Source organism: Esox lucius, chromosome 15 (assembly GCF_011004845.1).
Source record: "Esox lucius isolate fEsoLuc1 chromosome 15, fEsoLuc1.pri, whole genome shotgun sequence".
NCBI lineage: Eukaryota > Metazoa > Chordata > Actinopteri > Esociformes > Esocidae > Esox > Esox lucius.
In genome coordinates, this window is record NC_047583.1 from 23,253,998 (window position 1) to 23,326,086 (window position 72,089).

Here is a 72,089-nt window from a genome sequence, read left to right on the forward strand (position 1 = left end):
CCAAACTGTGGATATGCATTGCAAACACATTACATTACAAACAGTGTAAACAATATTAACTTTTCAATATCAATTTTAATTAGTTATCTACATGGACAATAACATGTCTTCTCATTCTGCAATATACACTCACCTAAAGGATTATTAGGAACTCCTGTTAAATTTCTCATTAATGCAATTATCTAATCAACCAATCACATGGCAGTTGCTTCAATGCATTTAGGGGTGTGGTCCTGGTCAAGACAGTCTCCTGAACTCCAAATTGAAGGTCAGAATGGGAAAGAAAGGTGATTTAAGCAATTTTGAGCGTGGCATGGTTGTTGGTGCCAGACGGGCCGGTCTGAGTATTTCACAATCTGCTCAGTTACTGCGATTTTCATGCACAACCATTTCTAGGGTTTACAAAGAATGTTGTGAAAAGGGAAAAACATCCAGTATGCGGCAGTCCTGTGGGCGAAAATGCCTTGTTGATGCTAGAGGTCAGAGGAGAATGGGCAGACTGATTCAAGCTGATAGAAGAGCAACTTTGACTGAAATAACCACTTGTTACAACCGAGGTATGCAGCAAAGCATTTGTGAAGCCACAACACACACAACCTTGAGGCGGATGAGCTACAGCAGCAGAAGACCCCACCGGGTAGCACTCATCTCCACTACAAATAGGAAAAAGAGGCTACAATTTGCACGAGCTCACCAAAATTGGACAGTTGAAGACTGGAAGAATGTTGCGTGGTCTGATGAGTCTCGATTTCTATTGAGACATTCAGATGGTAGAGTCAGAATTTGGCGTAAACAGAATGAGAACATGGATCCATCATGCCTTGTTACCACTGTGCAGGCTGGTGGTGGTGGTGTAATGGTGTGGGGGATGTTTTCGTGGCACTCTTTAGGCCCCTTAGTGCCAATTGGGCATCGTTTAAATGCCACGGCCTACCTGAGCATTGTTTCTGACCATGTCCATCCCTTTATGACCACCATGTACCCATCCTCTGATGGCTACTTCCAGCTGGATAATGCACCATGCCCCTACAGTCACCAGATCTCAACCCAATAAAGCATCTTTGGGATGTGGTGGAACGGGAGCTTCGTACCCTGGATGTGCATCCCACAAATCTCCATCAACTGCAAGATGCTATCCTATCAATATGGGCCAACATTTCTAAAGAATGCTTTCAGCATCTTGTTGAATCAGTGCCACGTAGAATTAAGGCAGTTCTGAAGGCGAAAGGGGTTCAAACACAGTATTAGTATGGTGTTCCTAATAATCCTTTAGGTGAGTGTATACTGACTAGTTCAAAATGTATTAAACATATCTTACTGGAATTGAACAAAGTGTAAAAATATAGTTTGATATTTTCTCAATAGGACATATTTCAAGCATGTGAGCAAAACATGTAATCATGTGTAAGCACTTGAATGATAAACCACACCTCCAGAAACACAAACACATTCCTATAAATCTGATGAAAGTTCTATCAGTAGTTAAAAAAATAACATTTTACACTATTATTTCACTTCTATGTGGCCTGTCAGCTTAAGAATGTGCCAGGTGTGCACACAGTGTTGGAGGGATTTTAGTTCATTCTCCATGGCAAATGTACTACAGTTTGTTTATGTTGTTTGGATGACACTTGTTAACCATAATAGTACCACATATTCTCAATGTTTTTTTAATCAATATTTTGACTGGGCCACCGTAGGACATCGTTGCTTGGCTTTTTGCCTGGGATTATAGTCTTGCAGAAAGGTGAATTTCTTCCCAATACATATTTTTATTACCAGTAAGCAGGTATTGCTTCACCCATTCTTCCCCCAGTTCCATCTGATGAGAAGTATTCCCACAGTATGATGCTGCCACCACCTAACTTTACTGTTACAGTGTGCCGTGCAGGGTTACGGTTGCGCCATAAATAACTATTTTAAAGACTTTTGTCCATTATGTTTCATCTAACCATGAAAACATCCTACATCATAGCAAGCTTTGTGTCATGCTTTCAGATGGTGCGTTTTGAGCAACTGCTTCTTTCTTGCCGGCATCCAGTACATGCCAGTGTTATGCAGAGCTCCTAATAATGTCTTTCATCTGTGTAAACTGGGAGCTTCAACAGCACAGGGGTTGAATACTAATGCAAAAAACTTGTTTGAGTTTTTTGAATTCTTACAAACATTTCCCATCATAAACAATGTCACATATACCAATGGATTGAAGTGATTGAAAACAAAATATCAAATAGAACAACATTTATTTTATTAATATGAGAGAATAGGTCAGAGGTATGAATACTTTTGCTAGGCTATATATATATATATATGACCTAAGTATATTGTAATTTTTTTTTTTTGTGATTTATATATAAATTACAATGTACTTACATCATAAGATGTAAGGGGTGGATTACATATTCGAATCAGATAACTTTTATAGATTATGGAATGATTATTATGAATCATAATTTCCAAGCTTTACAAAGGAGCATGTTGACACAGCGTGCTTGGCTTCTCAAAGTCTTATCTTGAGAATAAAAAATATATAATGACCAAAATATTATTGCAGATATTATAAAATATTCAGCAATTGTGTTTTTGTTCTTTTAAAGAAAAAACATTTGCCTGTTATGTATCTCAATATTTAATTGTGTGTTTTTTGTTAGTGTATACTGTATGGGCATGTGTCAACTTCAGTAAAACTGATTGGAGGATGCTTTATGTTATAGTGACTTAAGTAAAAAAAAAGAAGCTATATATACATTATTTTTTATGTGTAACTCACACTATTGCTTTTTTTAAAAGGCATTTTTTTGGAAGACCACTTGAGCAAATAATCTTTTTTTGATAAAAGATGATAAATTGTAATAAACGACAGAAAAGTGAGCGTTTAACCAGCAATTGGTTAATTTAATAATTTAACAGCCCTACATGAAACTAAGCATCAGTCAGATATTCAAATGAAAAATGCTGAAATAATATTTCAATCTACTGATTTTATTAAAATCTAAGTGCCCTTTCACTTTTACGGAGAACCCCCTCACAGAAAACACCTTGGGCTTAATATATCGTCAGGGTGTCAGAATATGCAACCTATGCAAAAAAAGACCCCTGCCACGGATTTCATGATTATGCGTCAAAATGGTGCCACAGTGACTTTTCCCGTCGGTGAGTGGATGAGTGGTGGGGGGGATCTGCCCAGACGGATGCTGCGGCCTAGCTGTCCGCTTCATCCCTTCCACCTAAGTCCGGTTCTGCTCATTACACTGGCTGTGCAAAGAAACCGAGAGAGAGACTGAGTAACGGAGGTGTCTCAGGTTCTAAAGCCCGCGCTTTGACATTCACGCTGCGCTTCGAGTCGATCAGGTCCCAGCTCTGATAAATTTGCATCTCTTTGAATGTGACGCTTGAAAAAAAAAAGAGAAGAGAAAAAAAAAAGGGAGGGGGTGCGGTGGAGGGACGGGGGTGGATAGAGGGGAGACGATGGGAGGGGGTGGGAGAAAGGGCCCAGGCACTAGATTACATTTTGCCGTCTAGAAAATGAGAAAAAAGGGCCTCTATCTCCTGGAGTCTACTGGGGAGATCTTTATTCTGATTCTTGTTAGAATTGTTTATCACTGTGACAGAGCAGGCCGAGGTTGAGATAAAGGCAGTGCTCCATCACGAGCTTGACAGTCGTAGGACATGTGCTGGAATGAAAGGAGCCAGGGAAATATTATTAATAGATGCTGACTTGATTTGCCTCGATTGCACGTCAAGACGAGGGGGCCAGGGCTTGATTGCAGCCTATGAAGTTCTGTCCAAAAGGGAAGCTATTTTTCATTAAGTGATAGAAGTCTCCTCTCTTTTTTTTTTGCTCTCTCCTTTTGCGTTGCTTTCCAAGGAGCTGATAACTTATGCAGTTTATTCTAAGCGTGCTGATTTGTGTCAGAGAGAGAGGGGGGGGGGGGGGGCGAGAGGGTGAGAGAGAAGTAGACGCAGGGTAAAGGGGAGGGAGGGAAGAAATTTAACTTATCTAGCCTTTCGGAAAATAAACGGCCTAGCTGGTATAATGCTACTTCTGGTAGAAGTGAAGGAGACCCGACCCAGCATACACAATGTGTCTATCATTGGCATCTACATCCCTCACGGCACTGGCAAACGGCGCCCACAGCCCCCATTGGGCTCAATGCAAAGCACGCCCAGCCCCCTCAAACAATTGGATAAAGAAGAAGTCCATAGAATGTGATTACATGACAAACAATGTTCAGAAGGTATAGCCGGAGTGGCAACGGGTGCATTTTATTCTTGGAGCGTCGCATTACTAATAGCTATACAGGAGTACGGTTTTACACGGCGCCCTCCTTCACGCCCCCGTGCAGCCCGCTGTACACGTCTTCCCATCACGGTTATGTGTGAAGAATGAAACGAGACTACAGCTTCAGAGGAGCCCAAATAAATAATAAATAAATATCAAATGTACTGAGCTGAAAACAGGTAGCTAATCAGAGAAACACGATGCAGAGATGCGCGCACATTGAGGAAATCAGAAGGGCAGGTATGACTGTTGGCTCGCTCTTCCCTGCGTGCGTGTCAGTGGGTGAGCCGGTGATCAGGAGACACAGCAGAAGGTAAGGCGATGATACTAACAAAATGAAGAATCGTCCAAGTAGTGGAAGCAGACACGGCGGCTTCACAGTTAGAATGAGAGAGTACCTGTGTGGGGACGGAGAGGAGCCAGTGGAGGTTCGGCTCTGACTGAGGGGGGAGCTGTAGGACGTCTGTCGCCTGTCTGCAAGGTCCTTGGTCTGCCTGCGCAATGCTGAGGTAAACACACCTGTTGTGTGTGTGTGTGTGTGTGTGTGTGAGAGAGAGCGTGTGTGTGTGTGGATGGGAGGGAAGGGGAAGTGAGGCAGAGACAGATGGAGGAAGCCTAAAGCAGGGTGAGTGTCTCCCAGTTCTGAAAACAACTGATCGTTACAACCCTCTCCATACTGCCCTGCTTCTCTGCTTCCTCTGGTGTTGATTTGTCTTCCAGTTAGTCTGTAGTCTACAGTGTTATAAACCTGTCTCTTTGTGGAATTAGCCCACCAGTCATTAATGCACATCTACAGCTGAAAATGTTCTGGCATTTCTGTCAGTCGCAGAATATTGTGTTCTGAGGATCTTACTGCTCTGACGATTTGCCTTTCCGCTAAGGAAGACCTAGAGTCTAATATTTCTGGTTACAAAATATCATGTCAATTAAGTTTTAAAAACATTCCATGACAAACATATGCTGTATAAGGCATGTATCAATAGGGACGTTCTGTGATTCGCATACATTTATTTTTCGCATACATTTGCGTACAAACATGTTAATAGGGGAGGCACAGTGACTTAGTGAAACCTCACCTTCAGGATTTCAACTTGAAAAAGATATTGCTTTGAAAATTCAACTCTCATAGAAACATTTGATAAAGAAATGTGCGCCTGTTTCTGGTTTGGCTAGTTATGGTGATTTCACAGTCAGCCGTGATGCGGCATCGTTATAACTTCAGATATTTTTACCGAGGATATTGACTGCGACAATGTCAGACAAAAGTCCCAAGTCAGTGGAAACATCATTTTGAATCTGGTTTAATATTTTGCCTTTATAATGAAGGAATTATATGGAATCGTATTATACCATTTTGTTTTTATTCCACATTTTGTGTCAGTGAATTATATTCTGATAAATGCAATAAAAATGCCCGGCATTTGTCCTCATACAGGATATGTAATGTACAAAATACATGTTTAATAGCCCCGTATTAGTCATTTATTTGTCTGCAAATGAGAGCGAGAGCTGCCAATGTCTATTTCAATCTGAACTAACGCTGTAACTGCTGAAATGTGTCCATTCAGTTAACCCTTGTTAACAGTTTCAAATTAGCTGTTAAATTAATCATATAGTGACAAATCTTTGAGTGCTATTCAAGTGTCACTCTGTAAGTGACTTCTCGTCTTTAATAAGTTCTCTAGATATGTGAGAATGTTATTAATTACACCATTTAATACGCTACCACACCCACTCTCCAAGGACCTTGACTTATTTCCTTTTGATGTTCCCTTCCGTTGGAGTAGTTGGCGGGTTACATTTCCAGGAACAATGCTTGAATATTCATCAAATATCTTGTATTTTTAGGCCGATTACTTTTCAACACAACTCATATTCACCAAAATATGGTTTCCCAAATTAACATTGACACAGCCGCATATTTAGTTTTTCATGATATTCGTGATTTATTTCTCTGTTAACCGTGAGTGTGTGTGACTGTGCGTGTGGCTGTTTTGTTATACAGAGGATGTCACCCAGTCAATGTGGAAAGTGTGTGTGTGTATATATATATATATATATATATATATATATATATATATATATATATATATATATATATATATATATATATATATATATATAATAGCTAAGGCTTTATAATGAAAAGAAATGTATGCAATAAAATCTGCTCTTGGTTGTGGGATACCCCTGAAATTTCACACAAGGAATAGTGAAAAACAATTAGCCACATATGATTTCCCCTTGCAAAATACAGCTACGCTTGCTGTACAAAACATAAAACAATAAATGTGCTATATCTTTTCATCGGAATGACCAATATTTCCTGAATATTTCACCCCCCGCCCTTGCATATGTTAATTCCTCAAGCACTTTCAAACACCCAACTTTCGGCAGATTTATTCTAAAACAAAAAAAGAGAGTTGAGTAAAAACACAACTGAGAGATATTGTTTACGGTACGCATGTCACTAAGAGGTACACTGTTTTAGGCATCAACAACGTGGGAGTATTTATTACATGTTGACGGAGTGGCCATGGTTTTCAGAGTTTCTGTCTGTCACAGACAGACATACAGAGAGAGAGGCAGACGAGACGAGCAAAAGCTACCCATGTCTGATGAGACCCAGCAGGTTGTAATTGTAGCAGAATTGCATATTGCCACTTTCTCCCCGCAAAGCAGGAGAGTGATGGTAGGAGGCTAGCTCCATTCTTTCAACACGCTCAATTTGTAACACATATCTGTTAGGAGAATCTTCCAAAAAGGGGCGCCATCTGAATTTGAAAATGGCTAAATTGTGTAAAAACTGTTTGTGGTCGCAGTGACAGTATTGACAGCTGGAATGTAGTCGACTATAGTCTATTCCCCTCTATGATTAGAGCTAGTGTGCTGTGTTCATCTACATATAGTATATGCTATTCAACAACCAATTTTCTATTGGTTGCAGAAAGAACCCCCCCCCTCCCGCCAGGCACACAAAACTTAAATAACTTCCAGTTTATCAGTATTAGCCTGTTTCTGTCTTATTGTCTAACAATAGGAATTGGGACTTTCCCCCATAAAATGGCATTCAGATAAAGGTGTTGATAACAGGTCGACATTTTCACACTCATTTCTACACACAAATGATGGGCAAAAGGTCGTTATCAGCAAAGTGAAAATAGCCTTCAAAATCTTGTGTAGGCAGTCTTCATGAAGTTCATGTTAGGTGTCAAATAGGCCTTGTGTAATCTACACTATCCTGCCCAAGCTCCATGGTAACATTGATTAATTATTGTTACAGATGGGAGGCTAAAAGCATCTGGTAAATTACATACATGTATACATGTATATAATGTTGAGTGTGTAAAACATCTTGTACTGCAGGCATGCTTAAATAACCAACACACACCTGGATATTTAAATGTTGGTAGGTTTAGCCGAGCTGCATTATCTCAAATGCAGGCAGTTAAATTGCATAGAAAATGTTCTTTGCTCATATAATGTCTAAATCTGGCACAAGATACATACAGCAAGTGGATGAAACAGAAAACAACAAACACAGGAATCTGTCATTTCTGTGAGGAATCAGTAGTGGGCGTGCGAGATTGGCCGAATGGAGGCTTTGAGCCAAAATACGGTCATACTCAGATGAGGGATCGTCGCTTACCTTTGAAAAGCTAAAAAATTGTGTCGGCTTCTCTAATAACAGGTGGCAAAAGGTCAGCCATTCGGAAACACATAGTGCAAACTCAAACTGTTACTCAAACCCCCACCTACAGGATCACAAATGTCACCCTCCTTTTTAACACAAATTAGCACTGGTGTGAAAATGATCCTGAGAGCAGAGACCAGCACTTAGCAGGTTCTCTTTACAGTAAAGGACTTGGGGCTGCAACCACACGCACACCTTATGTTTCAGAGACACGAAAGCGACCATATGCGGTTTGACTGTTTGTCGCGGGGCCCGAGAAAGAAAAACCACTCGCTTGTTTTTCAAGTTGTTATCTCTTCACACTACCCAGCTGCCTTTGCTGTGACGACTCTTGTCTCCTCGCATGACACAAACACCTGCTGGCCCTCTCCAAAATAGGCAATTCTCAGTCGAGATAACCTCTACCCGTGTTTTTACTCCCTGGCTTCTGGGCTCTGAGAGAATGGAGTCACGGAAGACTCTTTGGACGTGGTTTGGATGCTACCTCTCATCTCTGTTGTTGCTTGTTTACTCACAATTTATGATTAAATGTTGTTTTTTCGCTCCTCCTCTCCATTTTCTCTATTATTTTTCTTCCAAGGCGATGCCTTTGATCCTGGCCATCAGACGTGTTGTGAAAAGCGTCCCTTTTTTCCCCTCCATCATCTTTATACATTGGAATGCAGTGATGGCAGCTTCTTGAGACAAGAGAGTAGACCATCCAGTGCTGTCACCCCCCCCCACCACACACACCCACACAACCCCCCCCCCCTCACACACACACACACACACACACCCCTCTATGTCTTTATATGTATCTGCCAAGGCCCTCAAACACAGAGGAACTCGCAATACATTCACAATGGCCTGTGGCTTTACAATGCATGTGCCAGCCATTATCTGGAGTGAAGATGAGCATTGTTGTCAAGAGGGCCGACCGCTTTGCATGTATGACTGAATGAGGTTTCTGTGAATCCCTGAAGGCCTTTTTTTCTATTCCACAAAGTGATGATGGTATTTAATGTTCAGTGAATGGGTAAGTGTGTCCAAACATTTGACTGGTACCGTACATTAAAGCTGAATGTGATCCATGTGAAGACAGAGGAAGACGTATTCACCGGTTGTTGAAACTACTGCTTTGGCACTTACTAGAAACATCTGACACTTCAACCACCAAGCCTCCTGGTTCTTAGGCTTGCTATTAACTGATGACCTTTGCTAGGTGTTTCCTGCCCCTGTAAACAGAAAAGAGTTCCCACGGACAGTGAAGAGGTGGTTTCATGGCCCAGTGGACTTTCTAAGGACGTCCTCAGTTTGCTGGTTGAATAGAAAGACATCCTGGACAGAGACACTGAGACAGAGCAGAAGACACGAAAAAGGTGTGAAAGAACATGACATAAAATATTTCATACTGCAGGAACTCACCGACTGCATGTGCTCACATTATGAAATACCAAACATAACACTGGCCCTGACTTTCTTTGTCCTATTCAATTTTAACTCACAGTACATTTTTTGAAGGGGCAATATACAGCTCCTCCACCCGTTTGTGGAGTTATACGTGAATTATATTTATCCGTTTATTCTTGAAGAATATAGCTTCCAAATGCTGCACAAGCTTAGGTTAACTGCCGTGCCCCATCAGATCCTGAAATATAGGGGACATTGCAACGGAGATTGACCACTAGATTATCGCTATCGGATCTCTTGATAAACCATCAATACATGTTTAACTCGCCAGCGCGAAAGATCTCAGATGCAATCAGCATTGAACACAAATTTACTGTTCCCTAACACAGACGCCATGGTTATCTGTTTAGTCCTTGCAACAATTTTTTTTGAGGTATTGCCCTTTGATTTTATCATCAGAGCTATTGTTACCTGACTAAAGGTGATTTAAGTATTTCACAATCATTCTGTACAACGTAAACCAATTATTCAATTTCTACTATGGCAATGTTTCTACTATGGTCATGTAGTCTACTCTATATGTTTTATGAATGGAGGAAATCATGGTGTAGGATGATTTTTCATTTCCAATATATTTCATCAATTAATTATTGTACTTGTTCTGATAGTATATTGTAATTTCTTATCAATATGGGCGAAATAACCATATGAATCTAAAGTGTGTTTGTTTTACTTTTAATCAAATGTTATTGTATTCTAATAAAAGTATTACAATTGTTAGTTTTATTATTATTATTATTATTAATATTATCTGTGGTTAGGCTTGCTGTGAAAAGTAAAATATGCAGTGGTTTTGAACAATGTGATGGCACTCCAAAGGAAACATATGGGGCCAGTTTGCAGACACTGTTAAAGCTAGACAAGGACAAACAAATCTAGTGCAAACTCCATTGAGTTTGTTGTTTTTAGTCCTTGACTAGGCTTAATCTGTGTCTGGGAAACCAACCCATGATGTTAAAGGACCATAAGGCGTAACCCTGTCATGCAAAAAGATGACATCCTAATCTAATGTACAATGTTTGGTCTATGACAATCAATTACTATTATTATTAAATCAATCTGACAGTGTTTTTGACAGTATTTCAATCTAAAGGAATTATGGTTTTAAGTGACTAAAATGAATCCAAAAGTATTAGGAAGTTCAGATCACCAGAGAGTAAATACTGTTTTGTGATCTTTATAGCGAAGAATATCTTCACTGATGATGTTCTGTTCTCACATCTCATTAAGCAGCTTTGTTCACTTGGTTCTGTGAGTACGGCTCGGCTTATCTTTTTATCTTTATTAAGTAACAAGTTCAAAACACATTGCCCCCTAAACCGTTAAAAAGTTTGAACCACATATGTAGGAAGAAAACAGAAACAGCTCGGGTTAAACCACATTTGGTGACAATTGGAGATTACTGACGTAACTCTGGGTCGGTAAGCCAACTGCACATTTCTCTCAATGGCATTACAAGGGGCTCAATGCCCGATATAGGGAAACTAGGACCTATTGTAATTTTATGAAAATAAAAAATAAATGTCTGAATTGGAAAGTCTAAATCATAACAAATGAGACATTGCAAACCTCTTTGTGATTATAATGATATCTAAACTATTTTGTCTGTCTATCACACAGGAAGCACTTTATTGTGTGATAATTCAATTCAAAGGTTTATATTCAATAGTGGAACTTTATTTTACATACAGAAGCAAATAAATGTTTCACATAATCATTATATTTAATATTTAAGTTTCCAGTAATGTTTTTTTATTTCAGTTTCCATTTATGTTTTTCATATTTGGTTTTTGTGGTTCCTGATAGGATATTATCGTGAGAAAGTAGTGAACACAACATATTTTACACATTCTTGACAGAGTAACACTGTTAGATTTTATTCAGCACTTTTTTATTGCAACCAAAGTTATTATAACTTTGTAAAATCCTGTTATGAAGCATGTTATGAAATAAAGGCTACTGTGACCTTGGTCACAATCCTGTCATTAGGTATACAATGTTTGTAAACAAGATGAATTAAAGCAAATACTTCACAGCCTGAAAACATGTTTCAGGGACTGGGTGGGGAAATGCTTTCTTATTATTTTAACTGCTGATTGAAAAGTTGTGACTATGCTGAGTATAATGGCCTCAACATTGTCCACTTCACAAACAATGGTATATTGTAAACCAACACAAATCAGTAAGTGATATCATTTTAAACTGACGTCAGATGAGGTCCGATTCAGTTAAATCTCAGGCCAGAATCTAATATCACCTCTTGCCATCAGATTAACTTCAGATGTCCTGATCCATTGTCCATCACTTCAGACCCTTTGTATTCATAATGGGATGAACGCTTAATCTAAGATTGGATATATGAATATTGAATGGTATTATGGTCAGATTGGACACCTGCTGATCTTACTGGAGCGGCACATTGACCAGAAAGAGGATTTGGTCGTTTTGAGAACCGTTTCGGACGGTGGAAGAGGATCAGGATGAGAACGCTGCTTTAGAGCTCTTCCAGGTGATTATGTGTCACTTCCTTGTTCGGCCTTTATCAGTTTTATATGGAGTTGGAGTTTCTCTGAGGTGTTGATTACCTCTTTTTGGCACATAGTGCGTCTGTACATCCATTAATAGGGAATCAGTAGGCTGGTTCGTGTTGCGTGTATTGTGGCCTGGTCAGAGCAGCAAGTAACACCCAGGAGGTCATGAAGACAGTTTAGGGATCTCAACGCGTGCAGTGATTTTTAAGTGTGGTGGAAGAAGATCAAAGCTGGTCTCATTCATTCTTCTATCAACCATATTCTGCTTTTCATCCGTACAGCTGGTTTGTCACTGAATTACTGGTAGCAATCATAGATATTACTACAAAAAAATGTAACACGATATTATCCAGGATTGTACTAATACAAATAATGACCATTATTATTGCTATAACTTAAGACAATACTACTGGCCATAAAACATCCGGATGTATCAAAACTTCCTCAATTCATATTCTTCTGTCAGTTCCTTTGTTTGACCACATGAGGAGCCCTACTCAATGAAAGTTTTCTCTGCCGGTACACCAAAAGTACACACAAGGAAATGTATCACAGCCATATGGGGCACCTTAGCTTAGTGACAAAGCATTGCTTGGCTTTGAGTACTGAATTGCTTATACAGGATTTTGAAGTTAGTGTTCACATTTCATACCGTTGCATATTTGACTTCATATTTTAAACACACTGATTCTTGCAGTGTGACAGGTGAAGCTGTTGCCTGGGCCATGTGGTCACTTATTATATTTTTTTTAGATTTTCCATTATTGGTCTGTGCTGTATCCATTCTGTTTTTGAACACAATTTGAATTGAGTCAATTGTAATAATGTATTCTATGTGAAATCTATATATCTCTCCTAATATCAGTACAATAGACATTTGCTAAGGTTTTATTCCTTTTTATAACCATGTTAATAGAGGAATTGGTTGTGATTGGTTCATCTATGGATGCGAAACGGAAGAGTAGGCTGGTGATCAGGGAGGGCAGGGTGATCAGAGGTCAGTTATGTATGTAGTGATCAATACTCTATTGATGAACAATTACAGGTGGAGGTGTACGTATTAGGGGCAGAGAGTGGTGCTTTTACCCCCAGACTTTCTAGTTTCAATCATTAGACAAATTGTCTATCACGACCCCTCTCACACTCTTCCTCCCCTCTCCTCATCCTCCTCTTCACTATTCACCACCCTCCACAAATGTGGAGAAAATAAAGAAAAAGATAAAAAAGGCAAAAACAATCCTGTCTTGGGATAAACACAACAATTCATCCATTCAAGCATTAAATGACAGTTTAGATAAAATGCTCCTTGTCATAAAAGGAAGAATATAAAGGCTTTCTTGGTGTTTCCTCTGGATTCCTACTGACAAAAGAGGGCAGTATGATGACACTGACAAAGTGGACAAACTTTTACTCTCTCGCTCCCACGTCAGTCACCACGTGTCTATTTATGCACGTGTGTGTGTGAGCATGCGGTTGTTTGTGCATATATATAGATATACACACACTTATGTTTATATATATAGATATACACACACTTATGTTTATATATATATAGATATACACACACTTATGTTTATATATATAGATATACACACACTTATGTTTATATATATATAGATATACACACACTTATGTTTATATATATATATATATAGATATACACACACTTATGTTTATATATATATATATATATATATATATATATATATATATATATATATATATATATATATATATGTATATAAATAAATGTACAGTACCATTCAAAAGTCAATCAAGTGAATGAGTTAGTGTGTCCATACTTTGGACTGGTACTGTATGTGTAGTGTGTGTGTTTGTGTACTTTGACTGCCAGTCTCTGGAACACACACACATTAAGACAAAATAAATGGAGTGAATGGAGCCTAAGTATATGGGTGTGGGTGGGGGGGGGGGCATGTATGTTGGGGGGCTTCATCACTTCAGAGTGTCGGACATACAACATGGAGAACTGATGCAGAGAACATATTTCCTCATTTCAAATCTGCTTCCAATCAAAAACATTTTAAGTGTATGTTTTAGTATGGAAAAGGGCAGGACGTTTTTCTTTATGTGCTCAATTAAACGCTTTTCATCCTGCCCTTTACCTCCAAATATATAAAAGAGGCGTTTTCCCCTCATGTCTTGCCAACAGGTGTAAATGCATAGTCTAGACTCAAGACTGCAAAATGTCTACATGTAGTAGGAACCTTACATCCATTTAAAATAACTCATTGCCAATACAGGAGGACATGTGTGGACTTAACTAACCACTGATCATTGCATACGTTGACTAATGGAATTTCTGGACACGTTTGTCACAATATCTACTGGTTTTGACTTCAACAAATATTGTAGAAGCTAAAGCCCCACAGGAAAGCCATGTTGCTAATGATAGTTTACCGAAACAATCAGAGCAGAATACACATTGGCCCACCTCTCGTCTAGAGAAACGCCAGTCCTAAATATGATGGCATGGCTTTGTGCGAGCTGGAACCGGCAGCCGACACAGAAAGCCAAGTGGGCCCGGGTACTGCCAAGCATTCTTCAGATTTCATTAGGTAATAGCTCATTCACAAATGGTGTGATTACCATGCCCAGGACAGGACTGCTGCAACCATTAAGACTCGATCTGGCAAGAGCCACACACACACACACACAACACGGACACGCGGTCCCACCAGGTGGAACGATGGTGCTTTTCCTGGGGGTTCCACTTCTAATTTGGCTAAAACCTCCCCTGGGCCTCAGGGGGTCTTGGTTGTCTTGTTCACTCTCGGATGAGCACCCTCTGCTGGGGGGAAACACTGCGCTCTCCCCCCTCTTCCCTGTCTCTCCATTGGTCGTGTGCGGACACACACAGCTGGGCTCTTTTTTTTCCTATTTGGGGGGTGTGGGGAGTGTGTGTGTGTGTGTCTGCCTGTGTGTGTCCACGTGGGTGGATGTGGGTGTGTGTGGGTGTTTGTGTCTGTCTGTCATTTGTGGATGTGTGTGTGTGTATCTGTGTGTGTATTGAACTCATATTGTGAACATGTTGACAGTACAAGGGCTTTGTGTTAAAGAACCTAAAAGAGGAGCCCAGATTAGTAAATTCAACTTGTTACCTGTCATCTTTTTCTTACATAGGGGAGTTTTACACGGGGGAAGTTAATGAAATTTGTTATACAAATGTCCCAAAACGTATTTGACTGGTACGTTATATCGGTTTAAATCATCTCAACTATTATTTTACCCTGCATTTAATGGAAATGCTTTGCCACTCTTTTTACTCAGTTTACTATTCTCTCTTCAAGTCTTCCAAACCTGCCCTGCACGCTAATACAAATCAACGAGTCCAGCATATCAAAAGCTAAACTACAAGTTTTATATGTTCTACAGCCGTTTGACCAGGATCTGGTCAGAATTTAAATAGGTGGTTAAAAGGTAATATTCCATCAAATTTGAATGAGGGTTTGGGGGGGTTGAATAAAAATTCATTGACCAGGAATTTGTTTTACCATTTTAAATGGTATTCAATGCCGAAGCCCTTTAGATCCCTGGGGGGGCGGGGGGGGGGGGCGCTGCAGTAATACATCATATCGCTCTTAAAATAGCTATTAACCACAGAGCGAGAGAGAGGGGAAATTAAGCAATGTTCACGGAGTTGTTCTGATACAATAACTCACCATTAACCCCAGCTCTAAAAGGCTCCTTGTCTCCCAGATATGTGTGTCTTTAATTGAATCACATATTCCCTCGGCGAACGAACACACCGACCGACTCAGGAAGAAAAGAAGAGAGAATGAATGTCAACCTCAACCGGAAGCAAGGGATTAGAGAGAAGCTAACTTTCCTCCCCGCGTTTACCTCCCCACCCCACCCCTCCCTGTTCCTTTCCTTTATAGCGGTTACTTACTCTAAATGTTAGTTTCTTTAGCTCCACATTCAGGGGGGAAAGGATTGCAGATATATTGCGTAATCCTTCTTAAAGTTAAGAGCATTCGAAACTGATTCACAAACTATATGTACATTGTGTATCTTCAATTAAGAGGCTTGCCAGATAAGCATGGTAATCAGAACAGGCTAGGAAAATTGGATATGTGAAGCTAATCTGGAGTTATAAAGTGGGTTGAAGCCAGGGAAAGAATTAAGATTATGATTTAATACATAGCTGTGGTATCCATTACTGCAACTATTTCTCACTGAGAACGTACAACAGTGGGTCACAACCATGTCCATAAAGGTCACCCATACAGTACAGGACAAAACCAACACGTTTAGCTGAAGTGTTTGATTTGTTTACGACATTTATCTAAACATTTCATTGGAATCATATCCCCTTTTCTAAATTAACATATGTATGCAAATTAGGGTTTAATTAATTGCTAAAATTATATTTTGATTAAATACTCAAAACGTCATGATTCTAATCTTAAGAAAACTTTTAATTAATTTTGCCAGTTAAACCTCATCAACATTTTCAATGGAGACTAATTAGAATCTAGCCTCTCCCTATAATTTAAAATGGGAAAATCAAAAATCAACCATTGTTATCACATTTGTAATGCAACCAGAGAGGGAGATAGAGCTGCGATAAATTAGCAGGGTCCTGATTTTCAAATGCAAGTAAAATAATGGTACTAATTGGCAGATATTCTAATATTGATTAAATTAGGGTGCACAGCACTCTTTTCATTATGGCACCGTGATACCATAATTCTGATCATCCTCTCTATGTATCTATCTGCGTTAGTCGGGATTAAGAAATTAAATACGCTTTGTGCAAGTTTCTAAACTAATGCCGGCAGAAATGGCAAATACGAATCATGGCTGTATTTTGTTCACAAAGTGGAGCCGAGCAGCCTCTCCTTTCCTCTCCCTTTCTGTCTTCATCCCTCCTCTCCTCTCCTCTCCTCTCTGTCACAGGCTCAACAGTGTTTACCGAAGGACGTGTTTATGTGGGATGTCACGGATAATGATGTATTCATCCTTCTTACGAAACGGTGCGAGGAACTCAACGTGCATTGTTCTCAATTATGTGGAGAGGGAAAGCTGATAATGAAAGCTAACGTGAAGTACCTGCATGGATCGAGCTGTGTGGGTGTATGCATGCGTTAGTGTACACACACACACGCACGCACACACGCACGTGTGAGTTTGTGTGTGTGTGTGTGTGTGTGTCCGTCCATAATGGCGTGCATGTGATCATGTGTGTGTGTGTCCGTGAAGAGTGTATGTTCCTACTCTTTCATCAGACCCAGGGAGAGAGAAAGAGAAGCCATCTTGGAGTTTTCCAAGACTGACATTTCAAAGCCTCCAAAACTTTCCGCCTCTCCAGCTCGCCAGCAGTCCACTTAAGAATACAAGGGGGCTCACGGAGGATAATACCCCCGTGAGGTGCTTGAGGTGAGATAACCAATTACACATGATCACTTTTGACTTTTCTAATCTCCCCGCCGTATCACTGGATTTATCAGCGCACTGCACCTGTGAACCCTGGCCATCTCGTCTCAGCCATGCCCGCCTTTGTAATTCTAATGTTAGCGGCTTGACTCCTCCACTTCAGTCAGTCAGATAAGTACCTGCCCGTCGGTGAGAGGGCAAGAGGGACCGACCTGTACATCCCCCGGAGCCGTGACCTTCTAACAACGATCAAGTCTGACGGGTTAGTTTCCAACAGATGTGATTTCATTACCACGGACGACGTTTCGTCACCTGGTTGGTCCGTGCGATGTTTGTCAGCGGCACCACATCTACTTTCGTTTTTTTTTTTTCTCATTTTTTTTTGTCGCCGTGGACATTGACAGCCTTGACGACCAGAATCACCAGAAGTAGAAATGCAACATTGCTACTCTGCCTTTCTGGACAGGCTTGGCTGAAGGGCGGCCCACTGCTGGTCCCAATGGCATGAAACATGCGAGTAGCTTTTCTCAATACATTTTCAAGGGAACTCGACTGAACTTACTTGAAAACTCATGAAATTATAAATTTCGTTGCGATGTTGTTGGCTTGTCTCATTTGGATAATTGTTATGTCCCTGAAGAACCACGATAGGGGAGGCTTGTTTTAGCTGCGTGTCGCATGTCTGCCCTTTTCTTTCACACACAATGACACACTTGGCCTCGATTATTCCTATTAACTATTCCTCTATGTTTTTGTGAATTAATGTGGAAAATGGACGCAGATTACACTAATTGTGTGTATGTTATTATTACTAGATAATCTATTTCAGATACAGCAGTTATCTACGTACCACTATTGTCACTGTGCATATTGGGTAGATTGGACAGTTGACTGTTGGGCTAAATTTACCTGTGGTGTAGTAAGCGCGCCGTAAATTGTAAACCCTTACTAATTCTCTCATATTATTATTACAAATTACATTTCAATTTTGTTTTGTATTAACACTGACACTCAAACTCAATTGTTCAAAGGTAACATTGGTTTTTCTTTTGGGAACTTTATCCTCTTTTTTTTGTGGACTGAAGCAGGTTCTCTTGCAGTGTTTCCCTGTGTTTTGCTCCATCCATTCTCCATTCGATTTCAACAGACAGCCCAGCTCCTTCAGATGAGAAGCATTCCCACAGTGCGATGCTTGCCATCACCATAGTTTACTGTGGATATGTTTGTTGAGGAATAGGAAATGATATAGAGATGAACAACACATGTCTTGATCTTAGCCTTGGTCTCATTTGAACACAAAGGCTTTTCTCATCGTAGCTAGGTCACTCATGCTTTCAGATGAAACTTTTTGAGTAGCAGCTTCTTTCTTGCCGCCCTCCATTACAGGCCTGATTTGTACAGAGCTCTTGCTGACCCGTCATGTTGTTAACCATGAGAGGACTAAATGTTGAACTGTCACTAACTTGATACTTGTAAACGGAACAGAAGACCTAATAACGAAGCATTCTGGTTTCAGCTCCTCATGAGTCCTGTTTCTGCAGCTCTGCATCTAACGACCCTACTGTAGGTCTTTGTTTACTCTTGTGGCGTGCTGAGCCAATCTCACTTGGCTGAAATAAGACTTCTCTAAGTCACACTGCATGCAGACTGATCTGCCATTCTGCTGAGTTCATCTAAAACATATTTATCGATCTCAACTGGTAACTTCAGCCGTCAATCATCAGCTTGTGGTTTAGTGAGATCAGCAAAGTTACTTGATTTGTAAAGGGAGAGTCTTGGCAACACTGAAAGAAAACAGGACTGATGTTTTTCCTGAACTCTTAATCACTTTTTCATTAATAGCAGTCTCTGTCTCACTTTTTCTCTCTCCCTTCCCCATTGCATATGAATGTTGAAATTGTGTCTATCAATCCTTCTCGTCTGGACTTCTGACTGCTTGTCACACAAGTCACTTGAGTGTGTTGTTGAATGCTCAGTGGCAGAGAGAATTAAACTGACACCGAAATATGAAACTGGCCCAGTTCCTCGAGCCGGCGTGGATTCATGCCAACCTTTAGGAAATGTCAAGTGGCTAATGCAAATGAGGGATACTTCTCATCTCCAAGCTTCAACTGCGCTTTAGGGCATTCTGCACCTCCATCTGAATATCAGAGGTATCTGGAAGGGCACTGCATTCACCTGGGAGCTTCTGGTGTCTTTTAGTGATGTTTGTTCCCTTGGAGAAGGAAATTTACACACGAACAGGACAAACCAGGCCTCAGATCCTTATCATTGGTTTGGTCAGTTAATTCACACAATACGTTTTTTTTGCCCTCGTGCTTATAACAAAGTTTTTGGAATATCGACATATCAAACAGTGTAATAAATCATGTACCATGGATTACGCTATGTTTAGGCAAGTCTTAAGTCTTATGAAAATGTGTTGTTGCGTAACGACAACTATATATTCACATGGCAATAGGATTTGGCAGTCTGCATTGTGACCATGTATCTGAGGAAGTGAAAAAGTCTTTCCACTTTAGAAGGAGACATGTTGAGTGTAACTTTCTTGAGACACGTTTCTCCGCACATTATTTTCCCACCATGCACCAGGAAAAGTCTGACCCATCCAGGGATCCGTCAGCCCAGACAGGATAATCTGACGCTTCTCCGATGGCACATTACAGCTCCTCTATATCCATCCTCTCTCTCTCTTTCCCCTTCACAAGTCAGAGTGCCCAGATTGCACAAACGAGAGACACTTTGAAAAATAAGCTTCTCGTTTGGGCCAGAGTGGATTCAGATGGTTGGCTGAGGCTCAAAGGCAGTGAAATGGGGTTCGGGTCAGCGTATTTTTTCAGAGGATGGATACGCAGGCACTATGCGGCGCTAGCCACTGATGTTGCTTTCCCCTGTGTGGTGTCCCTCAATCAAATGCCTGGTCATTTTGACAGTGAGTCAAGGCCGTCTATCGCTGCTCTTTCTCTCTCTCTCTCTCTCTCTCTCTCTGCCTTATTCACCCTCCTCACCCTTCTCTTGCACAATCTCCATCGTTCTCTCTTTCTCTCGATCCTCTTCCTCCCCCTTCCTTACTTCGCTTTACTCCCTTTTCCCTCGTTCCGTCCCTGTCTATCTGTCGGACCCATTTCTTCCATGTTGGTTTGGATTTGGACAAACCTGTCTCAGCTCCAGTATGGTAGTTTGGAGGCTAACCAACCATGGGAAGATGGGAAGCATCTGTGACCGGGGAATCCCTCCACTACTACAGCTCAACAGGTTTAAAACAGAGTGCACTGTTGTTCTCAATATAGTAGAATGTTCACATTTATTGTGAAATGATTTAAATGTACATACCTTTTATACTACATTCTCTTGAAAGCGTCTGTGTGTCCTGTGTGTCCCTGCACTATGTACCTATGCCTTTCATGTAGCCTACATCTTGTGTGCTGCTAAATACGACACAGACTGCAACCTAAAATAGTCAATTCAGTCCACCGGTTTGGAGTCGTAGGAGGGGTTAAGAGAGTCTTGCGGTAGGTTGTAGATTGGCCGGAAGGTTTCTGAAAGTAGACCACATCAGTGCAAATGGTGCACAGCAATGCATGGCAACACCTGCATTACAAAAGCTACAGAGCTGCATAACACGCTGTTATGTAACCACTTTCTAAACGGCTTGCACATATTTGTCTGTGTTGACGCCTTGAGCCCTATGTTCCTACGGTCTGCTTCATCAAATTCCTAATTTACAAAATTGTGCAACTTTACATTAAATAGACGAAATCACACACATTTTCATGATCTCTCTGGTACGTGACCATAGAGATTATGCATTGAACATATATGAATAATATAAACTGTAGAATAGGATTGACTAACAATGAAGAGTGTGGTGTTTCTAGGACAGGGAAGCTATTAAATGTTTTCCTTTCCTCTCTGCATACATCCCCACTAGTTGCGTTGTAATATTACCTGAGACACATGGTTACATTTACAGACTGTGGCGTGTAACATTTGTCTCAGTTTTAATCGAAGCGAGTAAGTGAAAAGTGTTGATGGTGTTCCACCAGTCAGACAGTCAGTCGGTAGCTATGGTAAAAAGTTTGAGAGAGGCTAAATGTGCCTTTTGGTGAGTCTGTGTCTCTCATTTTAGGGGATTTCCTGAATTAGGCGCCTGGTAGCAATGTGTGAACATGTATTTGCCAAAGGCGTTCCTTACAACAGTCTGACATGCCATTGCAGTTAAGTTGAAGAGCAATGCCATTCAAAGTACTGTACATGAGAAGTGAGTATATTCACCTTGTCCGGGAGAGTCCAATATTGAAACATACAGATTTGTTTTGAACGCTTCACAATGAACTTATATGTGATATGAACAAAAATTTTGTAATCGAGTTAACACTCGTTAACACTTTTTTTGCCCTATTTGCAGTAGTGTCCAGAAGGCATTTGAAATTTGAAGTAATGTAATGTTTTTGGGTAGTGAGTGTTTATTTGTATTTGGTAATATTGGATATGCAAAAAAACATTTACTACACATTTACTTTAGTGCAACTTTCAGGTGCCTAAGATTTTGGCACGGTACTGTACAACTACAACAGGATCCACCAATCTTCAGAGTCTGATTTTACAGGTATGTAGTTTGTGCTAATCTCAAAGCTAGTTCAGTATATTTATATTCGCATAGATAACTCACTAGTAAAATGCTTTGAAGTCAATAACTGCCAACTCGTTAAAGTTGGTGATAACAACACTAGCAAGGAACGTTGACTTAGATATAAATGTTGCTGCTTATAAAACATAAGTTTGTTAAAAAAGCTTTGATCTGGGAAAATGGTGTGCCCTGTTTTGCACTGGACATGAATTTACTGCTGTTGGTAACATCTGTGAAAAAGTTTTTTTGACAGTTGATGGTTGCGACTGTTTATGTGTGATATTGAGGTGTTATGCATATTGATTACAGTAAAGTTCATGCTTGTGGATTCGACTGAACTCTCTGAAGAGGCAATAAACAGGAAAAATAATCTGCATTTCCCTTGAGTTTTTTTGGCAGTTGATGGGGTTCATGTCTTGGTGGGCAATTAAGATGATACTTAACTTACATATCATGTGACCATTACAAATACTTTTTTGTTTGTTAATAGGCCTTGTTGTCATCCTAAGTCTTTATGGGCTTGTTAGAGCTTACATGAGCTAAAAGTAGAATTATTTATATTTCTATAAAGAATTATAGAAAATCACTTTTCAGACATTGTTGTAAATATGCATCAAATTAAAACAATGCAGCCCTCTGAAATCAGACCCCTTTGCCCCAAATAACAACTTTTTAAAGATTACTTTAATTTGTAAATTCAAAAATTTAAGAGAAAGGTGTCTAGTTCATTGTAAATTACATCCTTTGTTCCATGTCATGTAATCATCAACAACGCCAGTAGATATTCAGCTGAGATGTATTTCTATATTGAAAAACACAAACTGTGGCTGAACTTGTGGTAGTACCTTGTAATTGTACTGTGCATGAGCCATTTTAAGAATATAGCTACTCTACAGAATAAAAATAGGGGATGTATCCTTGATCACATGAGGTAGAACCAATCGCCAGATACCTGCTGGTAGGCCATCAGTAAAACTTGCCCACAAATCAACAGCTTCGTCTCAGAAAAGTTTGTGGCGGTGGTGGGAAAAGACATACAAAATATACAAATTGTGCAACCAATATATTTGGCAGCTCAGCAGGTTTCTCGTTTTAAAACGGCACTACTCTCATACTCCTACTCATTTTCGAGGACTGCTAGGCTGACTATGCAAGATGAACATCTTGAACACAACATGTGTGTGAACTGGAAATGTGTGAACGTATAGACATAAAGAGGCCTTCGTCCAAGGGTGAAGAATGAACCTGGTCCCAGAGACATCACCTAGCAGACTGGTTCCTCCGTTTCCTCCTCCAGACACTATTAACACACATATCCTTATGCTCACTCTGCAATTCTTTTCCTTCTATCTTTCGTAGGCAAACTGCCCCGACCACAATAGTTCTGAGCACACTTGGATAAATAGTACACAGGGACCCTGAGAAATATCTGTGGTCGGTGGCTTGGATGAGGGACGAGAGGTTGGGGGTTGAAACGAGGTTGGGGGAGAGTCTGGGTGGGGTGAGAGGGGTGAGGCAGGGGAAAGAGGCTTGCTTTTAATCAGAGACATAATGGGTGCCATACGACACCACCACCGACTTTGTTTTTCCCACACTTCAGCCCTGTGAGAGTCTCTGTGTTGGCCAAGGGAAACTGTCCGTAGTCCCCCGCCCACACACAGCTAGTCCCACTACTCCCCCTTAAACACAATTAGATACATCTACATGAACACAAGCTCCTGAGATGGAGAGAGAGCGGGACGGTGATAGAGGCAAAGCGCGAGTGATGAAGAGACAGGAAGTGAGAGAGAGGCAGAAATAAAGAGGCAGAGTCGGAGGGAGGTAGTGAGAGAGAGGGGGAGGAAAGAGAGGGTTGGGAGAGAGAGGGAGGAAGGGAGAGGTACAGACAGGGGGAGGAAGGGAAAGAGGGAGAAAGGGAGAGAAATAGAAACTGATACATTTAACAGACTCATGTTTTAGCTGGCATTGTGAATGTTTACAGCCGCTGTTTGTTTAAGTCAGATAAAATGCATGCGGGCCGGGATTCAATTCACGCGTTCATAGAAATTGTGGCTTTTAAAGGCATTGTTTCTGCGCTCACAGCGCGAGGCCCTATTCATGGTTAACTCGGCATACAGAATGTTGGCTCAATTACTTTTAAAAGTCACATTGCCAGTAATCTACCGCTGGCCCATGGTGTGTTCAAACAGAGTGCCATACACTGCCCAGTCCTCTCAGCCATACTCTGAGACCGCCGTCTCTCCTTACTTTTAATATGTCCTGCATCTCCCTTTTCATCTTTCCATATTGCCACCAGGGGTCTGTCCGTTTATTTAAATACCTCCTCGTTCAATAAAAAGCTAGTTTATTATATAATATCATTTAGAAAACTTCTTCCAATTTGATTGTGCTCTGCGGCTGTTAATTAAGTTAATATATTCCGGTTCAATTCTGATAACAAATTAAAGTGGTTTGCTTCTTTGAAGTACATACTGTAAAGCAATGTGATTAAAGTCTATGTGTACTGTTAGTTAACTGAGTGTGGTTGGAGGAGTGGGGGGGATATGTAATATCTAGTTTCTATGGCTTCCTGTCATAAACAGTGGCACCAGTAAGGTCTCTCATATCTCAATATAAAGCTGACAAACTAAATAAATGTTGATAAGACATAATTTAGCCGTTAAGGCATCTTATTGACGATTATGATTTATTTATTATCAGGATCTCCATTAGCTACTGCCAAAAGAAGCACGTACTTTTCCGGTGGTCAACAAATAGTAATACCAGGAATATGTGTTAACTATGTAGATGACATATCAACATTTGTGTTTTTTGTATGTGATAGATACTGTCAATAAACAATGTTAGAATAATATTACAATAATGATAATGTCATAAAAATAATATAAAATGTCTAGCCTCTTCAACATATCCTGTCAAATGTTAACTATAAAACCTATGAAAAACATAAATCCTTTTTTGGTAATTGGAGCTTGTGTTCCTACTGTACTACGCACAGTTTAGCTGTGTTAGCATTATAAAAGGCCTCAATTTCACTGAGTGATGACAGTTGTTTCCTGGTTGTATAAGCCATACCACTGATATTGCGGTGTGGGCTATATTCTTAGTATGCATTTGGCTTTTGTTGATGCTCACTCATAACCAATTTCCAGTTGAAGGCATCATCCTGTGAACAGAGATATTTACAAAACCAAATAATGCAATTGAGTGCCACTCCCTGAGCAAAGTACATTGAAAAGGCGTTGAAAATATGTTGAAAACACATGTTTGAACTCGTTTTGCTCATGGTAGCGCCCTGAAAATCAGTACTGGTAGTATTGGGTACATGGTGAATCTGGTAGTAAGGAGATTTCCATTGAGATTTCTTTTTTAGCTCACGGATACACTTCTTCTGTTTCCATGAAACAGGTCCTAGAGGTTAAAGGTGAAATCTACGGTTAGGAGTTGGATTTAGGAAAACGTTTAAGGTTTATCTTAGGTTTTTGTTTGTAAGGTTAAGATTAGGTTTGGTAGAAATTAAAATGTGAAGGTGAATAGGCATTTATGCCCCAACTTTTACAGGTAAGTTAGACGTGTGTATGCTTTTGTGTATAAATTAATTTGTGAGTAGGATTGGTGTGTGTGGTTGTGTGCATGCATGTGCACGTGAGAATGTGTGTGTCAATATAACTGGAATCTGACCATGAATGCTTCCTTCTCACACCTCTCTATCTCTGATAAACAGATTAGGACCTGAGAGGAAGAGAGAGACAGAGTGAGAGAGAGAGAGAGAGAGAGAGAGGGAGAGAAGGAGCGAGTGATCACGACTGCTGGGGGCTTGTGGTTTGTTTGGTTGAGGGGGGTGCCCTGCGCCTGTTTTTTAGTGGGGTACAAACGCAGTTATTATCAGACAACTAGGCCTCCTCTCCTCTGGGTTTTGGGCCTGGTCTAATTGCGTAATGATTTCTTAGCAGTGCATAATGAGAAGCCCACAGAGAGGCAGAGGGAGCAGCACTGCCTTGGCCTACAACTGAGGTTAACGACCAGAGAGATGGTAGGAAATGATATCACTGACACTTCTGAAGGAAACACACAAACACACACACATTTTGTAATGTTATTCAAAGTGTGTACTACGTGGTTCCAGGGAAGGGGTTGGAAAGCAGTTGAGTGCAGAGGATGGTTAGTCAGTTGCTACCATTTGCTGCTGAGACCGTATTTCGTCCATTCATAGAGCTTTTCCTGTAACCATTCACCTTAACACTCTTTGCATATCACTTAAATTTAGTGCATCTACTTCAGGGTTTTCTAAGTGTGAATTATGATTTTTCTGTGCCATTATCTGCCCACCTACACAAGGCTTTTTAAACTATTTTAAAAACAGGTCAAGTAATTTACAAGGGACTTCACATTTCTTCCAAAAGAAAGAAGTATTGCTTTCTGCATTTAATGGAGATATACCTGAAACATCCTAGCCTCAGTGACATATTTTTATGTGAGTAGGAACATTTGCAATTTGTAATCATGGCAAAAAAGGGAAAACATGAGCTGCACATGACGTAGAACCATTCTAGACCAAGATGGCTTACATGTGCTATAGAGTCCTTATGAAATGTGTCCATGTGCCTTTACAGTGCATTACTTGACCAAGGCCGTTTGTGGTCACACACTGTCATGTCCACTCAGTACAACCTAAATAATCTAACTTACTGCTGTTAACATTCTGTACGTAGTTCACTTTATAGAATGACAATATTCCCACTATTCAATCTGAGATGTAAGTCTACGGTGTGGTTGGTTTTTCCCCCAAGTTCTCTGATACCCATTTTGGGATTGCCTACTCGATGAAATTCAATAAATCAAATGTATTTCACAAAGCCCTTTTTACCTCAGCAGTTCCAGGCCAAAACCCAGCCTAAAACCCAAAAGGTATGCAACAACAAGAAATCGAAGCACATTGACATGGCCAACAATATTTTGCATGCTCACATGACCAGCAGGTGAATATCTAGAGAGGGGCTGTGTCCGAAGTCTTTAGGTAAATATCATATCAGGTCAGCTTTACAAACAGGTGGGCAAGGACAAGGAAGACACCTGAAACACACCTGGGGCATATAGGGATCATTGCTATGACTGTACCTAAGCAAGGAAACTGAAAGCATAGTCACAATGGTCAACATCCCTCAACATATTGGCACTGAGTCTGATGATAAATCTGTCCCTTATGAATCCAAGTCCCGGGCAGGGATGAATAGCTATTACCACCTCCGAGGTCTGAGCCTGGAGTCGTGTATGTAAGAGTACGAAGGCAGGGGATGAGCGCTATGTTCTGCTGTATCCAGGAAAGACCATGGACCTAGTCACATCTCCTGCTGGGCAGGACCAGCCAGGTCTATGAGTGTGCGTGCACGTACATGTATGCAGGTGTTCGTGTGCACGTTTGCACTGGGCATTCCCATATGTGTGTGAAAGCAATGGAGTGTGTCTGTAGGCAGTGTCTCGTATTTGTCAGAAAGTACAGTAAGTGGAAGAGATGATGCACACGGGTGGATTTTCCTGCATTTGCAGCGTGTTGTTAAAACCTATTTAATGGCTTTCTTTCATTTCGTGAATAAATACGTAAAACACTATAAATTCAGCGAGAACGACTACCAAGTGGGAATATTTGTATTTAGTTGCGATTAAAACTTGGATGCGCACAAGCAAAATGTAATGTGGAAACTTGCCCCCAGGTTTAAAAAAATATGGCTGTCACTAAACCAACCAAAGTCAAATCAGGCATCACAGCCATGTGTGTATCAAGCAATTCAATGGCAAGGATTCAGTACAACTAGGAAAACCTTGGAAAATATTACTTGAACACCGAAGGTGGACGGAATAGTCCTTTACAACTCCTGTTAATGTGTAGTGTTATGACTGTAAATTGATTCAGATGGCTAGATGGGACATGCAACCCAGTAAGTGTAAGTGCACTTATTCAATGAAGTTGCTGTCAGCAGAGTTTGTGCTAAAAGGAAAAACAGCAATTAAATAATGCAACAACAGGATACCAGTTAACGTTTGCGGAGAAGCAGGGTGACATGGGAGAGTAGGGACAGTTTAACACCAGATGGGCAACAGTATTCTGGATACGTTGCAGGGTTTTGGTGGAACAAACCTAGAGCCGTAATACCAGTGATTTGCGGTAGTCTAGATGGGAGATTACAATTACATGTGAGGGGAGGCCGTACTCTATGAATGTAGTAGAGCATGAACCCTGAATGGCTGGCAGGGTATTATCAAGGAACATGCAAAGATTTTTTGCAATCTGGGAGGGGATACCGTGTAGTTATTAACCACGATGGAGGAAATCACTTACTTGAGAGGAAGAGCAGCTCCATCTTGTCGAGGTTTAGCTTGAGGTTGTGGGCGGACATCCAAGAAGAGATGTCTGCCAGGCGTGGATAAATGTGTGTCACCACTTGAGTTTAGGAAGGGTGCCGGCCCAAATCAAGTATGAAATGACCGAGGGGGCATTTAATTCCCAAATAGTTTTGCTTTTGATTGCTATTATTAAATCAAGGCTGATTGTCCCTGTTCTTCAAATACATAAACATTTATTTGACAGGTACTGTAGCACATCAACTATACAAGAAATGTATGGGTCCCACATACAAAATACAAGTGTTGAAGACATGCGGCCAATTTGATCCATTCTGCACGACACACACACACACACACAAACACATATTTCAGCTTTAACCCAATTCATCCCCAGGACGTTGATGTCCAATAAACCCATGCTCAATAGCTTCGAATTGGAGCCCCTGCTCTAACTGTGGCTGAACAAGAAATTACTACCAACAGGTAATATAGCACATGCATTAACCTAAACATTTAAATGGGCGATTCACAGACGTCTGTAGATAGAGAACCAGGCACTATCCATTCAGTCCCAAGGAGGGAGTGTCTCTGTATCATTGTGTTACCGGCATCGGAAGAGCAGACTTAGCCAAGCCTCGGCCCATTTCAGTGGTTCAGAATTCCAGACTTTCCTCCAGACTGATGGGTTTCTTCCATTTAATGTTTGACTTTTGCTTATATTGAGTGGCTTCAATATGTACATATTTCGTAAAACTCCTTATCTGTTTATGAGTTTTCTTTTGTGGCTCCTTCATGCTATCTGACCTAATCTTTTCTATGACATTGTTTTTTAATTTGCATACAGTACATCAAATAATAGTTTATTCACATTATATAATTATTTTCTTAAAATCTTTGACAATTGCTTATACATCCATTATATGTGGCCCATACATTCATTGATCAAATATTAATTGTTAATTAATTTGATTATGATATTTTTAGTATATGCCCTAAAATACTGCCTTTTTAAACATCACTGACATGGGTAACAAGACAAATAAGATAATTACAATTAAAATATTCAGAGTAAAAAGCACAGCAATGCTTTGGGCTAGTATGTAAGTGAGCAGTGTAGATTAAAACTATTGAAGGCCCTCTGTCAACTGTCCAGTAGATTCCCAGTTCAGATTCCCAGTTCAGCTAAATATTATTGTAAACAAAGCAAAAAATGTACCAGTATGATTCACCCTGCAGCCTTGCCTGGTTGGATATCTAAACATGTTCATGGTCGGGATCAGCTACTATCCACAATATTAATGAACAGAGTATTGAATATGGGCTATGTGGCCTGGACTGCATGTCCAGTAGGAATTTCAGATCAAACACACACATCACATTTATGTCCAAATCTATTAACTATTCTGGGAAGCCTGAAACTGAGCAGTATGCTTCCATCAATGCTTTTACTGATTATCAGTTGTGATTAGAGTCCGCTAGGTGACCTCTATATTAAGTGAAATTGTCTTAAATAAAAGACTGTACTACAGAACAAATGTTTTGAACAAATCCGCTTCGACCAGTAGTCTTCACAGTGCAGTTTCAGTCATATTAGGACATGCAGAGAGGGCAAATAATGCTGTTTCATTATGTTGCAATGACCAATCAACATTTTACACAGGACATGGCATGACTCCATGTTGTCATTTTGTATGATGCATAGCTAAAAATAACTAAGATAGGTAGTTAACTTCAATGTGAGAATCAAAAAATTAAACCATAATTCCATTGTATCACTGCAGCATCATTAAGGAACAAACGACCCAGCTTCTAAAAGTGCCACCAAAATGGCATCATTGCACTACTTTTGACCAGCGCGCTATAAGCACCAATTGATACGCGTCAAGAGCCGACACAAGTGGCACGTGAGTGCTGTATGACTGAGGACTATGTTATCAGGACCTCAACTCAGAAGCTTGGGGCACTCATAACAGCTGCCTTGACTTAAGAACACATGAAAGACGGTATGCGCTAAAGCAATTGTTTTAATATCGTCTGCTATGTTTTCATATTAAAATACCACATCATAGAAAGTAGTTCCCCTTATGCGAAAGCATAATTATAGCTAAGTTAAAAGCTTTTCATTTTTATTAGAAATAATGTTCAATAGGTTTTTTAAAAAGTGTACAGGGCTCGAGCAGGGTTTGATTTAAAATGTAGATTTAGCGAGCTAGTTTTGTTTCCCCTTTCATATACTGTAATTGTATTTCTGGGAAGCCGTTCAAAGCATCGTTACGTTCCCTCTTATATACTGAGACTTTTTAATATACTAATTGTTTACCCCCTGTCTTGGAAAGAAAAGACCAAGCTCCGTATCTCTTTCTTTTACAGATATCATACAGCTCTGGTCAAAAGCAATGCCATGTTTAGCAAGATAGAGGTCAATAAGAAAATCGAAATCATTACATACTGTACACGCACACAGTCTACTATACTGTCCATTTTCCTTTAACTGTACATTCAAATAACTTCAATTCAAATGGCCCCCGATCATGATCTGTTTGCTCTGATAGAGAACAGGGTGTGTCCCGGTGGTGCCTGGAAGCTCGTAGCAGTCGATGCCACAGTGGTGTAAGACCTTGAGCAGCAGCCTCCTCATGTTCTCCTAAACGTTAGCCACTGGAATAAACACCCAGCAGAGTCCCTGGCACTCACTCAGCAGCGGATTACTGCTCTCGCTCCAGGCAATGAGCTGTAGCCCAAACCTCAGAGCGTACAGCACGCCACCCTACAGTAACTGTTTACACTACTGCTGCTGCTTCGGACAGCACTGCTCTCCCGAGGAGGGGGATTAAAGGGACCGTTCACACAAAACTCAAAGGGGCCTCACAGGCAACGTCTGGACAGTTTGGTAGCAGTGCATCCACTGGTTCCAAAATCCCCTTAAAGTTATATTTTCATTTTATTGGCACGTTGAAATGAAATTTCAGTATTAAGATGCAAACTGATAAAAAAAAAAATGATAACGGCCCGTATCCATAAACACTGCAAATGGTATATGAACTATATATGCCCCCTCATTTAAAAAAATAAAAGCCCCCTCAGAGCTCGGCCTGCTACACATACTGACAAACAGATACAAATTAAATAATTTAATTTATTCTCTGTTTATATTTCTACATGATCCTGGACAGGATCTCTTCAGAAACACTTCGGAAGCACCGGGCTGATCTGCACTGCTACTGGGCTGATCTGCACTGCTACTGGGCTGATCTGCACTGCTACTGGGCTGATCAGTGCTGATTGGAAGCACCGGGCTGATCTGCACTGCTACTGGGCTGATCTGCACTGCTACTGGGCTGATCAGTGCTGATTGGAAGCACCGGGCTGATCGGCACTGCTACTGGGCTCATCAGTGCTGATTGGAAGGACCGGGCTGATCTGCACTGCTACTGGGCTGATCAGTGCTGATTGGAAGCACCTCTGATCTGCACTGCTACTGGGCTGATCAGTGCTGATTGGAAGCACCGGGCTGATCTGCACTGCTACTGGGCTCATCAGTGCTGATTGGAAGGACCGGGGCTGATCTGCACTGCTACTGGGCTGATCAGTGCTGATTGGAAGCACCGGGCTGATCTGCACTGCTACTGGGCTGATCAGTGCTGATTGTAAGCATCGGGCTGATCTGCACTGTTACTGCCTGTTTCACCTGCCTGTTACATTCACCGCCATGTCACCATGAAAACGTTTGAGCACTTTTTCTTTTCAAAACCATCATGGAGGCATATCCGGCTATCTCTTGACCAATTGCAGTTTGCAAGATTCACCGCCCTGAATGCGGAAATCAATGTAATTGGCAGACTAACCTTCACGCTAACCTGATCCTTTACCTAAACCTAAATCTTTACTCCAACTGTTTTAAAATGAAACTCAAATTCAGTGATTTCAGAGTTGTATTGTAGCCCGGTGTTTCCTAATTTGGGTCAACAAATCACTTTATTTTATGCCCAGCGGACATCTGTCTGTCTTTGTTTTGCTGCAGAGGTTTCTACTCCAAAGCTTTATACAGAACAGGAGAAAGGGTCATCGGCTACAGTCTGACCTCCATTAAGGGCCTGCATGTCTCCAGGGCAAGGATGCATCCAGGCATGGTCATGGCTGACCCTCGCTCACCTTAATTACTTACTGTTTGAATATGATCCTCCAGCATGTGGAGGGCAAGCAGGCAGTACAGGTCGTGATGCAGCACAGGTCCCCATGACCAAACACAATCCTACCGCCTTAACCGTTTCTCTTTCCCTGTGCTGAGGCCCTCAACAACTAGCCACCTGTCCCACAGAGACAAACAGGACTATGGTCACCACATTAAGTCAACACCAGACTGTTAAATGCTAACTATGTACAGTACATTTTGTATTCAAACCGCTCATATCCCATTACCTCATATACTCAACACCTATTGTAAGTAACTCTATGTCAAATTTGTGCATTTTTTAAAATTATATCCCTATATATTTTACACATTTTCTCATCCAGTTTGAACTGAAAATTGCCTAGTATGAATTGTACTGACTTTCCTGGTTAGCTGACACATTAACACATACTTAGTAGGCAAATTTAAACAACATTTTATCTATTTCACTGCTTTTAATATGAGCAAATACTTAATAAAGATGAAAATTTGAAACCATAATCATAGTAAAATTAATCATAGCGCATAATCTCATCATGTACATGCAATTTAGTAAAACAGGAAGTACACTCAGTTAGATTTTTACACACGTTTTAGTAGAAATAGACAAGTTTTTATATTGACATGCCGATTTAGTCAAACAAAGACATCAGATGGCTAGAGAGTTTTTTTTTAGGATGTTTTAAAGCATATTGTTGCATGTTTTTCAGTGAATCCGTTCACAACCGCTACTATGGCTACAGCAAAATGCCAGGCAACGAACCTCAGAAATGGGAACTTTGAAAAAAAAAACTGTTTGGGTGGTGCCACAACAGAAAAAGTATGTGGAAAATCCGGCCTAACGTGAAAAATATAAATATTGTTTTAAGGGTCAGACTCTAAAACTTGCTGTTGCAGATTCAAATTAATAGACACAGAAAAATGCTTGTACACTGCAGGTTCCATAACTTGTTTGCATTTGGAGACGGTGAAAGGAAAACCAAACCAGGGAAACTAAACCAAGGCATGGATTGGTAAGGAAACAAGGTAAGGAAACTAAAGCAATTGCATAATTTGTGTGAACTATCCCTTTATGACACCCACTGAACTGTGTTCTATACCTTCCAGTGGGTCAGTGTTCAAATTCAATTTCATGCTCGGAGCTGGAGATGCTCTTTGGCAGGCACTGCTGAAGACACAGGGCTGAAGGAGATTACTCTGGTAATACGGAGAGTCCTGGGCCGGGCCTGGATATGGCGCTGCTGTTGCCGCCTAGCTCCTCTGCTAACGTAATTGAAACCAAACGTCTGTCTTTGGCCGATGCTTACAAACACACACGCACACACACGCACTCCCGCACACATGCACGCACACACTTAATATAATCATTAAAGCTCATTTTTGGCTAATTCTGCTATTGTTTATTTTTTTAAAGTTCCTAATTAATCAATACCAATGGATTTAAGATGTCACCTGAGAAACATACAATACTTTTACCATCACCCATATCAGCACACCAGGACACGGTTAATTTAAATGGACACAATTAAACCAAGAACTTCCATGCAACAGAGTATCACAGTGCTTTCATTCGTTTGTCATTTTGAATTTCCAGAGATGGTCGCCAACAGATTACTGCTGACACATTCCTGTAAACTGTAAAGGATGCATCAAGCCCAGCTAGGCCTCCAAGGCTTTACAAGCACTGCCAGTCCCCTCCTGGCAGACCCGCTGCCTGGGCTAACAGTGCCAGGAAAAAGATACAGTAGAGCTGTCCCAGCAACATTGACTGAGACACTTAATGTGCATCTTGAGTAGCAGCCTGTTCTCCATAGAGAGCATTAGTTAGTGACCAGAGACATCTGAGAGAATGCTGGAGAACGACACAGTTTCCACAGAAAATACCCCTTTGGCAGTTTTTTTTTCCAATACCGGTGAATAAGGATGCAACAATCCACCTCTTAATTCCAGTCAGTCCATTAAAAGGTGTTTAAAAGTCAATCATTCACAATTCAATATAATCTATTGGAACCCTGACTATATGTACATATCTACCGGCAGTGAGTTAAAGGTGCATTGATCTATTGAACAGAAAACTCCTCTTCCTACTCCTTTCCAAACCAATTCAGCAACCCTGTTCGCTATTGATGACAAATTGAGAATGTGTATGTATCCCAATGGCACACTCTTCCCTACGTAAGGCACTATTTTTGACCAGAACCATATGGAGCCTTTTGAAAAGTTGTTCACAACAAAGGTTGCCATTTTGGATACAGTCAGAGAGTGGATGGCTGGTCTTCTCAAGACCACACATTGGAGTTGTGAACCCTATAATTTTCATGGCCATGCACTTCTGTTGCAATTGAGGGGCCAATCGATCGTTTTGATTCATGTTGGGGCCCAATCAGAGATTCAAAGGTTTCTCTGGCATTACAAAAGGTTGACCGCATAGCTGGCATGAATGGGAATTTCATCGGTTTAGTGTGTGTGTGTGTGTGTGTCCACAGGTTCCAGACCCCAGCTTTTGTTCTTCAAAGTTCAAGATATTGCTCAATACATTATTGCATCAGGTTGAACATTGGTGGCCAATGGAAAGATGTTTTTCTTCGCTAAGTCTGAATTCATATGGCGCTGCCGGCTTTGTTTGAGTTACAGATTTTAAAGAATAGTTCTTAATCAAGAGAAATCTAACTCACCTGAGCCAACAGAAAAATAATTGGGTCAATAAACAAATGCGTGACTACGTCAACATCCAACATCCCTTCCTTACTAAAGATTAACTACTGCTTATAATCTTCCTCATTTCTCCTCCACGAGACTTCACATAATCCATACTGAACAGGTGTACACACAGAAGTATTGCTTTAATAACCCTCAGGTTCACACACTGTCTCTTAACCACATCCAGTCCAACAAGTTGTGGCGCTGTGGGATCGAACCCCGGAGTCTAAATGATCAGGATCCTACCATGTCATTAAGGCAGAGCAGAAGGACCCCTTGAAAGCTCTGCCAAAAACTCTCCTTGAAGACGGTGGGGAAAGAAAGGAGTTGTATTGATCTGTCTGTCCACGGATATGATAGTTAAGCCGGGTACTGAGAGAGGGAGAGCCCTCAGATCCATATCTCAAAGACTTTAATCCGGGGGCTCTATAGTGCTGGGTTGGCCTTCACCTTAACCTCCTGACAACTGCTCCAGCAGATCAGCCATGGAAATGTTATTCTTCTCACAATCTCTTATTCTCGTCTTCAGTTTTTTCATGTCTCTCTTCTATCTTTTTTCTTTCCGTCTTTCGTTCTTTCTCATACATATTGGTTATTAACAGACTGTTCCCATCCGAATAACAGTCAGAGGTAAGTTAATACTGAACCTTCATTGTCATCATTGTTTAACACTTCTTGTCCTCCTAGCTATTCTTCAAATAGGAAACTTCAGCAACAAAGTTCAGACTAATTTGAATTATATCATGTAGATGGTGACATTGTAGAAATTATTAAAATGAATTACATTATAATGACAATATTAGAAATGACCTAAAATGCAATTGTATATTCAATACACACCTCTTCCCTACACTTAATTTACCAGACATCTCCTGTATCAAACGTGCTTGCTTCTGCTGACCTTTTATGAGCATGTTTGACCAATCCCTTTATCATAACAACTTTAAGTGTTGAATGGCATAAAATGACAGCAGTAACATTGGCTCCCAATTGCCTCCCAATACCTTTCCTCTCCTGTCCTGATCTGATCTGTATATTGGGGGCTCTGGTGGATACTGAATGTGTCCAGGGCCTTAGGAGGTTGTCCAGGGCCTTAGGAGGTTGTCCAGAGCCTTAGGAGGTTGTCCAGGGCCAGTGGGTGAAGGGGGTTGATAGTATTTACATACACTTCACGAAGTTATCATCCCTCAAAGGAACCGCAAACATCCTGGAACAACCCAGAACGACCACAAACAACCCAGAACAACCCAGAACAACCACAAACAACCCAGAACAACCGGAACTGACCAAACATTTGTATAAAATAAATATTCACAAGAAACCAGGCAGGCCTAGTTCAGCCGGCCCACAATAGGAAGTATTGCCCTCTTAAGATTCAAACCCAGGTCGTCCACGTGAAAGGCTGTGTCGCTAACCACTACACCAGAAAACTCTATGTTCGAGGATTAACAGTATAGCCTCTTGTGTCTATCCTGAACAAATCCTCTTTTGCCACTGGCTGTTTCAACAGCTAATTGGCTTTTCGTGAATTATATTGATACAGTTAAACTGACTAAGGTTTCTTACTAAGTTTACCTCCACCACAAATAGCATCCATGAACTGTTAGCTTTTGCCACTGGCCGTTTGAACAGCTAGATTCAAATTTGAGTCTTCCACGTGAGAGGCACTGTCTTTAACCACAATGCCACGGCATTATGAATTTCAGTAGTCGCTAAATACTATTGAGCATTGTGTTAAACTGACTAACGTTTCTTATTAAGTTTACCTCTACCCCAAATAGCGTCTATGAACTGTTCGCTTTTGCCACTGGCCGTTTGAATAGCTTATTAGCCGGTAATAGGTTTACTAGTGTCTACTAACTTTTTAGGAATAATCATAAGAATTGAGAAATTTCTAGCGAGACTGAAGATGAAAGTTTCCATGCCAGAAACAGTTGCAATATAACCATATACAGTTTTAGGCTCACTATAATGTAACTACTGTATGTTGTAGCCAGCAAATGTGTTTGTCTGTCCTGACCCGAAACGCATGCACGGATGCATACTTTTGAAAATCCACCAGAAACAGTCGCAAAATAACTGTTAACTGTCTTATTTCAGGCTTGCTATAATTTAGTCACTGTAGGTTTTAGCCAGCAAAGTTTATACGGAACATTTCAGTCAGTCAGTCAGTCAGTCGGTCGCTCTTCTTAGCTGGCTCCGCTTACGCGATCCGGCAAATACAGCACAAGATCCAGATACCAGAGGGCTCAAAGTGTCTGGATGAGGAAAGTATGTTTTAAAGTTGGAATGTGCTCTACTATTGTCATATTTATGCTAAGACTTCAGGCATCAATGTGATAAATACATGGTTATATAACCATTGCATCTGTAAAATAATGAGGTTGTTTTCAAAGCATATGAGTTGCATTATGGCATGCCCTGCATTAGCTTTCTGCTCAGGGAGAATGGTATGTTTATCCCTACTGGGAGACAATTGTTGAAATATTTATTTAAAACTCCAATGATATGTCTGTTGGGGTGGATGACATTCCTAAGTCTTATCATTGTTTGCAGACCAAGAGGTTGTAACCTGACCTCTGCCTCATTAGTTGTGCTTTGAGTCATCTCCATAGCAACATACAGGAAAGTTCTTTAAATTTAACCATGACCACTGGCAGTGACGAGGGTCAAAGGTTAGAGGTCATATTAGCAGCCATCAGAGGACTTTCTGGGTCTATTTGCCTGTCTGGTCACCAGAGATGACCTCTTATTTGCCTGTCTGCTTACTGAATTTTAAAATGCAGCTGTCTAGGAATTCAATAATCTTGGGATGCTATGAAAAACTGTAGCTTGGTTTTGTCTTTCACATTGATTATATGTAACAGCGAACAGTGCTTCAATAAAACATATGTTAAAAAATGTACTGGAAATTAATTTCCTTTATTGAACAAGATGCTAGGTGAACACGTGAAAGTGTCATTTTGTGTGGTACAAAAAGTGACCTATTGAGAATGCAGTGATCACAGGGGTCTTTAGTGATCAGGAAAGGATTACCCATCCATCTACCAGGGCTAGTTAAGAGAAAGTCATCCTCAAAGGCACACAGCTCAATCTACGTTCATAAATCCAGCTTGATTTAAAAAAAAAAAAAAAAAAGGCCCACGCTCTGCATGTCCTCTACCATGCATACTGATAGGCCGCTGCCCATCTCTCACTCGTGCCACACGATTTCACACGCGTCCCAAACGGCGCCCTAAATCCTAAGGTGACCTACGTCTGTCCAGAACCTCTAGGGAACAGGATGCCGTTTGAGACAAGGCTTTCCCCCAGCTCTCCTGAGAAGCGGAGACTACCTACACTGTGACAATTGGATAGCATGACCCTCGGACCGTTTCCCCCCCAAATGACGTATCAATAACAATATCAGGGAGCACAAACTGGGAGAGGACTCATAACGCGCTACTGAGGCTGTTTTTGACTGCCGGCACTGCCGTGGTTTTAGCTTCAAGGTGAGCGTAACCTATAGTCCATAAGCTTTATGCTTGTGATCTCTATCTTAAATAGCAATTTCATCCCATGGTCACGAGTGCATCCTTGCGCAGAGCCGATTTGTCTGTGAGGGATGGGGGAGTTGTATAATCATGTGTGAATGTGTCCCTACATTTGTGTACATGTGTGTCTGTCCTTGTGTGTGTGTGTGTGTGTTGGGAGATAGACAGTCAGTTCTGTACCCCAAGGCTAGGTTTCGGGGCTTTGGCTCCGGCCTCCTCTCTCCACCAGAAGCCCAGACGTGACCCTCTTTGACCCCGCCGCGGCACACATCTAAATAGGAGGTCTGGGATCCACGCATTTTCAGGCTCTCCAGTTCCTCTGATGTATGAATAGATGGGGGGGGGGGGGGGGGGGGGTTGCGGTGCATATGCCGGGCTGGGTAATGGCCCGGGGGTCTCTCCCCAGCGAGGACAGAACAAATGAACAATTCATCATCTGCAGCTGTCCGGACCCAGGTGACTGGCTGACTGACTGACTGAACAAACCCCAACACCACTACAGAAACATGGATGTCTTGAATGAGGGGGGGGGGGGGGGGGTCTACATGCTAATTGGTTGGCCTGGAAATATTAGAGAAACCCTCCCCGCACACAAACACATACAATATGTCCCTGAAGAGGTTGGTGTCACCAGTTGAGTCGTGTCCATTTTCTCCCCCTCCCCTGTTAAGGCCTATGGTTTTCTGTACCTGTAACCCTCTCCTTCCCTCCGTCTGAACGACTGTTTTCTTGTAACTCACTTCTGTACGCCTGAATGAGTGTTCCATTTGCAGTCATTATCTGACAGGGTTTTCCTTAGGTCTGTGCAGGTCAGAATGTATCCTACTGGTCTTCAGACGCTCACACAGCCTCCTCACAACACTAACATTGAAGCAGGACAAAGCAGTCATGAACTCAGAGTGCTATAACATATTCTCCAGTTCAAATTGGTGATGACCACTCGTCGCTGACCCTGTCAAGTCCCAAGTCCTTGTCAGTGTGATTGTACAAACACCGAGAGTGTGACATGTAGGATCAAATTGCACCCTATTCACTACTTAGTGCACTATATGTAACTGATCAACTAACTACAATAGATGGGAAACAGAATGTCAACTGAAGGGGAGACTAATCAACAATTACAGAATAGAAATGATATCAATTACCTCATGCAGGCCCCCATCCTAGCCTTTAATAGGTGAGAGGGACCGCTTTGCTTGCCTTTCCCACCGCAGTCACACCTCTCCCCACACCCTCTCCGACACCCCGGGCCCCGACGTATTCTCACTTGCAAATGTGGCGCCGACGTGCGAACTGCGCCAACGCTTCGCTCCCACCTATGGCGAGCCCCGACACTCTCCATCCTCTACTCTCGGAGACAGAAGGGAGGCACAGATGTGCGGTGCAGAGAGGTCCGGGAGAAAGGCGAATGGAAAGTAGGGACGAGACGGAGGAGGGATGAGAAAGAGGGGTTGGAAAAAAGGCGAGAGAAGACATTATGTCGCGCCACCTCCCCATTGTTCTCTCATTAGTATGGTACATGGATAGAAATCAAGCTGTTTCAACACGATGTGTGCATATAGCCTGTGTATGATAAGTACTTATAAGCACAAATCATTGTGTTATGTATTCTGAGTTAGCGCTTGTTTTATGATTCATGCACAGCTAATAGATAGTAGCCTGTGTGTAGTGATACAAGCGCAAATAAGATTAGACATTGTAATTATGCGTGATGTATGTGTTTTTTTAAAGCTTTTATGTTTAGGTTCACTAGGCCTAGATTGAGTATGGTAAAACAGTGTTGAGGATATTTGCTTACAGTGTTTACAATATTTGTATGATATTCGAAGCCAACATGCCTATTACTACACCTGTAAGAGAACGAGTGAGTAAGGGAATGAGTAATGAACTGAGTGAATCAATGATTAAGTGACAGAGCCAGGGCCTATTTAATAGCCAGGGCCTATTTACTCTATGATTTTATTTCAATGAAAAACAGTCCTGTAACAAGATTCGCATTGGCTACTCAATGTGAAGACACTCAATCTGTATTGCAGACACGTGAGTACTGACATAGGAGGTCAAAGGATGCTTAATGTTATCAATATAATTAGCTAAAGCGACTAGCTAACTTCAAAGAGGTCATAAAAGGAAGATCCCACGTACACCACTCATCTCTTCCAACTCTACCGGACTAATGGCTTACCTCATTAAGTTGTAAACATATGGCTATAAAATGATCTACCTGCCACCAGGTTCAACCATAGCAACAGGAGCTAGTTAGCTAGCTTGTGGTGGAACATGGCTGCACTGGTAAGCAGCATCCCAAACCTTATTCCCTTTCATTCAATAAGTTTGACTGGCTGGCTCGGCTACATTGTTAGCTAGTATGCAATATTTCACATTTAGGTGTTGGCATGTCAAAATGAACATGGCCAATGACTTTCAAATAAGTTTGAATTTCAAATAAGATTTCGATTTAACACAACAAATGTATTGTGTGTTGAATTTGGGATAGCTCACATTTGCATTAGCTTCAAACCAGCCTGATAGGAGTGAAAGTACCGTCGTGTTTATAATCTTAGGATTCATTTTGTAATCCATGTGAGTACTGCTACTTGTTTTTTTTCTGAAATTCATGACAGTAACTATTATAACTAATTGCACACATTGCACTCATCTCAGGAGGGATTTTGTCCCACTCCTCTTTGCAGATCTTCTCCAAGTCAGTAAGGTTTCGATGCTGACGTTTGGCAACTCAAACCTTCTGCTCCCTCCACAGATTTTTCTATGAAATTAAGGTCTGGAGACTGGCTAGGCCACTCCAGGACTTTAAAGTGCTACTTCTTGAGCCATTCCTTTGTTGCCTTGGCCGTGTGTTTTGGGTAATTGTCATGCTGGAATACCCATCCACAACCCATTTTCAATGCCCTGGCTGAGGGAAGGAGGTTCTCACCCAGGATTTGACGGTACATCACCCCGTCCATCGTCCCTTGGATGCGGTGAAGTTGTCTTGTCCCGTTAGCAGAAAAACACCCCCAAAGCATAATGTTTCCACCTCCATGTGTGACGGTGGGAATGGTGTTCTTGGGGTCAGAGTCAGCATTCCTCCTCTTCCAAATACGGCGAGTTGAGTTGATGCCAAAGAGCTCGATTTTGGTCTCATCTGACCACAACACTTTCACCCAGTTCTCCTTTGAATCATTCAGATGTTCATTGTCCTAGCTGTCTTGACATCATTGACAAGATCCTCCCATGTACTTCTGGGCTGATTCCTCACCGTTCTCATGATCATTGCAACTGCACAAGGTGAGATCTTGCATGGAGCTCCAGACCGAGGGAGATTGACTGTTCTTTTGTGTTTCTTCCATTTATGCATTATCGCATCAACTGTTGTCACCTTCTCACCAAGCTGCTTGGCGATGGTCTTGTAGCCCATTCCAGCCTTGTGTAGGTCTACAATCTTGTCCCTGACATCCTTGGACAGCTCTTTGGGCTTGGCCATGTTGGAGAGTTTGGAATCTGATTGACTGATTTCTTCTGTGGACAGGTGTCTTTTATACAGGTAACAAATTGAGATTAGGAGCACTCCCTTTAAGAGTGTGCTCCTAATCTCAGCTCATTACCTGTATAAAAGACACCTGGGAGCCAGAAATCTTTCTGATTGAGCGGGGATCAAATACTTATTTCACTCATTAAAATGCAAATCAATTTATAACGTTTTTGACATGTGTTTTTCTGGATTATTTTGTTGTTATTCTGTCTCTCACTGTTCAAATAAACCTACCATTAAAATTATAGACTGATCATTTCTTTGTCAGTGGGCATATGTACAAAATCAGCAGGGGCTCAAATACTTTTTTCCCCTCACTGTATGTTTCCAGGTGTTCCCCCCGGTAGGGAACAAAAAATCCCATTACTTAAATAAGTTTACCTTATGGGAAACTTTTTGCTTCTTCCAATTAGGGAAAAGGCTAATTTTGGCTTAGTGGTTTGCTGCATCATAGAGAGACCAGGTTTCGATTAGCCCAGGTGTCCCACTGAGGGTGGTGCAATTGGCAAGCATCATTTGGGTCTGGGTGGCTAGTAATCAAACATGGTTGCCTTGCCTCATTGCACTCTGACAAAGCCTTGTGGCTGCCGGGTGCCTGTGAGTTTATTTGAGGTAGCAAGCCAGAGAGCGTGTTTCTTCTGGGATGCAAGGATTCTGTTCCAGATTTTCTGTTTGAGCGTGGCGCGTTCTAAAACCCGAATGGCATTAGATGGCAATCATGGTTCGGAAGTCCTGTTGAATCAAGGAGTCCTGTTGAAGTGTATGAATGTATGCTTGTTATGTTTAGATAACAAGAGAATATCCGTACAGAGGAAGTCACATTCATTCAAACCATAACAGTTATCAGCCAATGGGCTTACAGTACTGGGATGTGTATTCCAGGTTGGGATGTCTATAAGTAGAGGACAACCGGAAGTCTCTTTGAGATTGAGTGAAATTACATAGGGTATGAAGACAGAGTCTGTAACCTCATGAACAATAGACTATCAAATGCTGCAATAAATATTTGAATTACTCTCCTCCTTGACGACCGGGTATGCAATCATTATTTCAACCACTATACAAAACAGCTGATTTCTCACGATACATTGGGAGTTTCTGCAAAGAAGCAGAGCCTTAATGATGAACTGGCAGTCACAAAACTGTGTAGGTGTCCATGTCTGTGTCCATGTCTGTTTGTCTGTGTCCATGTCACTTTGTCTGTGTCCATGTCTGTTTGTCTGTGTCCATGTCTGTTTGTCTGTGTCCATGTCTGTTTGTCTATGTGTCCATGTCACTTTGTCTGTGTCCATGTCACTTTGTCTGTGTCCATGTCTGTTTGTCTGTGTCCATGTCTGTTTGTCTATGTGTCCATGTCACTTTGTCTGTGTCCATGTCTGTTTGTCTGTGTCCATGTCTGTTTGTCTGTGGCCATGTCTGTTTGTCTATTAGTCCATGTATGTTTGTCTGTGTCCATGTCTGTTTGTCTGTGTCCATGTCTGTTTGTCTATGTGTCCATGTCTGTTTGTCTATGTGTCCATGTCTGTTTGTCTATGTGTCCATGTCACTTTGTCTGTGTCCATGTCTGTTTGTCTGTGTCCATGTCTGTTTGTCTATGTGTCCATGTCACTTTGTCTGTGTCCATGTCTGTTTGTCTGTGTCCATGTCTGTTTGTCTATGTGTCCATGTCTGTTTGTCTATGTGTCCATGTCACTTTGTCTGTGTCCATGTATGTTTGTCTGTGTCCATGTCTGTTTGTCTGTGTCCATGTCTGTTTGTCTATGTGTCCATGTCTGTTTGTCTGTGTCCATGTCTGTTTGTCTGTGTCCATGTCTGTTTGTCTGTGTCCATGTCTGTTTGTCTATGTGTCCATGTCTTTGTGTGTATGTATGTGTCCATGTCCGATAGTCCCAATAAGCGCAAACCAGATCGTATAACATTTTGGAAATGGATTATAGTTAACCACCTCATGAAGCTCGTTGAGAGAATGCAAATAGTGTGCAAAGCTGTCAGCAAGGAAAAGGCTACTTTGAAGAATCTACAATCTGAAATGTACTTTTCGGTTGCTGCATGATATCGTATGTTATATAATAGTTTTGATGTCTTCACTATTATTCTGCGGTACCCTTGAATGAGTAGGTGTGTCCAAAATGTTGACAGGAACTCAATGTGTTCATGTCTTTGTGTATCAATGTGTCCATGTCTCTGTGTGTGTGTGTGTAGGTGTGCATGTGTGCGTGTACCATAATTTACAGTAGTCCACAGTGTGAACCATGTGCTGCCATCACCATCATTAGCCTGTGAGTAAGTCCATTTGAGGGCATTTAGCACTTCCTGGCTGGCCCCAAGCTACTTCCCACTGTTAATGTGCTGTCAACTTCCAGTGTGTGAGGGAGAGAGCGAGAGAGAGATAGACAGAGAGAGAATTAGAGAGAGCAACTGGGAGGGACATAGAGAGACCACATTTCAGGGTCAGCCTCTCAGTCTGTCAGGGACCATGCTACACCGTAACACTTTCTGTCAGAAAGGTGAGGTGGCGCTGTCTACTGCCATTCACATAAACCTGGAGACAAAATTCTTACTCGCGTGTGTGTACATGTTTTGTCTATCCTGATGTCAAGCAAATATCTCTGCAAATGGTGAATAAGGACCGTTTCACCTTGTGGGGACATTTCCCTTTGCTGGTCGATATCCACTCTATTCACTGGGTACTTTCCTTGAGTAAAACATATAGACATTGAGAGTGTCTTATTGGTTTCATTTAACTGCTTAAAGTATTTCACACATGTACTTGACCCAAGAGCTATCTGATGTGAGAAGAAAAATAACCAAGGGATTTCATTTACAAACAGAGTCAGTGTATTATTCGACAAAGAAATATCAACCTGAGGATTGCAGTCCACAATACAGAGGTGTTATGTATGCTAGATTGCAGGTAACTATTACAGACTCTTTTCAACCCTGGAAAATGTCTCATTCCATCCGTGTGTAATATGATACTGTTCAACAATAACCCTGCCCTGTGATGAACTCAAAATTCACCAAACAATACTAGGCCTGAGAAATCCCTCAGTAAAGCAGAACAGTGATCAATCACATTTATTTCTGTCTGAGACTTTCAGATGGCCAAGAGATGAAAACTGAAAACAATGCTTAATTCTATTTTGTACTTTTATTCAAGTTGTTTTGGGAAGTTTCTATTCCCAGTTCAGTATTCATTTATGACAAATATATCATATATATTTTAGTTCATGAACATGTTTTTTATGTGGAGGTTCATTCTTTTGTTTTCATTTTCTATTTTAACATTGTTTAGGTGTTAGGTTTTGTGTGACGATATGTTTTTTGGGGCTTAGTTTAAAGTTTAAATACAATGTTAGGTGTAAGGGTTAGAGACTAACCCATTTTGATTGGGAATAATTTATCAGGTCCCTACAAGGATAGAAAAACTTATGAGTGTGTGTGTTTGTGTCTATGGTGTTAAAAGTCAGTCATACAGCAGTATATTGACCAAGCTGGGAAACATGTTCTTCATGTACTGTATACCCTTTTTCTGTGTCGCTCTTTCCCTTCCTCACTCTATATTCCCAGTGACCCCCTTCCTGCCCATCTCACTTTCACACTCTCTATTTCCTGTCACCCCCCCCCCACACACACACACACACAGAGCCTCACTTTCCTCCTCTCGCGCTCTTGTTTACGTCTCATCGATAAGCGGCCACCACAGATGTGGCATTTGCTTTTTTTTTCTTTCATACTCTAAAGATCACGAGGCCCATTTGACAACATCCCCACTGCCCGGGGCGGCTCCAGGCTATACATGAGACAGTCTGGCCGGCCAAGCTGAGCACACAAGCACAAAATAATACCCACAGGAGCAGCCCGTCCTGCCTGTGGGTCCCCTACTCCCGCCAGACAGACAAACCTCTCTCTTTCTCTCCATTTCTCTGTCATTCCCTCTATCTCTCACGGTCCCTCTGTCTGCCAGCTGCAGAGGCCTTGTGTGATCCAGGGCCAACCACTGTAATACACCCATGGGGTTACGTATGTGTGTCTGTGTGTTTGTTTGTTTGTCACTGTGTGTGTGTGCGTGTGTGTGTGTGTGTGCATGCGTGTGTGTGCGTGCGTGTGTGTGCGTCTCTGACTGACAGCTCTGCGGCCATGTTGTGTTCAGTCAGATGGCCAAATGCAGCTTTGTGTCCATTTTGTTCCACAACACACACAGCTGCTGCTGTCTGCCCGACCACCCTGCTGCTGTCGCTGCCTTGGCACCATCACGCTGCGGTTGTTCTGTGTCGAGCGCAGCGGCTGTCGGCCGGACGGAGGCTGAGACGCGCGATGTGGTCAGCGATCCCCCTCCAGGCTCTCCTGGGAGCGGAGACACAACATGGGTCTTTCTGTCCAGGGCTGCCCATGGGAAAGACTGTTGTACCGGACACATTGCTTTATATTGTTCAATGTCCACTGACAGTGCGTTGCAGACCTGGGGTGAGAGTTGTTTTTAATCTGCCCTAAGGAAAGGTATGGTTTGCATCGTATATTTTATTATTATTACTATTTTATGGGCAGGATGAGTGGGGGCAAATTGCTGTGAAGGCAAGTACATCAATTTGAATACAAATTTGGGAGTTAATACAGATCTGAGTGAATACAGATCGTAGAGTAAATACGGATCAAACTGAATACAGATCTGAGTGAATACGGATCACAGAGTGAGTACACATCTGAGAGTGAATACACATCTGAGAGTGAATACACATCTGAGAGTGAATACAGATCAGAGAGTGAGTGAATACAGATTAGAGAAAGGATTGTCTGCCTTCAACCAATCACAGGGCTTTATATGAAACTGCATGTTGCAGACAGAAAGAGAACAGAATGCACAAAAAATATTCCAATCAGTCTAACTCTGGAAAGTTCTCATCAATACAATTCTCAAATCTCAAACAATTCAAATCTGAATCTTCTAAAAAGGCAATAGGTATGTGTAGGTGGTCTAATCAAACAACAATATATTTCCAGCAAACATTACAATTTATAAATATTTTACTCAAATAAAAATCAACATTTTGGCACACTTTGGATAGAGTTGATTTAAGGCACAGGTTTCCTTTGCCACTTAAAAGGAATGCATTTTTATTCTTAGGGTTTGCTATTAACAGTTAACATTAAACTAATAACACTGTCATTACATTCAGAACTGTTTCCTAGTGTGGTTCTCAAGTCTTTCAGTGCCTCATAGTTACATTAATCATGTTTTCCAAATTATAATCTAATGATGATTCCATGATTATCCCAGGCCATCTTTTGCATGTTATATTTCAGAATGCACATGAGAATGACATTTGACACACGATTTGAACTCCTTTAGTTTTTTGTTCTTCATAGATTATTTCCCATCAAGTCAAAATAAAGACAAAAATTATTTGAAATTCATATTTAAATATTGCATTCATTTTCTTTGTTTATTTTATATAGTTAGACTTCTCACACCCAGGGTATCTTAGTCTTACCATGGTAAATACATGTATTCACTTTAAAACCTCTAAGTACTATTCAATGCCTTTGGGTTTATTTCCAGCATATTAAATTATAAATTTCTAGAGTGATGTTAAGAGTAGGGGGCAGTATTTATTTTTCCAGTCTTGTTGTTCTGGTATTTTCTGGTCTTGTTGGTCATTGCTTAAACTGTTTTTTGTATTTTTTTGTATGGCATGTGCAATATCATAGACACAAAAATTGGTTAATTGAATGCATACTGGAGAGGTTTCAGCAGTCTATAGCTAGTCACACAACATTACTCAGAGGGTCAGATGATGATATTATTTATCAGCCAGAAGTTATATGATATCATTCAGAGGGTCTCAGAAGTCTACAGCCAGAAGTTACATGATATCATTCAGAGGGTCTCAGAAGTCTACAGCCAGAAGTTACATGATATCATTCAGAGGGTCTCAGAAGTCTATAGACAGAAATTACATGATATCATTCAGAGGGTTTCAGAAGTCTATAACCAGTTCCAGAATACTATTCAACGAAGCCCTCTGCTGTATGTTGCAAATGAGGATTTTGTAATATTTTTTTCAGACTTTTTTGTCTTAGTGCTCCAGTTGTCAGACGTTGAACCTATGACCTGGTATTGTCACTGCCTGCAACTTTGCTTTATTACACCTCTGCCTTCCTTGCAGACTTCCTCTGTGACACACTTGGAGGATGACACGCAGTACACAATGCTTTTTTTCTGGAACGTTCTGTGTTTCATTCTCATTCCATCAGCTACCGAGGCGTTTAGTGTGAAGGTCGCCCACACGGCGGACAGACAGCTCCGAATGTGACAGAGCATCTGCATATATGGCCTGTGGGCCTGACCAGAAGAGCCTACAGTATACACTCATTTTATTGTTGTTTATTTGCTGTTTGGTCTGTTGTTTGCTATTGGATATGAGCAGGGCTTCAATGTCAAGGTCTTGGACACAGGGTTGTTTACACAGAAGTACATTTAATGGTTAGAAATGTACAGACTAGGGTTCTTGGTTGAACCACAGCCAGAGAACGAGCATTAGGACGTGTTGGGCTTTCGAGAAGATGAACCCACTGCTCACCAGGCTGGCCGATGTCCATGCCAGGATTCTAATGGAGGATTTAAATCTGTTGAATACAAGTCAATAAAATTAAGATTCATTTAACAGTATTACCCCACAGAACTCCACAGCTTATAGAAGTTGATATCAACCATCACATAACTGGAAGGATCAAACCCTTTTGTTACTCTCTTCCCCACATCCCTCCGCCCCTCCAATTATCACAGTCTTTCCATCCACTCCATCTATTCTCACTAGGGGAGCCGTTGTTTACCATGTTCTGTGATAGGGAAATAATATTTCTGAGCCGGTCTGATCAGAGCCTGGCTGGGTTTTAGATCAGAGTTCATTACAGTGGTATCAGTGGATTATTTAGATCTGGGATAGGATTCTACGTTATCTAATTGGTGGTTATTATTGAGCTGAGATACTATACATGCAGTGAATGGGATCTCGATGAACGTGGAAACATTGCCTTTATTAAAATCAACAATCCCTTTAACCCCTTGGTCTGATATCCATGGCAGGGTCTCTATAGGCCATGCAAAGAGGAGGATCTAGGAACCGTTCCAGGGAGGTAGAACCCTTTCCCAAGAGAACCCAAAAGAGAAACCAAAAAGGGTGGAAAAAACCCCCCATCTGAGACACTTTTACAAGAGTGCGAGTAAACGAACACACTAAATGTCATGGAACAATAGTAAGAGGAACACCGTCACTCTTCGTCATTATCCTCCGCCCTCCTCCGCCCTCCTCTCCCCGTCCCTCTCCACGTCCCCCCTGATCTGTCGCCCTCCTTCCCGTCCCTCTCCTCCTCCTATCCGCACCCGCCTTCTCTCTCCCTCTGTCTCCCCGTCTCTTTTCCCTCATGACTTTCATTAAGGGCTATGTGACCACCTGCTGGGCGCAGGGCTGGCTTCTCTGTTGTCTGCCCGGCCACAGCGTGCCACAGACACACACACACATTCCTGCCCCAGCTCCACTATGGCTAGGGGATCTAACGCCAGTTTGAAGTTGACATGCCAGTAATCTATAAAGGGAGTGAGGAGCTGCAAGGAGAGGCGAGGATGAGGGGAGGAGAGGAGGAGGCAGGAGGGAGGAGAGGCGCGGGGGGTGGGGGCGGGGGTGCCGGGGATAAAGAGAAGCGTTTCCATATGGAGATGAAGGAAGAATACCTGGAAAAGAGCCACTAATCTTTGGCTGGGACGTTGAGGAGTTTCTAATGCTAATAAACACGGCGAGCGGCGCGGAGCTGGCGAGTGGTTGCCATAAGGAGGGCCTCGGAGCCGCGGCACAACAGGCATGTCTTTCCTCAAGAGGGAGGCTGTGTTGTCAAGTGAGGTTTGCAGAGCTCTGTGGATGAGACATGCAGACTGTCTGCTGTGCCAAGGCTTCACACACACACACACACACACACACACGCTTCCACCCAATCTGCCAACACCTTTTACAGTGTTGCAGTGTTTTTATACAGACATAATTAACGTGTGTTAGTCTGCTGAGCTAAAGTCCTAGGCATTCATTGTTATCTTCATGGGTTAGGTATCAGTACAGCATAGTTCACCCAACAACACTTGGACATTTGCTTAGACATGTTCTTCATCACATTGTTCTACCGTGGGGTGTAAATGTGTGTCAGTCACCTCCCTGAGGACGGAATCAGATCTCCTTCACTCCTCCCCTTTGTAATGTATCCTGTTCTCCTCTTCTTGCCCTTCTCTCCCCTATCTCCAGTCTGAGAAATGTCAGTGTCAGACTCACAGGTTGTTTCCAGAGTGCAATGCCCCACCTGGTTCACCTGGTGGTTTTCCAAGCCTTTCTCACCATGGGCTCCACACAGATCAGACAGCTCACAACACCACCCGACTTCACCAGGCTCCAAATGCCACTGCATCAATGCTTTACCTAATAGGCCAGGATGGAGAGAGGAGGGGGGAGAGAGAAATGCGAAAGGGTGAGGTACAGGGGGAAGGTATGGGGGAGTGTATGTTGTGAGGGGAAAGAAAATGGAAGAGTTCCAAAAGGGTTCTTTAGCTGCCCCCATAGGAGAACCCTTTAATGGTTGAATTCAAGTACTTTTGGGCTCCATGTAGAATCTTCTGTGGAAAGGTTTTTTTATTGAATTAAATAAGGTTCTACATGAAACCAAAAGGGGTTCAAAAAGGTTCAAAAACTGAAGAACTCTTTTGGAACCCTTTTATTCTGAGAGTGTATGATATATTGAGAGAGAGAGAGAGAGAGATGTTCTTGGCTTATCTATGGAGTAAGACAGTTGTAGTGCTGATATATACCATTTCCTTCTAGTCAAGGAAATGTGGAGGAGATGTAACTCTTAATGTGTTACAATAGAGGGGGTGAGTGAGTCCTACAGGGAGGGAAAGTGATCCTGAGAGAAAGACAGTGAGAGAGCGCGTGTGAAATAGAAATAGGTAAAGAGACAAAATGGGGGGCTAGAGACAGATGTGCGTAAATACAGAGAAAAAGATAACAAATAAACACCAAAAAAAAAATGGTAGAAAGAAAGAAAAAAGCGAGGGACAAAACAAATGACCCAGTGTCAAAAAAGTGTTTGTATGAAACAGTATAGGGTTTGTAAGCAGAACAAAGGAGATAGGATGTTCCTAATCCCTGCAATATTAATGTCTAAAATGTCATTAATAAGCTGCCGTAGAGAGACCACACGGGGATGAAAAGGCTGCCTACATGAAGGTACCTGCCAGGGCCTGCCTGACAGGGCCCCGGCTAATGAATGAGTAGAAAGCCACTCCAATCAATCACACAGGATTTATCTATGCCCCGAGTATAGGTGAGGTCTGGTATGGGGTGACCACGACTGTCAGGCTCCAGCCCGATCCGCAGCCAAGAAACCGTCATAGCATTTAAATGAGCGGCGCATTACGGGGAAAGAAAGCGTGCTCCTGCACCTTCCGCGGGTGGGGGGCACTGGCAGGCGGGCCAAGCAGTGACAGAGTGTGCGTGCGTGTGTGCGTGTGTGTGTGACAGAGACAAAAAGTGAGATAATGATAGTGAGTTAAAGTGAGGGGAAAGATTGAATGTGTGGGTGTGTGGGTTTGTGTAAAAGCCTGGGTAGTTGTGTGTGTGTGTGTGTGTGTGTGTAATTCATACACAAATCACACCAGGTTGATGACGAGGTGAGTGCTAGTATTGCTCAGTGATCTAATAAATAAAGTACATAGCAGTTTATCAGTGTCTACCAGGAAAACTACTTATTTTCCCAGGTGCAGTTTGAACTGACCACACTGACAACTTGTAAGAATTTCCCCCTCAGTTTTTTGAAGGAAGAGAAAACAAGAGAGAAATGGTTTGGGGGTGAAACGGGAGCTGGTTCATTCAGAGATAATTCTTCTGTTCAGACAATAGCTGTTCTGTTCTGTTCTGGCCTGACCTAGGCTGAATCGCAAATAACGCCCTATTGCCTATATGGCACATTGCTTTTGATCATGGCCTTGTCAGAAGTAGTGCAGTATGCAGGAAATGGGGTAATATCAGTTACCGACCCAATCAGTTCATCTAAGGTCCACACTCAACTTTCCAACCAATGAGAAATCTCCACTTAAGTCGCCTCCATTAAGCCCCGGTTCATTCGTTTTGATTGGCATAGACTGGGGCCTATGAGTTTGCTGCTCTGTAGACTCTGGTAGCATTCAATGGCTTTGACTTTTGGACAACCAAAGAACAGAGACAACCAAAGCTTTGAAACAGAGTATTAGTTGAATCTACATATTCTTTCCGAGTAAATAAAAATGATAGTTTGGGTTAACTGCATGCCCATGGAGTAAGCACTTAACCAGTGTGCAGTTGTGAGGCGCTGACTGAACATCAAACTACCCCTCCTAAATGTAGATCACTACGTTAACCCCACACGTGCCACATCCGGCCCGGCGTCCCAAATGCTTTAATGCGCCTGTTAGTCCGCTACTTTTGACCAGGCTCCACGCTCAAAGAAACAGACTGACATTTGGACCGCATCGCCGAGGCTGCTGCTTCCCGCGTGCCCGTCCCCCGGCTGTGGCGTGTGCCCTGAGCCAAGCGACTCGTTCAAACAGAATCACTACACTTGATCAAAGCCACATCCATCATCCATCCATCCCACTGGTCAAAAGATGGCTGCCCAAATAAACCGCCGGATAAATATTCCGTTACATGCTGACCCGTACACTGATTAGCTAACACTTTCCCTCTTCAAAAGTCCTCCACAGCATCTCTCTGGGCCGGGGCTGACAGCATGAAAGGGAATGAGCAGGAAGGGAGATGTCCTGCTATGATCTAGACCTCGCAGAGTTGCTCTCGCTATCGGGAGGCCGTGTCCCGGATGGCGCCCTATTCCCTATTTAGTACACTACTTTTGACCAGGGCCCTAATTGGCGAATACACTACGTAGGGAATCCAGTGTCATTCGGGAGGTTGGTTTGCTCCGGGTTTCTGGGAGCATGGAGACAGGTAGGGGGTCATGACTGTCAATCTATCTCGAGAAAGTAATTGACACCGATAAAGTAAAAGCCAAAAGAGAAAACGCCGGTCGTCATTTCATCGACCTCGCACTTGGTTTCAAAATGTCTTTCTGTATATTTGACCCCATCAGAATCCAAACGTTCATCAATGGGACATTGATGGCTCTAGCCTAGAGTGTTCCCCTCTTCTCGCTCCATCTGAAACAAACAAACAGACAAACAGGACGCGGGGAGAGAAGGGGCAGCTGTCGATAGTGCCTGGTGGTGAGCAGTGACCAGAGCAAAGTCAATGATTGGGCGGACATGTATAGAAAGAGAGAGACAGAGAGAAGAGCTGCGTCCTCTAATAGGACTCTGTTCCCTGCCAAGGAAACGTGTGCTCAACGTACTGAATAGGGCGCCGTTTGGGATGTAACCAAAGATATCCGAGTGTGGGGCTGTTGGTTTGGCGCCTTCTAGGTCCCTTGGTTGTTTGGCTGTGTATCAGGTGGCGTCCGGTCGGCATGACCGCCAGACCTGGCTAGCCGCGGAGGAAGACGTCAGTCACTGGACACTGACAGTCAACAGATAGGAGCTTGAAGGGACAGAGAGGGAGGGAGGGAGGGAGGCAGTGAGGGCGGGAGAGAGTGGACCTTGACCTACCCCGTATTCCTTCCACCCCCGGTCCCCGTCACCCCCGAAAAAATGCATGTGGCGTTTGGGAGACTGGAAATTCTACAAGGGCGATATTGTGGGCCCCAAAGCTCTTTGGGAGGAGCATCATACGGCCGGCGTGTTGGAGAGATGTAAAGCTGTGATATCCATACGGCAGAGGATTTCTGAGAGCGACAGACAGACAGACAGCTGGACGGGCACTGACACACAAAGACCAACAAGAATAGACCGACACTGTTGCTCGAGGAGTTGACTATTCGCTGGTTCACACATAAGTCAATAGATGTACCTATTGATCTGTCATTATGGACATCAATGTAGTCAACAGGCAAAAGCCTCAAAGGCAGCCCTGTGACGGTTTTGTTTTATTGTCACGTCTAGGCAATTGAGGCAAACTCTTTAGGGTTTTCGCAGATGCACCTCGAAAACCCGACTCAGAGTCTTCTTCAAACTCTGCCGTTCCCAGGCCCAGTGATCCTCCAGATATGTGGAGAGGAGATGAGAAGAGAGGGGAAGATTTGCTGACTCTGTCCTCAAGGGAAGGGCCACAAGGGCAGGCTGCAGACTCCAAAATGTGTCCCAGGGCCTGGTCCCTCCCTGTGAGGAGCCTGGTGGGCTGCAGTTGTAATGGGATCCAGATTGGTTGAGTGTCATCATGGAATTCACACAGGAAGACAATAGGGGCTGGCCTGAACCCCAGCCAAGTCCAGCCCATGAGCCCTGGTTCAGTGAAATATTCAGGCCCTCACAACCCAGCCCAGCCCACTCATCAAACCAAGGATTCAGCCCACCCCAGTCCAGTTGTTCAGAATGGAACCCAGAGCCACCCAGCTCAGCACTGTGCACACCCCACCCAAAAAAAGACCCTCTGAGTTATATCCAGCCCACCCAGTTTTCGTTCAGTCAAGCTCTGGTTCTAGTCTTGGGGGTCTGGACGTTTCACACACTCCCGAACCTGGCATCAATAACAACATAAAGTGCTGTGAACAACAGGCTGTGACATCTGGAGGAACCTAGGGACTGGCTTGAGCAAGTTAGAGTGTCTTCATCCAAGTGTTGATGAGGAAGCAAGTTCAAGAATCCTCATTTAATGACACCAGCTATGCGTTATTGTTGAAGGGTCTCTAAAATAATTCTTTCTGACTTTGTTCAGGGCCTGAAGACTCTCTGGAACATATATTTTCGATATATATGTCTGTGAGATTTAATTGCGCTCCTCTTGTTTTGCTTTTTTAATTATATTAGTGGAAATGAGTCCTGTCTTAGGCTGTCATGTAAATGGGGGCTGGATATCAGAAAATGACAACTACAGGAAGGAAAGTAGAGAATTCCGGAATGTTCCAGTCAGTCCGGTGACATGCGGACAAGATGATGTGTCACCTACACCACAAGTGGAACCAGGGATGAGAGAAGGGTGGAAAAACACTATTCCGTTAATGAATCTGGCCTCGACCTCGCCATCATGCAAACACACCTATCCAGTGATAACAGGGGCTGTTAGGAGCCGTTTGCCATTGCTACGTTTCAAACACATATCCGCCGTCCGATGAACCCAACGTTCTGTGCATGACAATTCGAGTCAATGGCGCCATCGATGTGCTCTGTATGAATCCCCGACTCAGGGGTCATCACGTCCGCAGTTAGAAAACACAGGAACACGCGAGGCAGGAGTGCACACGCATACGTTCACGAGCAAACGAACACACACAAAAACGACGCGCACCCAACACACTTTGTTTTCCTCTCCATCCATTACGGCGAGGGTGAGAGAGTCACCAAGTCTGTAGGCGTGTCCCAAACGACACTCTCCTTCGTATTCCTCATGCGATCCGGTCAGAAGTAGAGCACTACGCAGTCACAGGGTTTCCGATTTGTGACACGGCCTGTGTGTCCGTAAGGTGCATTTTTCATCGTAATAGCATTACGGATCTAATATTTATGCAGGGATTAATGTGTTTTAATATGCTAACAATTCAGGAGACTGATTAAGACGAAGTGCCGTAATATCCCCACTACTCACTCACCAAAGGACACAGAGGGAACGTTGACTCGCAACTTAAATGATGACAAAATATGTCATGTTGGTGTTTATTCATTTTTAAGCACTTTAATCTATATCGAAGAGTTGGAGAAAAAAAGACACGACAGCACGGTTGTGTCTTTCTGTAATTGTGTGGGTAAATGAGTTGGACGTTCGCCTTGTGCGGATGTTAGGCCGTGTACAAGAAAACAGGACACTTTCAGGATGTGAGTCTAAGTACATGTTCCTGAAGGGGTTTACTGATGTGGGTGTCTGTGCGTGCGAGTGTGTGCACTAGCTTTTGGTGTGTGCACGCAGGTGTGTGTTTGTGCATGGGGTTCTACGCGACAAGATCTCGCTGTATCACGTAAAAATGTGACATTTACAGAGAAACACCTATTTTAAGGGATCCGATTGTCTGCCCATGTGCCCTGGGTGTGTGTGTGTGTGTGTGTGTGTGTATGGGGGGGTTAATAGGCTACAGACACACAAGGCCCCCTTTACCTGACTTCCTCTCTCTTCAATCCAGAGCTCCTTAATAAAGGTGTTGCTTAAAAAGTGAATGGATCAATTAAGCAATTTATACGACAAATCTTTGGCAGGCCCAAGTTTTTGATGCCGCCAACAAAGTAACTGCAAACATTGTTAATGCATCCAAAAAATAAAGGAGGTTGCTTTGCCATTCGCTCCCAAATGGTTTCGAATAATTTGAGTCTAATTCTGGAGATGGAAGACAGCCTACTCTACATCGCTGGCAGTCTGCTTGAAAGCACTCCTCCAACGACTTTCCTCCAATATCTGCTCATTTGAATCAACTAAATGGCTATTAAGTGCCCTGACTGTGCCAGTACACTCTACATAATCACAAGGAAGGTGCCGGTTTGGATGGGTTTACTGTGACAGCTGTGTGTATTTAGCCTAGTAGACCATTCTGATCTCGCGAGTTTACATTCTGTTTCGCTATCGCCATGGGTAGAATGCGGAGTTGTCGGATCAGAATGATTTTACGAGGCTAGCGTGTGTTTGGAATATGCATGCAAGTATGTTTGTCCTTGATTTTTTGCTGGTCCTGACAAGAAAAAAAAAAGTACATTTCCAGCTTAGGGGTTAGGTTTATGGCAAAATGCACACTTAGTGTCAGAATTAGTTTTAGTTCTAGGTATTAGGGGTTAGGTTTAGGGTTAGGAATTAGGGTTAGTTTAAGTTTAGGCATAGAGGTAAAGTTATTAGTGTTAAGTTTAGGGATAAAGTTTGGTTAAGGTTAGGGTTAGTATGAGGAAATATTTTTTCTGAAAATAATTTAGACCTCTGGGAAGTGTCAAATTAAAAGCGTAGGCATTAATTCAAGAAAGAAATACACATTCATTAATATTTGTTTTGTTCATAAAAACAGGCTCCCATTCTATCAAATCTGCGTCCTGAACATGCAAGCACATTAAAAGTACAGAACAGCATTAGAAGAGCATTTTCACCAAGATTTCCCTGCCTCTATGTGTGGGTAAGTGTTCATATGTGTGTGTCTGTGTGCATGTGTGTGCATGTGTGTGTGTGTGTGTGGTGTGTGCGTGAGTATTAGTGTGTGGACCGGGGCAGAATACCCTCTCTTGGGATGAGTTTGTTTAAGAGGGGTTGAAGTGTGGCCTTAGTCCAGACCCTCCCCTCTGCCAGAAGACACTTAACAAGCTGGCAGTAAAAAAGTAAGAGGTCTGTCAAGCATGTGGGCAAACATAAAAAGCACTGGATTCAAAGTTAATTTTTCCAGACATTATTATAGCCGCTTCATATTAAAACTCTGTGCCAGGAACCCTGTGTTGAGTGGGCCTGCGTGCATGTGTTGTGTGTGTGTCTGTGTCTGCGTGTGTCTGTGTCTGCGTGCACGCTTGCTTGTGTGAGCGTGCCCTGGTGCAATCGTCCGCGTGTTTGTGTGTGCGTGAATGTCTGTGTTCACCTGCCAGTGTGCGCATGCGTATGTGTGTGTGTGTGTGTGTGTCTGCGTGCATGCGTGTGTGTGTTTTATGAGAAGCAGAGCCGGTCTCCTATGTGGTTAATTATGGCCTCTTGTTTGCCTAGTCATTTTGTCACTTCCTTGCCATTTCAAAGCGATAAGAGGGGGATAGACATAAAGCCAAGTCCTTTGCAGCAGCACAGGCCCTCTGCAACAAAACCCCCCAACATGTTCCCTCGTGTTTCACTACAGTTAGGGTGGCAGAGGCACTGCAAGGCTACATGCACAGCATACCCCTTCTTTTTGGCAGGGATGTCCTACAGCAAAGAAAATATGTTTCCTTTCTTCACTGTAACAAGGCCCCTATGCATGGCTAGCTTCCACTTCTACCTCCCTGGGTATAGATGTTGAATGATTTCAGTCTAGTTGAAGACAAATGCATTCCCTTACATTTGTACCAGTATTTACAGGACTCCCGTGCATGGTGGGTGTGACCCGACCAGGATAAGAACCCAGTTCGCAGTGACACAGCTGCACTGTAATGCTGCACCATTGACCACAGTTGACTTGAGAGTCCTACTGAGTAAACAGTTACTTGTACACTAAGTTGTTTACTGTGCATATTATTTGATTTCCTCTTTACAATAGACAGAATGTTATTTATATTTTGGGAAGTTTGAAGTTCCGGACAGTGAAGAGGAGCCTCTTACCGCATCACTAATCCTCAGTTCCAACAAGGAGTCAATCTCAGGGGCCTAATCCCAAAGACCGCTGTAACCCGGAATGTTCCAGGTCCCAGAATAACCACGCTCCCAAGTTAGGAATCAAAGCCAGGTAATTAAAATCATAATGGCTTCAGTTAAGATGATTATCACGGCGCTGAGATAAGGCACCTCCAGGAGATTTCCTCTTTTAAATATTTATGAAATACGATTAGAGGCACAGGCCAGAGCAGTGTTAAAAGGTTTAAGGACGACTTCGAGATCAAGAGATGGAATATAAAATAAGCACCTTAACGTTGCAAGGAGAGAGGATATGAGGGGCGGCGGGGGAGGGGCGGCGGGGGAGGGGCGGGGGCAGACGAACGGGGATGGAGCAGAGAAACGTGTTCTGGGAGTTGGTGTGTGTGTGTGCGTTTCTACATGTGTACGTGTGTGTGTGTGTGTGTGTGTGCGTGTGTGGGTAGGGCCAGGTGCAGGAGCCTTAGGTCAGGGCTCAGGTTTGTTGAGCCTCGGAATACCGTCTTACATAGTATTAGCCGGCAGAAGACAGAGACGCCGGAGGACGCGTTTGGACTCACTGTTATCTTGTCATGTAACAGAGGAAGAGAGAGGGAGAGAAAAAAGACACGAGAAAAAGAGAAGCCCAGATGAAAGACACAGGGAAAGAATGTGTGAAGGAGCGAGAGCGATTGAGCCGTGGTGTATTGACATGTACAGCACAGTGTGACAGAGGCCAGTACCGTCGCCTCCTGAGGAGCTGCACGCCTGATTGACAGCTGAGGAAAAATGGTAGGGGTGAGTTACAAGGTCACAGCTCAGAGCCACCTCGCTCCTCTCCTGCCCTCCAGCTCTCCACTCAGGCACAGGCTGTGTGCTTTCACAATGGCATGCTAAGCTGAGAAAACAAAGAAGAATTGACGATAGAAGATATGAGGAAAAAAGCTGATTGCACACCAAAAATAAAGTCCTGATCGATTGTGCAGTATAATCTGAAAGCATCGCAAATCAAAAACAGAAGAGAACAACCGTTAACGCTAAAACAAACGAAAGAATTGCATCAATGTACGTTGTCAATTGACTGTGCTAGCAGGCATGTAAGCTACGGTCACCTAACAGCAGAAGAAAAATAAGCAGTTACAAAATGTAATAAACCAATGTGCAGTTGGCTTGACACTACCTCAGCTGAGACACATATCCATTACAATTTGAGACACAGTTCATGTAAAGAAACACTGCAGTCACACAGAAACGTTGTCACCCTGTGTGTGTGTGTGTGCGTGTCTGAGCTGACTGCAAACTGGCAGACATGCGTGTTTTTGCAGTGATCACCACCAAAAGAGCCAGAGTGCGTATTTTAACACCTGCCCTGGAGCTGTGTCTGCTCTCACCCCCTCCCTGTCTCTCTCCCTCCCTCACTCCCTTCATTGCCCCCTCCAGTATGTCTCCAATGGCCCAATTTCTCTCCAACTGGGCCCTGTGCCAAAGGCCTCAGAGGCCTGTTCCTGCCCAGCCACGACAGGCCCCTGAAAACTATCCCCGGCTCAACAGAGGCAGGGAGGGAGTGAGGGAGGGAGGGTGAGAGAGAAAGGAGAAAGAGTATTGCCGTGACCTGAGGATTACCCAGTGACATAAATAATACTTGTAAACACACAAACACCCTTTAAGGGACGTCTGTCATTGCTTTTGACAGACCACATCGGCAACAAAGTCAGAGCTTATGTCAAGATGTCACTCGGCCATTGACACTGAACTCTTACTTTTGTCGTTGTTTCAAAGAAAAGGATTCACACAACAAATCACATTCATTAACATCACCAAAACTCTCAGCTGGCATGCTGATCATATGTTAAAGTGTGAAATGAAAACCCATGAGAAGTAAAGAGAGAAAAATGTGTACATTACCGTAATTTATAACCCACAGTGTATACATTAACTTTGAAAGCATTTTACATTATATATATATATATATATATATATATATATACACAAGTTGAAATTTTTAAAAGCGTTTCCACTGGCTGACTTTTTCACAGATGATCGCTTGACAACGTAGAGGTCTCAGAAACTCATGAAGCAAATATGATACAACTGGCGTTGTATCATATTTAATTAATTTTGGTAGCTGCCCGATGACAGATGTTTAATATTAATGTACAATGTATGTACGAGTCATAATGCTCCAGGCAAATGCAGTTTATAAATGGGTGTGGTTAACACTCGGGCTTGTATACACACCAAGCTGTAAAATTAACGGTGCGGTTTATACACAGTGTGGGTTATAAACTGGGAATTACGGTAGTTGTATATTTATTTATCAATACATTGCAAAATACATGTAAAGAGTCTATTACAGAGTGTAACCCAATTGGTCAGTAGGTTACATGTTCCTGAATATCCAATGTGGCATATTTTCAGGCCTAGTGGTTCGTGGCAGCAATGAGTTCTACATTTACAATGACCATTGCCATTGCTGCAACATAACTATCGAGGTGGCCCCTTTACCATGGAACATACAGTAATTCACATAAAGATCATGTGCTAATAGCCTAGTGATGTGTGTTCTGAGGGGTTAGTTGGTTTAGGCAGTGATGTTTTTTAAAGAATAATTTATTTCCCTTTTTTAGCAATTTCCAAAAACAGGTTTCCATGTTGCCCAGTTGGTAAAGCATGATGCTTGCAATGCCAGCTTGGGTTTGATTCCTGCAGTGGCCAGTAGGATAATGCATTCAGACACTAATGCTAAATGTCTTAAACATGAATGGAGACATTTCTTCCATACTGTTTCCCAGTGTACAGTATTGTCTGTCAGAAAGTGTAAGACATATTTCCGTAGAATGGATACAGGTTGGTAAAAGTTATTGTGCCACATAAAAAAATAGTACTACATGTCAGATTAAAATTTGACAAAGGCTATACCAGTATTTCAGTTCATCAGGGGACCTGATAAACTTACATTGATACAGAAGTTACAGGTGAAGACAAACTGATGACCATGGAACAGTTAGAGGGGAGACTATTTAATGAACGAGCACTAGTCCGTATTAGAACCCCTGCTGCTGCAGTGGATGTCCACTCGAGGGACTGGCTTAAGACCATGGAATACATCTTTTGATTATGTTTTCCGATCTGGATTGGACAAATCATTTTGCAATGTGTGAGGTATTTCAGTTTTCTGGGGCATTAAAGACACACTAACAGTACTGATTTATTGCAATTGTCCTTTTTCCATTAGAAATGTTGTAAGTGATTATTTCAGCTGCTTTCATGAATAAAAGTACTTTCCCTTTCTTAATTTTTGAAACAGCAGGTTTCAGATTAGATTAAGTGATTTCTCTTATAAAACAGTTTGTTCCTGAGAGCGTATGGGCAAATTAAGGTTCTCAAGGAACTAGAGGTGACCTTAAGTATCAAAGTTACGTGATGATCTGTATAAATAGTTTGTTAATGTCAGATATCAATCCCTTAGTATGGGACTGACTACACATATCATGGTGTAGCAGCTGGTTTTAGCTGCACTGCTAGCAGTGAGTGGCTAGGATGACTCTTGAAAATAATATTTTCGTTCCACCCCCTGCATATGCTTAATGAATTCACCTCTAAAACTCAGGTCATTAAGGGTGTGTCTACTGGTTTTCAGTTCAGTTCAGCTCTTTGTGTTGAACTGTTGTTTTTTTAGAGTCTTAGTGCTTTTCACAATTGTTTTCCAAGTGACTGATATCACTGAAGGCAGTTAGGATCGGACTTCACACAAATCAAATCACATCCAATTCCAAACGTAATTGACAGACACAAAATATCTCCATAGCTAAGCTGTTCTCCATAACTGGCAGCTAGCTAAAAGTTGCCCTTTTGCAAAGAGCCATGGATGGCTTTGGACTTGTGGTTGTAGCTAATGTTGGAACCTGGTTTATTGTGAGGCATAACAGTGACCCCCCCCCCCCCCCCCCCCCCCTTTACTTTATATTTTGTTGCTTTTTATGTCATTATTTGATCACATTTGTTTTGATATAATTACTGTTTTGTACGTCAATTGCACATTCACACATTCAAATATGTAGGTGTAGATGACTATGTTACTCAGGTCATTTGGGATCAGCTTAGATGTCCTAAGGTACAGTTTGTGCAGGCGTTGCATGGTTTAGAACAAGACCTTGAGTTTGAGACATATGACATGCAGTTTTCACACATGTTTTTGTACTCATTACAGGTGAGCTATAGTAAAGTATTAAATGCATATAAAGTGTTGAATTCATATAAAGTATTGTTTAGAATATATATAGTAAGCAGTAATAAGCAGTAAAACATGTTTGGGTATTCCTTATCTGTGTAAGTTTAATTGTAATTTCTAGCCAATTAGCTATGTAGAATGTAATGTTGAACCTGGAATGTGAGCTGCGTGGTTGTGTAGTGTATGTCTATGAATATATGTACTGAGAATTAGTTCAAGTGTTTCATCATTTGGAATGAAAACATTTGTTTGAGATATATGACATGCAGTAATCGCGTGTGCTTTTGTTTTCATTGATTCAGTAAAAAGGAACCTAAACCATGCTTGGAAATCCATGTAATTATTCAAGTGTTTAAAACTAGGCTAATTCTGTAATGGCCAGTGTATGGCTAAAATTATGTGGACACCCTACCATCACACCTATGAGCATGTTGGGCATCCCATTCCAAAACCATGTGTATTAATATGGATTTGTCCCCGTTAGCAGTTATAACCGGGGAGGCTTTCCACAAGATGTCCCTATGGGAATTTGTGCCAATTCAGCCAAAATAACTGTTTCGATGTCAGGCACTCATGTTGGACGAAGAGGCCTGGCTCGTGATCACCATTCCGAATCATCCCAAAAGTGTTGAGGTCAGGGCTCTGTACAGGCCATTCAAGTTTCTCCACACCAATCTCGTCGAACCATGTCTTTACGGACCTTTTTGTGCACAGGGGCACATTCATGCTGGATCAGGAAAGAGCTTCCCCTAAACTGTTGCCACAAAGGAAGAAATTGTCTATATATAGTTCTTTATACGTCTTTATATCCTAGGATGACCCTTCATTGGAACTAAGGGGCCCATCACAAAACTTGAAACACAGCCCCAGATCCTTATTCCTCCTCCACCAAACTTCACAGTAGGCACTATGCAATTCTGGAAGGTAGCGTTCTCCTGGCATCCGCCACACCCAGATTCGTCCATCAAACTGCCAGTTAGTGAAAGCGTGATTTATCACACCAGAGAACGCTTGACATTGCGCATGTGGATGTGAGGCTGGTGTACAGCTGCTCAGCCATGGAAACCCATTTCATAAAGATATCAACGCACAGTTCTTGTGTTGATGTTGCTTCCAGAGGCAGTTTGGAACTCTGTGGTGAGTGAGGCAACAGATAATAGGCGGTTTCTACACGCTACGCACTTCGAAGCTTGGCAGCCCCACTCTGTGAGTTTGCATGGTCAACCATTTCATGGCAGGGTTGTTCTGGCCTTTTGACGTTCCCACTTCACAATTATAGCACTTATAGTTGACCTGGGTAGATCAAGTAGGACAGCAATTTCACAAACTGACTTGGGGTAAAGGTGGCATCAATGACAGTGCCACGTTTAAAGTCACTGAGCTCTTCAGTACGACACATTGTACTGCCTCTGTTTGTCTATGGAGATTTCAAGCCACCACCATGTGCTGGATTTTATGCCCCTGTGAACAATGGGTGTGGCTGAAACAGCTGAACTCAATAATTAGTTGGGGTGTCCCCAAACGGCCACATTGTGTATCATATTGTGCCGTGGTGCTTGAGAAAATGGGAGTTCAAGTTCAGCACTGCAAAATGATATTGATTGCTTGTCATTGGCATGCTGTTGGATCAGCTCTCAATGTTGGACCCATGACGGAAAGGAGCAGTGTCTTTCACTAAAAACGTCTGACATTGTTTTTGACACATACCACCAACCGAGTGGTACTCATCAAATGCCACAGACCTCGGCACCAAAAGAAATAAACTGCGTTTACACATAACATCAGCCTGGGGAAATGCGGGCCCCTCTGTTGGACCAAAGAAACTCACTGAAAGGACGTCGGAGATGAAGCCCACACACACCAGTTAAGCCCAACTCCACTTAGTTGTTTACGCAGACACTGTATTTAATGTCTCACTCCATTTTACATTCTTCTTGCATTAACTGACAGAAGAAAAAAAAGAACACGAGGAACTATGAAAAGAGGCTGGTGGTGACAGCTTGAAAGTCAATATAGCTTTTGAAAAAGCAACAAAGACATAATGGCAGTTAACTAGTATGTGGCAGGCTAGGTTAGCTTAGTTAGCAAGCCAGCTAACACAAGACAAAGTCAAAATATAATTCATATAGATAATTGCTAGGTGTAACCTCTTCATCAGGACCAAGCAATTGGCATTTCATTAGAAAATGTTGGAAATTATTGAAATTCCGTAGATAGAAACAAGTCCACCTATGTGACAATGTCCACCATTTCTTTTTGTTTTAGTCATTAATACTTTGATGTCAGATACTGCTTAAGTGAGTGATAGTGTGAAGTGCAGCTAATTACGAATTGTTAAAGGCTTAGAAGCCCATTAAAATCAACAGATTGTAGATATCTCAGAATGTGTTTTATAAAGGAGTTAGGTCTGTGGATTCCCATTGTAATTTTTTTTTTATGTACAGTATATGCAATAACAAAATGTCACCTGTATTTCTTTCGTTGTGCTCTCTTTTTGTCTTTGTTTCTCATTTCCCACTTTTATAGCATGATCAACAGTGTTACAAATAAACGCAAACATAACAACACATAGCAACAACAACAAACCAAACAAACCTGTCAGCTAGCCAAGTCCAAACTTTGAGCAAGTGGTCAACTTTCTGTCAAGCCCTCCCAGCTCTGACCAGCTAGCCCATCTCACTCTTTCTCCTTGAGCCCAGATGCTCCACAGCGTGATCTGACCGTCCATTCAGCGCCTACTGCCATAATGTGACACCCATAGACTGATGTGCCAAGCCCTCCTGCCACCCACACGGTCCCCCTACCGTCCCCCACTGTCGCCCTGGTCCAGGGTCACTCTCTCCATGTCTCTCCCTGTCCACTCAGCCCACAGATGGGCCATCCTTCACTGTGATCAACCTCTGCTTGCATCCCAAATGGAACCCTTTTCTCTACGCTACATTTGACGTGGGCCTATAGGGTTTTGATAACGAAAAGTGCAGTGAATAGGGAATATGCTTCTATTTGGGATAATAGTCTCTGTCTCTGACACCGCTGGCTACCAGCTGGCTGGAGAGCTATAGGTCTGTTGACTACAGGGTCCTGTCAGACGGGGAGAAAGCGACGAGTGGAAGAGGAATGGATGAGGGGCTGAGGGAGAGAGAGATGCGGTGACAGAAAACGAGAGATTAATCTGCTAATAAATGGCACTGTACACCCTGTGCCAGCTCTAGACTTTTGGGGGCCCTAAGCAAAATGTAATTTGGGGCCCCCTCTCTCCTATTGGTCGAGGGCTCCCTAGCAGTCGGAGGCTCCCTAGCGGTTGGGGGCCCGATGCGACCGCTTATGTTGCGTATGCCTGGAGCCGGCCCTGTGTACACCTCTCCCAGTCCATGCACGCTATCCACTCTCAGTGCTAACTCAACTCTTGGGTCAATAAACTGTCCATTTAGCTGCTCACAGCTAATTCAACAAGGACATGTATTAATGCATTTCCTTGTCCGTTTCACCAACAAAGGTGGAAGCAATTTTACAACACAACACATAGCCATGCCTATTTCAACCACACATCGACGACACTGTAAACATAAAGGGCGTACAGTAGGCTTGTAATAATAACACCCAAGTAGTTAGCTTACGTGTAGTATCCCAATACTTCCATTTGAATGATTTCCTCATGAATTTAATCGCTTTATTATTTGGAGAGACAAAGCATCTCCCATAATTGCTCTCCGTCGTTGTCTATCTCTTTTTGCAGTCTCATTTTCCTCTTTTCTTCTACAGGTCCAGATGGCAAGGCGTCTCACAGTCACAGTGCTCTGGTAATCCCCTTGCACATGGTGCCCTCGCCCACCCGCCCCTCTGCCCATCCGGGTAAACACTCCTCCTATTGTCTCTCTGCTTCCATCAGTACACGTCCACATCAATTCACAACACCTCCTCATACTGTAGACCAGGCCTCTAAACATCAACACACCAGCACCACCACATACTACAGATCAAGCCTTTAAACACCACCACATCAACCTACAATACCACCACATGCATTAAATGAGGCCTCAATACACCACCACCACACCACCACATACATTAAATGAGGCCTCAATACACCACCACCACACCACCACATACAGTAAACCAGGCCTCAATACACCACCACACCACCACATACAGTAAACCAGGCCTCAATAAACCACAACATCACCACGACAACACAACCACATATAGTAAACCAGGCCTCAATGCACCACCACATCACAACCACAACACCACCACATACAGTAAACAAGGCCTCAATACACCATCACATTACCACCACAACACCACCACATACAGTAAACCAGGCCTCAATGTACACCCACATCACCACCACAACTCCACAACATACTGTAGACCAGGCCTCAATACACCACCACAACATACTGTAGACCAGGCCTCAATACACCACCACAACATACTGTAGACCAGGCCTCAATACACCACCACAACATATTGTAGACCAGGCCTCAATACACCACCTCATCACCACCAGCACATACTGTAGACCAGGCCTCAATACACCACAACATCACCACGACAACACCACCACATACAATAAACCAGGCCTCAATACAACACTACATCACCACCACAACACCACCACATACAGTAAACCAGGCCTCAATACACCATCACATTAACACCACCACATTCAGTAAACCAGGCCTCAATACACCACCACATCGCCACCACAACTCCACAACATACTGTAGACCAGGCCTCAATACACCACCACAACATACTGTAGACCAGGCCTCAATACACCACCACAACATACTGTAGACCAGGCCTCTATACACCACCACAACATACTGTAGACCAAGCCTCAATACACCACCACAACGTATTGTAGACCAGGCCTCAATACACCACCTCATCACCACCAGCACATACTGTAGACCAGGCCTCAGTACACCACCACATCACCACCACAACACCACCACACACAGTAAACCAGGCCTCAATACACCATCACATTACCACCACAACATACTGTAGACCAGGCCTCAATACACCACCACAACATACTGTAGACCAGGCCTCAATACACCACCACGACATTCAGTAGACCAGGCCTCAATACATCAATACACCAGCACCACAACACCAACACATTCAGTAGACCAGGCCTCAATACACCACCACAACATTCAGTAGACCAGGCCTCAGTACATCAATACGCCAGCACCACAACACCACAAAAGTACCACAGACCAGTTTCCACTTGCAATGGGCATCAAAAGCTCCAAACACTACTCTGATCTGTTTGTTTTGCACTGTACATGTCTATTTAGGGTCTTTGTCATGTCACAATATTATCACTGTTGTCTATATAGATTATTGATTTTTAACCTTGAGTCTCTTTTTTACCACTTTGGGTCTCTTTTTTAGGAACTATCCTACATACATCACACTATAATACAATAAGGAATGCATTTGAATGTGTTGGTTGGAATTCAACAATTGGAAACCCTTTTTGACAAACAATTTTGATAAACATTCATGATTAATACTTCTCTGTGTGTTTTTTTTTTACTTGAAGAATGTTCTATACTCATATACTCCAGAATATAACCATCCCCCACAGCTGGCATTGTTTATCCTTCCTCCCTGACTCCCATCCTTGCACAATTTTTGCAAGCTTAACGCAACAAGGACCCCAGAAAGTATTTTGTAAGCAAATATATGTGAACAAATGATGCTCTGCATGTCATCCATATATTTAGGATGGCTCAAAGACATGGGTGTGTGGGTCTAATTAAAAATGTGAAAGGGTTAGCAGCCTGCTGCTTGGCTGTGAGCGCTGTGACTCTCTGGTTGCCAGGTCTTGGCAGCTCTGCTGTCAGCCAGCCAGCTGTTTAGTCCTGTCCTGAGTTACTGCCAGAGACCGCCCCGCACGGCATTGTGGGAGTGGGACAGTCTAAGAAGCTCAGCTCGCTTTGCTTTTGTCATCCACTGTGTACGTGTTTGTGTGTTTGTATGTGTGTGTGTGTGTGTGTGTGTGTGTGTGTGTGTGTGTGCGTGTTGGTGTTTGTAGAATTTTGGGCATTGCAAAGGAAAAATGAGCTCTCAATTATTTTAGATATTTTAGAAGTTTTTTATTGATTTCATAATTTCTTGATTGATTTGTGTTTTTGGCTGTTTAAGAATGTAAACTAGTTGAGCAATGTTTAACTATTGTATAGTTCTAATTATATGTCTTCCATAGTCCTGAAAGAAATATCTGTATATTAATTTCCATTTAAGAAAAACAACATTTTGTTTTCTCATTCTAAGACTACAGTCCATTTCAAACATTAATTTTGTACAAGGACATGTTGAGTATTATGGACATTTGAGAGCTTACTTGTTGGCCTACAGAACAGTTCAGAAATGCAATTATCCTCTGGACTGCCAACAAGATAGTAAGAAATGGCCTTGAATATTACAAACGCAAATTAACAACACAAACACTTGGTTGGAGTGGGGTTTCTATAGCGTATGGCTCAGCTGTAATTACGGAAGAGAAAGCAACAAAAGCCAGGACTTTCCTTACATCCATACATGTTCAAGGTTATGCTACTGTAGTCATAGTTTTTTGGTACTAAATCCCCCCGATGTACACTCACAAAAGATATCGAACCAAGCTGAACGTCCATTCAGATGAGCTGTGGACATTATAAATTCCTACAATTGTCCATCCGCTTTCTTTGACTTTATGAGGAGTTTCCAAGAAAGAGACTTCATAGGCTTTCAGAATTTCAACAATCTTTGCCAAATCCAAAAGCAGTTGTATTTGGAAATATGCATTTCCTTTATTTGATGAAATATACAGAAGATATACAGTAGATTTCCCAGGGAAATCGATAATATGCTTTCATACATAATAAATGTCTATATGTAAATGTCACACAGGATTTACTGTGACCACAGCATCCAGAGCCCGGTGAAATGCCTGGGCCCAAAGGTGTAGCGGCAGCAGCATCGAATGACATATGCCACCGACCCCATCGGGCCAAGGGCTGCTAACTGCCTCTCCTTTCCTGTTCATATTGATCATCTGCAGCACATACAGACCAGGGCAGGGCAGCTAATCTCTCTCCTCCCCCACGTCTCCCCCTGCATGTGGCCCAAATGGAACCCCATCCTCTATATAATACACTACTTGGTCCAAGTAGTGCACTATGCCGGGAATAAGGTGTTGTATGGAACACAGCCTTTTTCCCAGTTAACCCCCCCCCCCCATCTCTCCTGTTACCCAGATGCCCTTGCAGTGCAAGGCGTACGGGGATCGGGCCAGGCCCAGAACAGGGGTTTTAACCTTCCGTGGTTCATTTGATCGCTGTTCTGCTCCTCTCTGTGATCCGCTCACTCTGCCTCCCACCCTAAGGAGGATGTCAGACACACCGCACGCCTCCGCCCATCCACTCTGCCGGCATGTGACCCAGTGGAAGTGTTTTGTGTATAATTCATTATTATTGCTAAGTACAGTATCATAGCCTTCAATGCTGCTCACAAAGGACATCAAATGCTCTCCAGTCCTCCACCCAAGGACATGAAACGCGTTCCCATCCAGCGCCCCGACACCGTCTCAGGGTGCTCGGCACACTGCTTAACTCTATGTGTTTTCGAGACTTCAAATATTTCATTTGAGTCTCAATTTTGCCTACAAAAAGAAGAAACTGAAGGCACCAAACAACAGCAACAAAAAAGATCCCTCCCTATCTGCCCTGCTCCTTTCTTACCGGCTTGTTTCTGTTCAAGGAATGCATGTGTTTGTTCTCTTTGTTTGGCTCGGGAGATTCTCTCTCTTCGCTCTTCTCTCTCCCGTCTCCCTCTCTCTTTTTGTTTTCTCCACTGTGAAGCTCGTGGGCCAAAAGCTCATAATCATTTCAAAGGTCCTTTAAATATGTAATGAGTGTACTGCATCGCGATAAACAAAGTGTCAGAAGGAGGAAGTCAACATTAAAGCTGACTCCCGGTGGGCGCGTTGCCACGGCGGCGTCCCCCGTAAACAGGCGCTCTGTGACCTCTGCCTCTTTCCGTTGAATCTTACGCTCGACTTTCACACTCCTCTGTTGAATCTCTCTCCCAGTTGGAATGGGTTTCCTCTGATGGCGGTTCAGCATCCGGTCCCACCGCCTCAAACTACTGGGGACGTACGGTCGAGATGGGTGCTGAAAAATGGAACAAAACGGAAAATCGTTCTGGTTTTTCGGCACATTTACCGCGGCATTTGTTACAGTAGCTGCGTTTCCTTTGAGACTTACACCAGTGTTTTATGTTTCAAGTTGGTAGGACGTGTCTTGGGTTGGATGATATTTCCAGGACATTTTGTCTGTGATTCTGGACATACGGAAGGTGTTTTCCATAGCGTGTAGTGTTGCTGAAATGTTCATATGCACAGTATAGGCCTGTTTTGATAGAGGCAGAAGCAAGGTGCCTATATTATGTTTTGCACATTCTTCCTAGCCACTCTTCACACACGTTTCCCATTGGTGGAATCCTAAAGCACACTTTCACAGTTCGTCTCCACCAGTGTTTGGGTTCGAGGACCAGGATTAAGAAACACTGGTCTCCAATAATCGTGATAATTAAAGTAAACTATGACATATTGCTTACAATATTAATATAGTTTGTTGGGAAAAGTTTCCAACTTAGAACATCCAGCAGACTTTTACCTGTAGAAAACAAGAAATGACCAAAACAATGAATCATATAGGATAATGAATCCCTTTATGGGACACATAAAATGATCAAACAGTGTAATTAACACAATTGTCCTTTTACTCAGTTGTTTGTTTTATTCCATCTCCAAACCCAGTTGGTGCTACCTTGAACCCCCACCTCTTCCAAGGAAGCAATGGGTGTGAGATTAGAACATCCCACTGAGCTGAGACATCAGACAACTTTTCACTTTCACAGGTTTCCAAAACACATCTATTTCATTTTACTCGCTTAGCTAGCTACATTCATAATATGTATCTATTTTACATAGCATGTCATGCAATTAGATATGTTAGCTATCTAGCTGGCTATAATGTTAGCTGAAAGATAGCAGACGCCAGCATTCGTTGCAGAATGCACGATTGAAGACAGAAATTGATATTACATAGCTGCTAACTGCAAATAATTTATATAGAATGTATATTATTGTGCATAATAGGTTTCAAATACTGTTACTTTGGGGGCAGCAGAATCGGTTTCAGATTTGGTTGCTTTGATTGCAT

General features: G+C 42.3%; 1 long non-coding RNA gene across 2 annotated transcripts; it reads left to right on the forward strand.

The window, feature by feature from the left end:
• Positions 1-4,713: 4,713 nt before the first annotated feature.
• On the forward strand, positions 4,714-35,918 carry LOC105024727. 2 transcript variants are annotated; one of them, XR_003782921.2, is made up of 5 exons: positions 4,714-4,791; positions 31,502-31,975; positions 33,210-33,319; positions 33,438-33,525; positions 33,607-35,918. It is a non-coding gene; the product is annotated as an uncharacterized LOC105024727 (long non-coding RNA). The 2 variants fall into 2 exon arrangements; XR_829075.5 differs by lacking the exon at positions 4,714-4,791 and adding an exon at positions 21,644-21,965.
• Positions 35,919-72,089: the final 36,171 nt, after the last annotated feature.